Source organism: Macrobrachium rosenbergii, chromosome 20, assembly GCF_040412425.1.
Source record: "Macrobrachium rosenbergii isolate ZJJX-2024 chromosome 20, ASM4041242v1, whole genome shotgun sequence".
NCBI classification, from domain to species: domain Eukaryota; kingdom Metazoa; phylum Arthropoda; class Malacostraca; order Decapoda; family Palaemonidae; genus Macrobrachium; species Macrobrachium rosenbergii.
The window spans coordinates 29,977,501-30,030,000 of record NC_089760.1 but is presented as its reverse complement, the minus strand read 5'-3'; the positions used below and the strand labels follow the sequence as shown (position 1 = coordinate 30,030,000).

The window sequence follows — 52,500 nt, the reverse complement described above, 5'->3', positions numbered from 1 at the left end:
AATTATCATTCTGGGGATTTTGAAAGCTCTTTTTGACGATGATGTAATGAAGTTGTCTATGGTGTCCATTCAGGCGCCCACACCCTGCTAATAAGCCTAATTTGTATCCGTAAGAAGTTTTAATTTTCACTGCATGGCCACAAGTGTGTTTCTGTACAAGCACTTTAATGTAATCTATATCAACAACACCGAGGTAAGCATTTCCACAACAAAGTTAAAACAATTTCATTTGCATGCTAAACAAATTTAATTATCGACCCATGCTGTTGCCCTGATGGAGTTAAGCATATTAGCCGAAATCTAAACAGACAAAATATAAAAGTGAGCGAAAACATCCGCCTAGCATTATGTATCATTCGCGGTGAGTTGTTACCGTTACATTCCATCTTAATTACGGCCATTTCCTCGTCTGTAAAATCCCTCTTTTTTCTAAATGTTCGACAAACAGTTTCATTCTAGTGTTTACTGGGGGCGTTCAGTTTGCCACCATTTCCACATTTCGCGTGACAACCCTCCTGTAGTTTAGATTCATGCAAATGACTCGTCCAGGTCATTCGAGTTTGGTCCACTTCGCGCAAATAATGACGGGAAGTTCGAGTGGGGCCACCTAAGTGCGAGTACAGGAAATTCACACATTTATCCTCATCTTCCGACACACGAGCTTTACAATCACAGCGGCACAAAACTCCATTTATAGCTTTATCGCATCCACTTACCACAGTTGGACTCGGACGAGGACCTCACCATCTGCTAGCACTGGTTCGGGTCGTTTGACAATCTTCACTGACTTGAGGCCGCCGAAACCATTTAGAATGACAGCTCTCATCTCCTTCACCGGCTTTTCTTCCTCATGTTTCTCCTCCGTTTTGGTTTCCTCTTCGGTTTTGGTTTCTCCTTCCACCTTAGTGTCGGCGTCCGTCATCGTTGCTGGCGTTGGAGGGTAAATGATTCCTCTCTCTCTTCCCCTCTCTTTCTCTTTCTCTCTATAGCTCGCAAGCCCAACAGGTGGTGGAGGAATGGACGGGGTGGTGGAGAGGAGGAGAAGGAGGCGACTGAATTGGTGGAGGATTGGGGTGGAGGACACGGGAGCTCCCTCCCCTCTGTGTTTCTCCCGAAGAAACTGTATATTCCATCTCAGGACATCGTAATCCACCGGAACTTGCTATATTCCCACGTCAACTTTAACTCGCTCGTCGTTTTCCAGGCGATGTCAGACACCACAGAGTTACTTACAGTCGTATTTTGCCGTCCATATGTCGGCCAAAGGAAGTCAAGCGAACAGGGTTTGGAAGGCTGTTGTGAGTCACGGAGCGCTTGCGTGCATATCCGCCCTGCGCACACTCTTACTTCATTCATGGATGTTTTGATCTACCTTTCATTCACCCGTGTCATTCACCACTTTTTGGTGTATAAGAATCTATACATTGCACCAACAGCAAGCTGATTATATTAATATTATGAAATTATGGAATGGAGTTTAGTATTAGGTTTGCGAATTTGCGCGCGTGTCAAAATGAGAGTATGCGTTTGTGTGTTTGTGTGTATGAGAGAGAGAGACACAGACAGAGAATAATGCATACTCGCTGCTTGATGATTTTGCTAATTCACCTTATTCTTTATCATTTACAAAAGTAAAGAAAATGCAAAGATGACAACTGTACGAATGGCGCACGATACAATCTTGAGATACCAGACATGGTTCGATAATCAGTGACAACTTGGAAAACCCTAGACTAATCGATGACAAGAGATCGAAATGCAATTCCACTTCATGTGAAGGCTCCAGACATCATTATTTGCTCAGTTTCGGAGAGCAAAATCGTTCGAAAAAGACAAAACCAGCCTTCCATATGTTTTACTTCTCTTCACGAGTCACTAAGCAGGAGATCTGGTCGGAATTGTACAGCGGAACTGGTAGACCACTAGAGACGCAGATGTGGAAGAGAAATAAAAGACTAAATAATGATTAGCAATAAACCTCCAATTACCCTATAAAGTTGATGTCTGAGTCTGACTCTTCCGCAGAGTTAGTGAGCATTGTAAATAACTGCTGTTTCTTATAGTTACACACAATCATAATACACACACACACACACACACACACACACACACACATATATATATATATATATATATATATATATATATATATATATATATATATATATATATATATATATATATATATATGAACGCAATCTATCCCGTAAGCAATTTTATTGAACACTGATGCCCATATGCCTTTCGTGCACTGTTTTAGTGGAAGCCACCTGTACTTGATGTTACACACACACACACACACACACACACACACACACACACACACACACACACACACACACATATATATATATATATATATATATATATATATATATATATATATATATATATATATATATATATATATATATATATTTATATATATATAGATAGATAGATAGATAGATATACACACACGCACACATATACTGTATACGATGTATACATACAGTATACTGTAGATGTGTGTGTGTGTGTAACATTAAGAGGTCTCATCTAATAGTGGGTGGATCCTGAGAAGAGAAAAGACAGAAAAGACAATGGTCACTGCAACATTTAAACTGCTCAGTCATGGATGAACATCCTGTGCAGGATACCTTCACAACAACGGCCGCTCCTTACACCCACACAGACGGCTCCTACACACATTGTAGCCTATACCATTCTGGATGGTTCTATTTTTCCAGTGTCTCTTTCACGCCATTTCTCCATACTTCTCTAGGTTTCCATTTCTCCCTCCGAATATTTTCGATCTTTATACTCTTCACCAACATTGCTGTATAAACAGTTCGTCTCTACAGTTTCTGATTCCATTTTGCACTCAATACCCGCAATATCCGCACTTCGCTTCTGTACACGCCCCATGTCCTCCTCATCTTTTGACCACACCCCGCTACCTTCCTTGCTTCGTCTGCAACGTGACTCACCCGTTTTTCCACTTACCAACGTTCAAAATATCTACTCCCAAACACCTATAACACTGGTTCTTAACATGGGGCCGTCAGCAATATCCAGGGGAGGTGCGAGCACTAGGGAAGAATTAAAAATTCTCTCATTATATTCGTTATTCTCTTAACAAGCGTGAGGAATTAATATTCAGAAGTTTATGAAAAAATGCAAAAGTATTGCCTTATAACGTTAGTTTCCTATAGTCTACTGCTCTGGTTTGACTCGTTGGGCTTACCGTGTTTTGTAATGATTTACCTCCCTCCCTATCCCTCGAAACCCCTTCTCTTTCTCTCTCTTTTTTTTTATTTTCCTTTAAATATGGGTGGGGATTTTATTCATAGATCTAAGGGGGGCGTGGAGGGAAGGACCAACTCTTAGAGGGGGCGTGGTAACGAAAAGGTTAAGAACCATTGACCTATAAGAACCTACCGCTATAATTCTCTCAGAACCTATAATAATATTCGCTGCTTCATCTTCCTTAATCCCGTTTACCCTCAAGACCTCACTCATGTTCGTATGTTAGCTAAACTCACTCCTCATGCAAACGCTGTCAAACTTTTTTGTTAGTCTCTGAAGTTACTCTTTACTATACCCAGTCAGTAATGTATTAGTTGCGAATATAAACCATTCGCCACTCCCTTTACGATCGATTTCCTTATCACACAACTTTACACAGACATCCACTCTGACTTTCTGCATCACTTCATCCGTGAAAATGTTAAACAAGTACACAAGTAAAAAATGCGCCTAAGTTTCTTCGGCGCAACCGAGTTTTTCTGTACATCGTATAATCAAGGCCACCGAAAATAGATCTATCTTTCGGTGGTCTCGATATAATGATGTATGAGCCGCGGCCCATGAAATTTTACCACGGCCCGGTGGTGGCATATCCTATATCGTTGCCAGAAGTACAATTATGGCTAACTTTAACCTTAAAATATAACTACTGAGGCTAGAGGTTTGCAATTTGGTATGTTTGATGATTGGAGGGTGAATGATCAACATATCAATTTGCAGCCCTCTAGCCTCAGAAGTTTTTAAAATCTGAGGACGGACAGCAAAAAGTGCCGGTGGACAGACAAACCCGGCAGAAAAGTTTTCTTTTACAGAAAACTAAAAGCCATAGGGACATATCACACCTTTGTCTTAGACCTATTTCGACATCAAACCGCTCTTTCTTCCATCTACAAATCCTAATGCAAACTACCCTTTATACCAAACATCCATCACAACATGAGTGGGTCCATGTATGGCACGTACTGTTATTTCCTTTTGCTTCCAAACTTATTACACATAACTATTTCATAACAAACACTTGATCGCCACGCCCTGTCCTTTGCCTAATGCGCAGTGCCGTTCACTAATAGACTTTCTGTCATATGTCTTACCTTTTCAGTCAAAACCTTACCACGCTCCTCCCCACGTATACCATGCGAAGTTTTCTCCATACAATTCCCTCTAGTCTCTTCTATCACTGTTACTCTTCTACAAAGGAACAACTATTTCCCTCACTCATTCACAATCCTTCCCTCATTTAGAGACACTTTACGTACCCTGTCAGTAGCTGAATTTTTTTTTTTCCGATGGTATATTTACATCTACAGCTTTAATAGCCAAAGTATCGCCTCCTTGCCGAAACCATAGACCTTGAATACAAGTATCCGAATAATTTTAGGAATGAAAATATTCTTCAAAGAACTCCAGAAACAAACGTTTCTTTATTGAATTTTCTGTTAAAAATGAACTTGAAATCACACATCCACAGTTCAACTAATTAAAAAATCTGGTTAACTCATTTTTTTTAGACATCCCAATACCAATGCAATGGGAGGTGTCTAGATGAGCGAGTACTTGCGAAGTCCAATATTGCCATTCCACCCAAGAACGGACGACGAAGAGCTTTTCAGTGAATTCGTTAACCTCATTTGAAGAAACGAATAGATGTCACAAAGAGAAGAAAAACCATTCTTCAAAGAAGTATCCAGGGCCAAAAGTGTTTTCCACTGTTTACATACACAGTGAAGAAAATTTAATGTGAATATAACGTGAAATTTAAGCTCTTGCTTGGAAAAATAACCCGGGTAAGTTATAACTTCGTAGGTCAACAGGACCATCGAGCAGCCAAGAAGCAGGTGTCTCCGTTTTGCAAAGTACACACAGCTGCTTAACAGTTTGTGTTTCTGAACAGAAGGTAACGTATGTAAGAAACTGACAATAAGAGTCCATATTTCATATTAAAAACGAGACGAAACGTGAGAGCTAAGAACAAAATCTGTGCATCGTCCGAATTGTGTGCTTTCGGAGATAGGCTGGGTGAGCATAAAAATTACTTGGAACGAGAGAGAGAGAGAGAGAGAGAGAGAGAGAGAGAGAGAGAGAGAGAGAGAGAATTTCCTGGAACGTTGCTATGACTGCAAAATCTCCTCGGAACTGGAGCAGGGAGGGTGGGACCGTTGGATGTGACGGTCGTTCTCAAGTAGATGACTGGTATTTTGGTCGTCACCTTTAATGTTACCCTCGCGACTGTCTCGCTATAATGGCAACATAGGCTTGGCGTCGCTTCGTCTAACCACACTTGAAATTAGACGCATCATATGCGGCAACACGCCGATGTTGCATTTTCCGAGGAGTGAAACAATATTTTTTATCCCACATATAACTCAAATTATGGTGCCAGGGTCTAAGAATTAGGACAAACTCACAGTAGCATGAGTATTAAAGTACAGTTATGCAACTGTCTAAAGATTTACATATCTTTGGAAAGTGAATATACAGAGAATGGAATGAAAAATAAAATTTAGGCCAAGGGCCTAGCACTGGGATCGATGAGATCATTCAGCCACGGAAAGGTTCTAAAGGTGTAACTGGAGGAAAACCTCCCAGTTGCATTATGAAGCAATTGTTAGGAGAGAATGGAAAGGTAGATGGAAGAGAGAGAATATGAACGGAGCTACAGTAAAAGGAATGAAAGGGATTGCAGCTAGGGACTGAAGGCACACTGCAAAGAACCTTAAATGATGCCGACAGTGCACCGCGTGAGATGCAGTGACGGCATTGCCCCCTACGGAGTCTATACAGAGAGTTTTCGAGAATCTCTACAGATCCTCGATAACTTTCCTTTAGCTTTGCTTTCTGAAAATGAATATTTGTATGGTTACATAACAGTGGGTAGCTTTCTCCAGTATAGGAAATATTAATACCCCTCTGTAACTTTGGATCACTCGTTCTGCCAGTTGATGGGATATTGGTCTTTCATCTGCGCTAAAGGGTGTAGCTATTTCAGACACATTGTCCCCAAGCTGACATTTTCTCTTACTAATCATTCCAGTTACGATTTAGCCATTCGTCACGAAATGTTATGCATAGTCTTAAGCTTTATTTCATGGTAATTCTCATCCACAGATTGCATTATTCCACTTAATTTCCTCTCTTGGGTAATGTTGAGGTAAAAATTAAATTACATATGACTTCTCGCTGCTTGCGACCAGCTGCTGCTCATGTTGGACTTAGTCTGTTGCAAGTTTCTGCTCTCTATGTCACGGGAACTTTTGCGCCAGCTTTGACTGGCTTTCTTTAGTAGTCATCGGTGCAAGTACTGGCTAGACTCAGAATTGTTTGGCTTCACAATTGGAGGGAGCACCAGTTCCTAAATTTAAATCTAAAACATCTGTGATCGACCAATTCAACGCTTTTACCGATAATGTTCAGTGTGGAATTAATTCACACTTTGGCGTGACATTAATACCATTCGTTAATAAAGGGTTTTGGATGATAAATTGTTACTGCCAAGTTTCATTTCCTGAAAAAAATTATAAATTAAAAAACAATACTATTTACATACTAAAAAAATTGACATTAAAGGAAACAGATTCCTGTTTGATTCAAACTTATAAATGGAATGTCACTTAAAATAAGAAACACTTAACACTCACAGACAACAATCTCATGACCCGTCCCTTTGGCAACTTCATTGCCAGTTACGAATATGACGTATCCCGTGAGCAAGCAATTGCTGATTCAAGTTTGTGTCCTGTTGACAGATAACGGCGATATTGTGAAAGCTGAAAATATATGCATATTTTTTTTTTATTAGATCTGATGTCAACGTAGGCTCAGAATGAATTACAATAAAGATGGTTACATTTGTCAAAGGACAAAATCGCAGAAGAACATTTTGATTTAATCTTTGAAGGTAAAAAATCGGAAAGAGCAACGTCGTCATAGTTGACTGTGGAGAGAGAGAGAGAGAGAGAGAGAGAGAGAGAGAGAGAGAGAGAGAGAGAGAGAGAGAGAGAGAGAGAGAGAGAGTGTTGAATCAGACAGAAACAAAATATATCGATGAACACGAAGACAGAACACGTTGGAAGAGAGAGAGAGAGAGAGTTCAATCAGACAGAAACAAAATATATTAATGAGCACGAAGAAAGAACACGTTGGAATAGAGAGAGAGAGAGATAGTAACTGCCCATAAAAAAATGGCAGTAAACGGAGCAACTCGAGAACCAAGTTGGAAATAACTTGGTCCCCGGCGTGAGGAATCTTGGGTTGGATCACACCCAGTCTAGTCTAGACCGTGGTATCGCATGACTCACAGATACAAATTTAATCAATATCCTTCTGCGTTAAGCCTCCTATCAAGGAAAACGGCCAAAAAATATATATAAGTAAATAAAAAAAAGTTTTTCTATCTTTGTGTGCTTTCCTTCTGTCTCTACAGATAGTTAAGTTACTTTCTAAAGTGGCTTACGTGCACGCTCAAACGAAAAGCAGGGCAATATTCTCAGTCAAATCTATTCTTTAACAGTTGATATGAGGATGAACACCGGGTGTAGAAAACGTCCTACTTTTTGAGCTACTAGGGCTATGAGGATATTAAACAACAAAATCAACCCTCAGCATCATTGACTTCATACAATTATACCCAAGGTCTAAAGATTCTTTAGACCTTACCTATGACTAATCGCAGGCTAAAGTTTACATGTGTATGCGCGCACGCGCCTCTGTGTGTCTGCGTATGACCGATGAAACAACATAAAGACGAAACGAAACATTTCGGTCGCATTGGTGTTCCTTCTACTTTTGAAACCAAGGTTCAATTTGGACCTTGGTTGAAATTATGAATAGCCGACTGGCTCAATGAATGCATGAAATTTGGGCCACATGAGTCGGCGCGGGCGATCAGCTGATTGTGAAGAATGATAACTGGGCTGCTTCAGTGACCATAAAATTTCCAAACATTCCCTGTGCTTTTTTCTTATCATTAATCTAAGTTACATCATATGGAAATATGAGATACTTGGCATCGCACATATAATGCAAATGTCCTTGACCTTCCCTCATGCTTCCCATAAGATACCTCAATAATCAGTCAACATGCTTAAAAGTTACAGATGCACAGATATTCGTGTATAAATATATGTAAAATAATGAGCCCAAGTATATATAAAATAACCAGTTACGATTAAGTTCCCCCACCCACCTTGCATCATGACCTAAACCCCGATGACGAAAAGATAAGCACAGATGTTCATCTATTTTGGCAAAATTTCTTACTGAGGTGTGGAGAGGGGGCCTTGAAACAGTTCGAACCTGAAGTTACTTTAGTTGTTTTAGATACTGGAAAGCAGAAAGGTTTTTTGAGTGCGTCGCATTTCTCAGATGACCATTACTCAAGAAGAGATTTCTTAATTGGCTCACCTTTACAACTAAGACAACACTGAAGTAGTAGAATATTGTATGGCTATTACAAATATATTTCTTAAAATTGATTAGCTGTGAAATGGAATGGAATACAAAATTTAGGCCAAAGGCCAAACGCTGGGATCTATGGGGCCATTCAGAGCTGAAAGGGAAACAGAGTACAAGGTCTTCCAGGTACAGCAGGAGGAAAACCTTGCAATTGCACTGTGAAACAACTGTTAAGAGAGAGTGGAAAGTAAGATGGAAGAAAGGGAATAAGAACGGAAGTGAAGTAATACGAATGAGAGGGGTTGCCGCTAGGGGCCGAAGGGACGTTGCCAAGAACCTTAAGTAATGCCTACAATGCACAACGTGAGGTGCATTAACGGCACCTTATTGGGAAGTTGAATAACGGTGAGTGGCTGTGCAGACTAGAAGAAATAGACATATTTTGCAAGCATAGTAAAATACAGGCGATAAACAAATTATGAGTTAACTATATTGCTTCCCTTTTGCTAATTTTTATACTCTTCCATCGATGTCAGATCATCTGAAGCATGTTTCCTTTATTTATTTGCAGATTGACCTCATGTCATTTTATGTGACGTCACTTGCAATTTCGAGTTTAGTCACTACTGTAGCTCGGTAATAAGAAGACACGTTAGGCAAAGCGCTGGTTTATAACGGTTACTCTAGTACTGTCAAGTGTTTGACCTTGGAGTACCATTAATTTCCTCTCGTCCGCTTAGAACACAGCAGCGACACTCATTAACACTGTGTTCTTATACTTTGTCATGCGCTTCTTCCATTAGTTCGGTAACATACAACGGGAATTCTCGGCAGTACATGGCTAGTGAATTTCGTTTTCCAATGTCATCGCTCGACCTTGATTTGTGTCATTTTCTTCCGTCCGCTTGATGATAGGCTACTCTAATAATGCTTGCCACAAGTACAACAGTAAAAGTCGTCAAAGTGTTGTAATATCATTGTTAACAACGCGGAGTAGGCTGCTTCACCTTAATAAACGGTGAGCAATAATTTCTCGACACAAATAATGAAAAAAACTTTTTTTCCCGGGTAACATCATGAAGTACTTTTTTTTTCCCGTCAACCGGGAACGACCACATGAGCGAGTTCAGTAAGTTTATGTTCTTGTCCTGTAACGCCGTCTCTTCCTACCACAACGAAAACTGAATAATTAATTTGTCTTTTCTCTCTCATTTGTTTAGCTTGCAGTGATGCAAATGCGTCATCCCTCTATCAGACCAAGTCTACGCCTCCATTTAAATCTGACAATAGTGAGAGGTTAATTGGCATACTTTAAAACTGTAGACTCTCTTCCTAGTAAAGAGGGAAAATACGCGTGTGAATATTGCAGGCTATCTTTTAGTCTGGTCCAGAGAGTGATAAAGATAGCTTAAGTAGTCTAAGTATATCGTTAACGTCGGCGGCACAAGTGTTTCTCAAATATGATGAGAAATTTAAAAATAAAGCACCATTCATTTTCCATTATTTCAACATTTCTTTAAATTCATCATCAAACATTTCGAAGACTTTAATAGTATGATTTTACTTTGAAAACCCCCAACAGGACTTCGTTTTCTTCTACAGTATTTGATTTGCATGATTTTCTTGGCTTCCTCCAGGTCTTCATTTCTCTGGCCTTCCTACTGCTTACCAGGTGAAGTTCCTCATCCCTTCTCATCACATCTGATGCTTTTGAGATCCGTCTATTTTCTACCACTGTACATCACATTTCTTCATTATGTTCTGACTATGACTCTTGACATTCCGTATTCGCAACCAAAAAATCCCCTTAATTTTCCTTGTCAGCGTTTATGTTTTCGTCGCACAGGCTAATGTTTACATCATATGTCTTCACTCTTCACCTAGTTTAGTTACCTCTCTTCATTTCATCCATATGCTAAAGCTACTCCTCTTCTTACTGCTGTCTCAGTTCTTACTTACAGTCAAAAGTATAACCTTGGTAACAGAAATGTTCTACTGTACTTCTCCATACGTCTAACCATCCGTCACATGATTCCTCACTCCTCTCTTTTCCCCAATGGCTCTTCTGATATATCTTGGGCATTGAAAACCTCTACTCCACCTATGTTTTGTAATCCTTAGCAACTTTTGACACCATCTGTTACAATCAGTGCATAACACTGCACTAAATTCACCGCCACACTTTTCCCGCAACAGTACATAACCACTTTCGTGGCAGCATTTTTCATGTACTTCTTTTCCAACCATCCTAATTTGTTTTGCTTAAGTTGAGTTTCAGTCCTCTTTCCCCATAGTGCTTCCACCACCTCTTCCTCAGATTCTACTGTAGCAATTCCCAGGAGTCTCACCTTCTACACCCCTTTGTAGTTTCCTACAATACCACAATAAACAAGAAAGGGGACAAGGCTAATTCCTGATGGATATCAACATTTACCTCTAATTCTTCTAATACACATGCGACTATCTTCACTGCAGACTTCATAATGGATTAACATCACTTACTTAACTAGTTATTCTGGGACTTTGCTCTCATAATGCCCATTGAATTGTTTTGATACAGTACTATCAAATGCCTTCTCAAATATTAAGCATAATGTACTGTAACAGCTACAATGACCTTCACACGTTTTGAAATGGTTGTCTCTACAAACCTTTAACTTCAAATGAAGAACAAATGAAGAAACCTAATCTCCATTGGCGAGAATCAAACCCATGCATAAACAATTAGGGCAAGGTTAACCTGGGCCACTCTCAAATTAAGATACAATTTGCAAGAACTGGAGCAAAGCCATTCTCACCATCACGGCATAGTTTCTGTCACCATAACCTTTATATTATGCTGATCTTCATTCTGCTCCTCCATTTTGTTTTACAGTAATCCCACCATGGGAGTTAAGGATTCATAGCGACAAGCACATCTCACAAGAATCAATAGCAAAGTTGAGCAGTCATTGTTACAAATACAAACAAATCAAGACAAATCTGTAGTTTCCTCATTATAAACCATAAAAAAAAGTTCTTGTTGTAGGCCTCTTTGGCATGAAACAAAGTGACAATTAATAAATTTTCTCCAAATTTTAAATCAATCTGTAGTTGAGCCCCAGTATTTGAGGGGGATGTGTACCACCATACCCCACAAATAGCTAAAATCTCGCGAATACTTAAAACCCCTCTTAAAAACTGTTAGAAATGCCTATTGTGATAGTTCAAAACACCAAAAAAACCTCTAAAAATGCTTCTACCTTAATATTTTAATAGTTTTATCACAAAAAGTGCATTTAGTAACAAAAATATGAAAATACAGTAATTTGTGAATATTTCTCTATGAAAAAATACCGCAATTAGGTGAATTTTTCGCGAATAATGTACAGTAGTATACAGTATATATGTTCCATCGAGAAATCCGTGGTTATTAATAGCACAGGGTTTTGGTGGCAATGAGAGATAGCCAATGGGGCAAGAAGTGGGCAGAGTCCGACCTGGTTTCCCCCTAGCGGATATCATGATGCTTCAGTTTTCTTGCAGCCCAGGTAACTGTTACAGCATAGGAAGGAGTTGTACGCCTCTGATCTGATAAGCGAAGTGTTACTCAACAGCCAGACATCCAGACTAAGAGACAATGTCTACATTGTGTCTTGGAAGAAGGGAAAGAACCTGTAATTGTCGGAGACAACAAAATTCACGTTAGCTACCAATCTTGTTCTGTTGCCAGTTCCACTCTCCCTTTGTAAGAGGGAGGAAGGGTCTTGCTTCTACTAAGGAATTTGTATTGTGCAGGAACAATCAAATATGACAAATAGAATGGGTGCACATTCACCTGTACCTAACCAGTTCCAGCAAATGACTGTTCAAATCTCTCAGCTGCCCGCCAGAAGAGGAAAAGAAGAGAAAGGAAGAATTTGGAAAGATGCAAGCTGTCCTGACAGGGGCACTGGATGAGCTACACACCTTGTTGAGCAGCCACCACCAGACCCAAGGAAAAAAGTGTCCAAGGACCTATGGGCAATGTCCTGCAGATAGAAGGATGTGAAGGTCGTTTGGTGAGACCTTCAGACCCTCATGAACAAAGTTCTTTTTGAAAGCGAGGGAAGGGCCACAGCCCTAACATCATAGGCTCCGGCATGCACTGTTTTGGCATCTGTATGTGAAGAGGTACTGCATGCTTGTTTAATCACTTCACGTAGCCAAAAGATGGTGTTCTTGGGACACTTCTTTCTTGTTCCATCCTGTGCTAACAAGTCTTTGACATTCAGGTCTGAGATGTAGTCCTTTTCAGATAGCTACGCAGTGCTCTGACAGGACATGAAAGTAATTCATCTGGGTAGCTACAAACAAAATCTCCATGGGAGGGGATTGAGAATGACTCGAACCTGTCATCGTGAACTGAGGGTTTTGAGTCTTAGCTACGAATTCCAGGACAAATTCGAAGGTTACAGACCTCCAAACCCCAAAGTGTTTAACATTAAAAGAGAATCCATGAAGTTCACCTACTCTCTTCGATGAAGCCAAGGCCAATAAAAGGACTGCTTTGAGGGTTAAATTTCTCTGATGAGCCCCATAAGGCTTCATATGGAGCAAGAGTGAGGCTGCTAAGTACCAGGGTCAAATCCCAATTAGGAGGCTTAAGATCTCTCAGGGAACAGGACTGTTCAAACCTTTTAAGAAGCATAGAGATTTCCCATGAGGCAGAAAGGTCTACACCTTTCAAACGCATAACTAATCCTAGGGCAGCTCTATAGCCGTTGATGACTGACACAGAGAGTAGCTTCTCCCTATGGAGGAATACGAGGAAGTCCACTACTTGTTGAATAGAAGTTCCAAGTGACAACACCAATCACAGTAGACGGGCCATTTTCCCTGGTATGTAGGTGTAGATGATCTTCTGAGATAGCCAGACATCCCTGCTGCTGCTCTGTGAGAAAGCCTTTCGCTTGCTGATGTGAGGTTGGCAAAGAAGGTTGTGCCAGGAGGAATCTCCCTCGGAGCTTCGGTTAGCAGAGCTAGAAGATCTAGGTACCACTCTGCATGTGGCCACAAGGGAGCCACTAGGGTCATCCTGGGGTTCTGAGAAGTCATTACACTCTCTTGATTACTTAACAGATCAGGCAAAAATGGGGAAAGGCATAAACATCCAGTTTGTCCCAAGTGTGTTGCAGGGCGTCTTCTGCCATGGCCCAGGGATCTGGAATGACCAAACAAAATACCTTTGTTTTCTGTTGTATCTAGTCGCAGAGGTCTACTGTTGGCCTTCCCACAGATGGAATAGCCTTTCTGCTACTTCCAGATGAAGTGACCACCTTGTTCCCAGCACTTGACCCCGATGACAGCTTATCTGCCAAAGCATTCCTCTTGCCTGGAATGTATCTGGCTGAGAGATGCAATGAGTGTCACCACCCACTGGCTTAATTGTACCTTCAATTTATGAAGTTGATGGGATACTAGCATGCTCAAACAACCTTATCTCCCAATATATTCCTGATGGCAGAACATCCCCTTGTACTTTATATATCATCAATGTAAGGCTGTTTACCTGATTTTCTAGTACTATCTCGTCTTTTGTCAAGTTTTCATGCATTCCAGTATGCTTATGGATAACTGGCTCTTGTGCTCCAGACTGTTTTGAGCAAAATGAGAAGCAATGAGGGCACATTGAAATTACTTTAACTATTTGCAAAAATAATGAGCATTGGAAATTGCCTGTCACCTGATAATCACCGTAATCCAAACAGGAAAAGAGAAAACTGTATCAAATAACAGATATCAGCATCACAAAAACCCTGCAATATAACAGAGAGCTGTTGGTGATTGGAGTGATGGATTAATTCTCTAGTAGGGGACTTGCTCTAAATCAGTATTCACAGTTGTTGACTCTGCCAAGGTTTTTATCAATGATCTGCTTGAAGCATAAATAAATTACTCAGGTCTTTTTGGGCAAAGGATAACAGCTCAAGAGAAATGAGTTCAAAGGTGAACTTGACTGCTGAAACTTTGCATGAATCAATTCCACATCACAGAAAATAAGACTCTATGAGAGAAGTTTTTGTAAAATGGGATTTTTTAAATCCTCAGATATTCTTCCTTGCAAAGGTAAAAGAAAAAAATTATTTTAAATTATTGTTTAATTAATAATGAATATACAAAATTAGAATGGATAAACACTTCAAGGAAGAAGTGTTTCTTTAGTGGACGGACTATTGTTACTATCTGCAACAACCATGATACTGGACGGAACTTTTTCTAAATTTGAACTATATTCACAATCAAATTTATAACAAAAATGGGTCCCTTCAACCTTTTCCTGATGTAGAGGCAAACATTTTATAAACATATACTGTATCATTTTTCCTGGATCATAAGACACACAAGTTGGAAAATGTTACCTATAATTAGCTTGATATTTTTCACAAAATTAATTTGGATTATTAGGCTACTGACTGCTGGACTATTAAGTCCAAGATTCTAATGCTATGGTGTAATCTATCTCCCTTTTGCAGAAAATTATCACATTTGGACCTACTGTCAAAAGCTTGTGGTTATTATACTAGAGATGTATAAATTCAACTTAGTTGGGGGTGCCTATCCTACCAAAACTGAAAATCCAAGGATAACTCTTAACCCTCTAAACTTTAAATACTGTTGTGACCTTGGAGCCCAAAAATATTCTGGGATACCTAATTTTGTACAATTTTACACCTATTCACATCAGACATAACTTGTACTTGCCACCATGCGGTGTTGTAAAGACAGTGTTTACATCCATCTCCCAGTGCATCAGCTGCAGCTTAGCACTGCATTCAAGAATGCAAAATGGTGTTGCTTTTGCTTTGTCACTTCCTAACACTCTACTACTGTAAATATATAGTATTTGTAAAGACAGTGTTTACATCCATCTCCCAGTGCATGCTTTGCATTCAAGAATGCAAAATGGTGTTGCTTTTGCTTTGTCACTTCCTAACACTCTACTACTGTAAACATATAGTACTGACTTTCCACTTGCATTATTACAGTAATTAACATTACCTAGTACTGACTTTCCACTTACATTATTACAGTAATTAACATTACCTAACACTTTATAGTAATAAAGAATATGGATTTGCAGTACGTTTTAAATGTTAAAAGTAGTACAGTATTCTGTGCAATCACAACCCATCATCCAAAGAGAATGCACAATAATGATATGTATCATATTTAATACAAATGAATGGTGAATGTATTCTAGTGACTGGGATCCTAAGTTGGCAAACTCCTCTACGACTTCACCTTCACATGACAAGTCGACTGGTTATTTCTTAAGGCTTTCTCAGAAAAAAAGTTTTACAATCCAGGAAGAACATTAATAAATGCTGACCTTTTACGAATTAACTCAAGTAAAACAGTGTCTGCAGAAACTCTATGATCTTTGTGTAAAAATTATAATGTATATATTGTAAATAAAGCTACATTAGGATTTTTCAACTAGCTAGGAGTAAAATCCTTAGTTACTACAATATATAACTGTACAAAAACCTTTGATTCACTTCACTGGCAGTACCAAGTAAGGTTCTGAATTCTCTGTGGCAATAATACTGAAGTAATTTTAATTCCCAAACTGCTCAATATACTGTAGTGTGCCCTTTTAAACAAACATCTTCTCTATGCTATTAATTACCATTTGCTAAATCCTAAGTAAAAAAATTAAAGCAAACATAGCAATAGCAAAACTTAGTCACTTCCTGTCACTAAAACTTGAGAGACAAACTGAAATCAAAACAACAGGATTTCAAAATATGCCAGTCACATGACAGATATAAACAGCAACTTACCAAAGGTACCTTTATACATATAAAACAGTAATGTGCCACTGAATACACTGCTATCCTATTCTATGGACCTAGGAGTGAGTCTACAAGAATAATAGCTACCCTTTCAAAGCTACAATGAGACTACACAATCCACAGTTATTTGCTTTCTGAATATCACTTCACTTAATAACATGAAAACATGAAGCCAAAATTCATGCTGAAATGACAAAACCAATTGTAGATGTGTTTCTGTGCATAAGTAGCATTTTGGAAAAAGCACAAAATTACTGCAGGTGTAAACAACTTTCAAGAAAGTTTGAGCAACGGAGAAAACTATGCAATAGCAAAGCATTGCATAAAATTTACTTCTTGATATAAGATACTTTCAAAAGTGTATTACTAACCATCCATCAGTGCAGACTCAGAAATCAGTTGTTTCAGATAACTCATAATGTGGAAGGAAAACAAAAAACAAAAGTACTGTTCTAACTTTAAAATGGTTAAATGCATTAAAATAACTACTTGCACTTCTGCTAATAATTAAACTATGGTGGCATTCTACTTCCCATAATTAAACAGTAAAATATAACTCCCAAATATTTTCTTTGCAATTATCCTATCTAATGAAACATCTGATCTAGTGTATCCTGAGATGCATTTTTTCTCAAATCTAACTATGCATAATGATGTTACATCAAAATAGGAAGCTAATATAAAAATATTGACAACATATCTAATTCTGGTAAATTGATGAGGCACTGTGTCAATATATACCTCTATGAAATTTACCAAAGTTTATACTATTTGGAATTAAACTTGAACAATGAATAAAAGTTTTTGATTTTGTTTAATGGTGAAAATATCTATACTGCGCAACACTTCCTACTACTTATTTTGTGCACAGAATTATAATAATAACCTCCATATAAAAATTCCCAAAACAAAAAATCTTGCCATAAGCAAAGAACTATGGGTGTGCCTTATTAAGCTGAAACAAAGTAAGGCGGAATCTAAATTAACACTTAATAACAACTGAGATTCATGAAATATTATCAAAGAAGCACTTGCTGGTCTCATGACTAGCAAAGATGTTGGAATGTCACAGAGAAATGAAATGGCCATATGCAAATTCCTGAATCTATCTTACCCTGCAATTTGAAAGCCAAGAAGTAAGATGTCATTTGAAGAAACCTAATTCAAGTACTTTCATGTTGACACATCATATTATTGTGATACTCTGAGAAGTCTCTCATTAACAGGAAACTTTTATAATGTCAACTTATAACAACTTATACTCTCTAATATATGGTAGGGCAATTTTATTCCCTGTACATTCTTTCAGTTGCCTGAACCATTTGTGTACTCCAGTTACCACAGCTTGTTACTGTGTAATACTTTAAACTTTTTTTTTTACAAGACATAAAAAATACTGTTTTATATAATGTCCATACTTTAAGAGCAAAAATATTTTCTTTAGTGTTTTAGATATACAGTATTCTGTAATTCCAATAAAAAGCTTATTATAAAAATAATTCCTTTTTTGGTAAATATCGTGCCATGATGAAAAAAATCATGGAATCATCTTGGAAGACACCTCTGACCTTGCACCAGGTGTGGTGGGTCGTGAGGCTGTGAAAGAACTCATTGTTTCCATCTGAAAAATTAAAAGGAATAAAATGATCAATAAGTCATATATACAGGTCAGATGACCATGTTCTTAAAAACTTCTTTTTCCTTAATTTTATTTTTTTTTAAGAACTGTGCAGCAGACCAAAGAGCAGTTACTGAGGCTGGTACTTGTGTTATCTTAGTATCTTGAGAGAACATTTTTATAAATGTTCAAAACACTGAGTGTTTTCTGAGCAATAATGTAAGAGACATGGAACAATATAAGTTTATAAAGCATATTACAAAAATAAGAGTACATAACACACTATTTGCATATAAGTAAAACTTATATCTATTATAATTCTGCATTAGTCTAAAATTCTTTTTGAGAAGTAGATTCTAAAGATATTTAAAAACTGGACATACTCATCTATGGCTTAAACCTCAACTTGATGAAAACAAACCAGCCTTCTCCAAGAGCCCCCAGGATACTAAAGACCACACAGAAGATAAATGGATAGAATTCATTCATGGAGAAACACTAATTTCAAACTCTGTGAGGTTACAGAACAGGCTGGACTCCACTCCTGCATTAGCAGATGAGAATTTCAATTTTCATCATCCATGGACCAGCTTGCTACAAAGATCTCACAAAAGACCCTGATGCTTGGTCCAACAACAGTAACCCCATTAAATTTCCATTTAAAAATATTTGAGAAGGACTGCAAGAAAAAAACAATAAAATAACATAAGAATGCATTGCTTTGTTCAAAGCATCCAGCCCATACTTTTTCCTGATTGAGTTCAAAGCATTCTTTTGAAAGAGTAAGTTCAATACAGTTAAAAGGTTGGACACCTGGATGGGAAGATACTCCAGCTGAAATGGATGACAAAAGCAAAGTATGAGGTCATGGGATGCTAAAATGAACATTTAACACTGCCTATAGCATGGATAAAAATATAAGGATTTTAAGTTCTAAAGAGATATACTGTACAACAGGGGACAACGCTACATCAGCAATTGAGTATCAATAAATGATGACCACATAAACCTCTCTTTAGTAGGAGACTAAGAAGTATGAAAGACTTATCAGACATTTCCCACTGAATAAAGTAAATGGAAACTGTTCAATAATGGGTGAAGTTTACTTACTGTCTCACTCTGTAAAAACATTTGGGCATGAGAAAATGCTAACAAACTAAACATTCAGTGTTTTGAAACTGTATGTGCATGTGCACTGTAACATTTAGATAAAAGCTTCAAACTAGTCCTAAAAAATAAAAATAAAGAAATTGAAGTACATAAAATGACTTTAGATTGACAATATTAAGGTGTAATGATTCAATATCTTTTTTCAAAAATTAAAATTGTCTTATTCATCCCCCACAGATAGGAATAAAACAAAAAAGACAAGAAAATGTATTTGTATAAAGCAAAGGCTGGAAACATCATTAAATTTTACTGGTTCAAGAAATTTATAAAGAAAAAATAACTTAATTCAAGAAAAAAACAAGAAATATCCATGAAAGAAAAATCAGACTACTGTGATTCTTTTAAACTTCATCTCTTATTGTGTGGGCCTGGGAATTTCCATTACCAAGGATGCTTTGCTGTTACTACAGGAATCTTCTAGACATAAAATACTAAAAATTTGTTTTCAATACATACTGTATATGTTCACATAAATTCTGAGAACTAAAATATGTGATAAAGCTGTCATAAACAGACTGGACACTAGATTTATTAGTGCATTCATAACTAGTATTACGTCCTTCTCAAATATCAATAAGATTTAATCCTGCTAAAAAACTTACCATATTCATATCTGCAAAACCTCATACTCACTAAAAATAGGACAAAAAAAGTTCTTGTATTAACACAATTACCTAAAATGAGACATATTCAGTTAGAAAACTGAACTACACTTTATAATCTGACTGAGTAGAAAGAGTTGAGCGTGCACCAGGAGTTGTGGGTCGTGAGCTGTACCCCATGGTACTCATTGTGTCCATCTGTAAGAAGGTGCAAGAAGGTAAGACAAAGGTGCAATGCAGGACAAAACACCATTTGTTTGTGAGAACACTGACAAGCACTAACACCAAATTAAGAAACATACAGAAACAAATGGTGAAATGTATAGTTAAGAACTTCACAGACAACACACCCACTTAGACACCCTCAAGCACAGTGCAAAGTGAATAGCATTGTTAATGGACTTGTCATCTATCCATGAAAATTCTAAATAAAGTAATAAATTCAATACCAGCATGCTACTAAAAAACCAAGGGTGAATCAGGTGCAGAATAACCTGGCCCCCTAATGATGAACAACAAATTCTCAACCCTATTTATTCTTTTATTTTGTAATTCTGTTCCTCAGAATGGCAGAGAAATGTTCTCTCTTTTGATTTAAATAAGTTTATTTAAACATGCAATCTATGCATATTTTTTAATGAGAAATGTATCATTGAATCAGCTCATTACCATGAATACAATTTTCTATAAAAAATATGTGATCTCTATACAGCAGAAACCAAGAGCCAAGTTTGTATATAGGATGATCATATCAAGTTAAAAGCTACAAAGTCAATATAAAAGTCTTTATAACTGCAATGAAGGGTCAATATTTTGAGAAGCACACTAAAAGAAATACTAAAGTGCTTAGCATTTTAGAAAAATAAACAAACATGCTATCCTAATCTGCTTGAATTTATATGAAGGCAATCATTTAGCTTTATAAACACCCACCCTGAAAATAAATACCATGATAAGAGAAAGTTAAAATATAAGAAGATAAGAGAGACCATACGAGATTACTCAGATTATTCCCTAGACTTTGTAACAGGGCATATGTTGAATAATATACCCAAACTTAACAGGATTTATTGGGACTTGATTATATCTTCACCTGGGCATAATGAAACTCCAGACACTGGATCAATGTTGGCATCTAAGCTACTGTAATTACAATCTTAAAACCAGCTTGTAAATAATGCTCAGCACTATATGAAAACTACACAATTAAATTTACTATGCTCCATCATGGCTAACTACTCTTGTATCCACTAATACTATTAAAATAAAATGGATTAAACTATATTGCTAATAAGCTGTTTGTCGTCTTTCAGTTAAATAGTATGACTTGAAGGAAAAAAAACATAAAATTAGTTGGTGTTTTAAGCTTACCTCAAAATCAGGTCAGTTGACTGATGTTTTATATATTGCAGAATGTAATTTTGAAAATTCTTCTTGTATCATGAATACAAGACACTTCTAGTCACTACTTTTACCAATTTCAATTGAATTGCTAAATGGGAATTAAACTGAAAATCACATACAGATCACAGAAGCACATAACTTAACTAAAACTGATGGATTAGATAAATTCTGAGTAAAGTGTTTTCAAGTGCAACACAGTATCAAAGGAAACTACTGTATACACAGAGTAAAACCAACACATCACTGACACTTACCTTGACTCTGGCCACATCTTCCAAACGAGTGACCTCACACAGTTCATGGTAGAATGAGTGGACAACAAGCCAAGCGAATATGTTCCCAGCAATGAACGAAAGCCAAAACAGGCACATCAAAATATGATAAGCAAATACCATATCATTGACAACTGATGAATAGGTGATTACCAGTCCTCGCCAAACAGTGAATATGGCCATGCACCATATCCACGGTTCCAAACGCATTTCAATTTCCTGGAAATTTAAAAAGAGAATTCATAAATGAACCTTTGAAATATAAAACTATAAAATCTCTTTGAAATACTGAATGCAAAACCACAAAATCCTCTTATAATAGTGAAACTATCATCTTGTCTTAATTTGAAGGATGATTACTAATATAACATTTTAGAAAGTAGCCAGGTCTTTAGCTACTTGTAATATATTTTCAGTATTTCAACTGGATGTAATGAAAGTATGAAGGAATAACTTGATAACTGGCTGAGTTGGTAATCATCACTTAAAAGTGCCATAGTTTTACAATAAAACAAGTTTTCATACAAACCCATTTTTTATTACCAGCCTTAACAATGTAGAACATGTTCAGCCATACCAACTTGAAATGATGACTATGTCCATGTCCATTAAATCATGAAAAGTTCTAGAGGTCTGAAAACAGTTGTACTTTCAAAATGCTGTTACCCACATGAAGCTAATCCCTATACACAGTTGGATACATGGTACAATATAAATTATCAAGCATCATCACTATAATCAGATCATTTAAAAGTGTCAGCAGAGTTATAGTCTCCCTAGTGTATTTGGTCAAAAGGTGGGCCCCCAATCGCTTACAGTGTTGACATATCTCCATTTCTTGAAGGTAACTTGTGGATTGTGGATACTCTTCCTTCCTAAGACCTTGACCTGTTATAATCCTCTTTGGTATTCCTTGGTTTTGTTTCTCTTGTAAACAACAGAGTTTAGAGCTAACTCTTGCTTTAGAAACATTATTATCATAAATGAATATATATGATCATAAATTAAATGAAATTTAAATATGAACTATCACCAGGTAACTCTTTCCTCCTTTAAATGTAAGTTCACAATTTTGGACTGTGTTTTGTCACATCACTTCCAGCAATTATTGGGGTTGTTTGTCTTCTTTTAATCAAAAGTTTTTCTTTTGTTTCTATGGTTTCTTCTGACATTTTACATACTGTCGAGTTTGTTTAACGATTGCACAAATGTAATTTGAAGAATAATCTCTGTGCATTGGATATGCTCTCTCTCTCTCTCTCTTCCTCGCAGATTTCTTTTACTTTTAAATGTAAGTATAGTATTTATTAATTTTCATTATTTTATGCTTTAGTTTTCGTATGCTATATTATTTTATTATTTGAAGTGACATTGGTCTACCTTTAGGAATTAAAGGGCTCATTAATTTATAATTCATTGATCATTTTATACCAGGTATATCCTATTTTAATTTTTATTGTACAGGGTGTTACGTACTCTACCGTTCTTCATAGTCACATGATATTGTCTGCTGCATTATTTCATTCATAGAAATATATTTCCAGAAAATTTTGTTGTTTCAATTTTTAGAGCACAAAATAATAAGTCTGCCACCTTTACCGATCTCTGGATTTATCTATATCTACCCAGCATTTATTTAGAGTGTAATGCTGATCTACCCATGTTTCATCAAGGTAGGCAATTGAACATTCTTCTGTGTTTTCATTATGTTTTTCATCTCCCGTAAGAATGTAGTTCTTGCTCTTATCACATCACTTCTCTCTATCAAGAACTTCCATCCATTTACTGTCACAAATTTGAATCCTATTTTATGCATAACTTTTCTTAATGACTCCTTATATCCACTGAAATCTGTATTCTCTTTCATTTGTAATATCATTTTCTCCACTGTTTGAATTTCCTTCCTATCTTAGAAATTAAAACAGTTCAGCATAAAACTCTTTTGTTGAAAGTAGTAACAGGTTTTGGTCGACTTTTTCTTTCACATTCTTGGAAATCGGACCTCTATGTACCCCACTCCTTTCTTTTGATTCCTTGAAAATTCGGTAAATTGTTCTCTCACTAAATCCGGTTGCTTCTGCTGTATGTTTTTTAGTACTTGCATAATGAGCTAAAGTGCCATCTTGGGTTATTTCCTTGGAGAAATATTTTTAGACATTATATATAATTTAATTTGTTTGAGGATTGATGCTTCCTTCTGGGGAGATATCCATTGTTCCTTGTGTTGACCTAGAGGTCCTTTAATGGAATGGGTTAATCCAAAGCTACTGACCCAAAACTACAATTATTTCTTCCTTACTATTGCCTTAGGGTAAATAGATGTGGCAGCACGTGAGGAAAGCGTTATCACATTGCCTTAATTAATATTTTCATACTCTATTTCTAACAATATTATTATCATAAAACTGCCATCAATTATAATGAGATGTGTTTCTTAAAACAAGCCTTTTTTCAAAGAATCGGAAGGGAGTCTTCAATAGCCAGCCATATCTGCAAAATGAGTACATTTGGCATTCCTCTGTCACCCTCCTTTGACCAAGTATGCTAAGGAGACTATAGTCACCAATCAGATGTAAAGGAGAAGCTGGCCATGATTGTATATGACAACTTACAGAAGATAACGATTATCCTTAATCAATAAATTGTGAACAATCATGTTGAAAATATGCATGGCAAAATCTTTAAAAGTATGGGTGTTGAAGATGCAATCATAAAAATTACAGCAAACTGTTAAAGAACTTTGAAACTCAAGTATCTTTCCTATTAATGATTTCTGGAATTTCTGTATGAAGTGCATGCATCCACAATATCTTCATCTTTCACAGAGACTCTGAAGGTTAGATAGTCATTTTCTCTTTTATCTATAACCTCTTCTAAAACCCTCAAGTGTTTTTGCCTAATATAACCTTTCATATTTATATAGTAGTAACTATTTCCATAAAAGTATTGGTGTCAGATAAAGACAGACAGCTATCACTGATACATTCAACCTATAAGCAGAATATAAAATGCATACCTAGTATTACAAATCTCCCAAAGTTCTATGGTTCTACGCAAACCCTTATCCTTGGCAAACCAACCCACTCCCTTATTTACTCTGCACCCTTCACCTCAACCTTTTGTATTTTCCTGCAGTTCCTGGATATAAGGACCCTTTCACTTTTAACATTTCTGTCACTTCACAAATCCAACACTTGCTGGATCATCTCCTCACCTGCAGACATACGTCTACCCTATGTTACATTTCTATCAATCTATGTTACTCCATTCTCTGTTTGATAAAACTTCCCCTACACATTCACATTTGTCTTGTCATGTATGCAAACTTTTATCCATATTGACACTATTATTACTTAAAACATCACACATTCCTATGAAATAACCCAGAAAACTATTAACATGTCTTTGCAACATCCTTGCACTGTTCTCTGCCTTTTATTTTTAAACTATTCCCTTGGGTTTTTCATCCTTAACTGCCAATCATTTTTAACTTTACCTTGTTCTAATTTTCAATTCTCATTTAAGTACACTACAAGTCTTCTGTACAAGTCAAAGTCAAGAGCATTCCTTACTTACTGAGGGAATACTAATCATACAAGCAGCTACAAAAAGGCCAACTGAGAACAAGTCAATGAGTTTATGAATGTTTCCAATGGAAAAAATGCACAAAGGCCCAAGAAGACAGTGTCCATATTTGGATCTCTTGGAAGTTGAATTCCACAGTGCTGGGTTCAGCCACTGCTGCAACCAAGGAGATCTATGTTGCTTTTCTATGTGCAATGCCTAGCACATCCAGAGATTTATAATAAGAAACCTCATCCCGAGGACGAATTTCAAAATTATGAGTCTTCCACATTTGGGAGAACAAGAATCTTCTCCAGATCATCCCCAAACATTCCCTCTTTGGACTGGAAATGATATCCCCTGACTTTAAGTCAATGGAGAAACAAAGTTTCACCTCTTGTGAAGAAATGCTGAGAATACTGGTAGATCTGGAATGCATTCTTTATTCGACAAAACAGAACTGAAGAGGGATGTTCTATAACCAAGGTAAGGTGAGCTACAGCAGGCTCAGGAGGAGGCTAATATACCATCCTTCCCAGTGCTGTGTAATATTTCGAGCAGGAGAAATGACAGCAAAGGTCTTGATAGTTGTATCACCGATGAAGTACCTTGTGTTCAAGCTGTGCTGACCATTCCTAATGGCATAGAGCACCAAGTGCTCCCTGGTTGAAGCAGAAGTAGAGCTAGTTTGATGGCAAGGGGGGGAAGAAAGCATACTGAATGTGGCGAGCACTCCACTTACTGTGAATGCTATGTTTGTATTATCGTGTGTGTGTGTGTGTGTGTGTGTGTGTGTGTGTGTGTGTGTGTGTGTGTGTGTGTGTGTGTGGCTGGCCACTAAAGAGGATAATTCCCCCATCACAGGCAAGGGGCACCATACTGGGCTCATAACATGCATGTGCATGAAGTGCTGAGGCACCCACTATGACTCAGTTTGCCCATTGGATAGGTACTCATGTTCCAAAATATGGAACTCTCTCAAGGACTTGGGTCAAAGAACCTTACTCTCCTTTGACTGTAAATCAGAAAACCTGTTGGTTGCTAACCCTAGCAGCGTAGTGGTAGGAAGCTGAGAGCAGCAAGAAGATGGAAAACCACTAAAACTCACTATGCGATATAGTTCACTATCAAATAGATTACAATGGGGATCCCTTGATTCATGCTGAGAGACACAGGAATGCTGAAAGGCAGTCCTGTGAACTAGCCTTTTTTTGACACTTACAAGAGAGATGCACTAACAGATCAAGCAGAATGATAGCACTCATGAATTCCTGAAGTGCTATTATCCTTACAACAATATTTCACTAAGGAGAGTGCAAAGGGCAAATGCACCCTACATTGGCTGTTTTTGGCAACTGCTGAGCCAATAGCACTTGCACTACATGAAATACAGCAAGCATGCTAGCAGACAAAGCATGAGCTCAAGACACAATGAAGATACAAGGGCTACTGAGGAACTTTTAACTTTTGCTATTATTTTTTCGTTGCACTGGGACTTGAAACAATCCTACTTCACAAGCACACCCAGGCTATAAACCTGGCCACTACAGCTACTACAACATAAATGGGGGTAGATGTGAAATTATACTGTAGCACTATCTACAAAAGGTGTCAATGAATCTCTGCTGAACCATTATGTCCAAATAAACACTAAAAGGACTCAAATCCTTAACTAAAACTTAATATTGTATCACAACAATTCTGTCACCAAAATTCCATGATCTACATTAGATATGAAAAACTTGAAAGCAATAATCATAATTCCATTAAGTACTGTACTGATTTCAGTAACAAGCTAAACACACATACTGTACCTAACAATATACTACTCAAAGGAAAATTAAAATAAAAAAAACTACACAAAACAAGAGTGGTAAGCAAAACAGAGTCAGTGAACTTCTCTAAGCAAAATATCATTGGGGTGCTATGCTATCCATGATAATTTTAATTCAAATGCCAACCCAAAATTGGTGTAAAACAGGAATAATGCCTAACTTATAAAGAACAGGTGAACAGAATGGCTCTTCAGATAAAAAAGATTAACAGCAAGCATCAGCTTAATCAGTAAAAACATTTACAGGGAGGTTAAAACAGTGACACTTAAATAAAACTGTTGACAGTACAAAGGACCTAGATTAAAAATAATTCAGGTTAAACTATTAACAGGAAGAAGAAATGAAGGGTAATATAGGCTGAAACAGCGAGTAAATAATACAGCAATGATTATATTCAGGAGCAAAGCCTATAGGTCTGTGCACTTTGGCAGACACACTTGGAATAACCATTTTCTGCTGATAAAGGATCTGACATATCAAAAGGGCAATTAAAGTGATGGGTCTATTATACCAAAACAAATCAACAAACAAAAATAAAGAAGTGTACCCATAAACTAGGAAACACAAACCTGTGACTGCAAAGAGGATGTAAAAGCTTAAGGTTTTACAATATTGCTTACAATGTTGCAATGGAATAAGGTGTGGCACCTGAAATGACCCTGCAGTCACTAGTTACAATTGCTTATTAATCAAGTGCTTCTTAATGACTCCTTTCTAAGGTGTTATTAATCCATCTTTATCCATATATCCTATATTATGTCATTCTCACTTGTATTTAACTGTACTGTAATTTTCTTAGTTCTAATATTCTGTTTTTTTCCACAATGCATTGGCATTCTTTTCCATGGAAGCTTGTTTTATTTGTTACTAGGCCTTGTTGGCCTGTTTCATAATGTGTGCATATTATGAATTCTACATTAATATAAAATCTGCAAATGCTCCATTGCTATTCAGTTAAGCATGTAATGCTTTCATTTCCATGGTATCTCTATTTGCATTGCACCACATTAAAAGTGCCATGTAACTGTGATAATGATGACAGATAACAATAGCTGTCGCAATAATAATAAGTGAAAGAAAATCTAAAATCTTTACCTTTCGCAGCCCCTGAAGCAATACAATGCTGCATCCTATGAGACAAACCCCTCCTAAGGCTGTAATGCCACCAAAAAGCATGAGGGAGTTGCGAACTGTAAAAGAGAAAAACAGTGAGTACTCCCCTGAGGAACTAAAAAATATTTGAATGCTGTATATAAAATGATTTGCAAAAGTGGCTAAAAATGGTTATCAACAACACATTAAAAATTACTGAAAAATACTGATACAGTAACGTATAAGATAGTTTAAGTGACTAGCATTTTGCAATACTACTGAAACACAAGCATCCTGTATAAGATGCTGTAAGGATGAACATACATATAAAACAAGTATCAGCCATCCCTATTACAGTTAAGAGTTTTGACTGTATGGTTTGGTTAAAATACCTAATAATAAGAAGCTAACAGCATCAACACTGTCACATGGATACAATATTCATAACTTCTGTTAAACAATAATAATAAATTATGTCAATATAAAAACCTACAAATATATTTATTACATTTAGCAACACCAAAAAGCTATATCTTTACTGAAAGGTATAATTCAAAGCTGAAAAATAGCAAACACCAATCTAGAAACAACAGACAAAGAACTATTGTTGATAATAGTGAAATCTACTCTTATGAAGCATCAATTTACAAATTGATACCTCTTGGAAGTTATTTACCAATTCTCATTTTGTTAATCTTCAAGTCAGCTAAAATATTTCAAGTCTTATTCGTGAGAGAAAAATGTTTCTTTTACCACCAAGCCATCACTTATAATTAGCCAGAACTTGTGGTCTTTAAACCACTGACGCTTCATTCCTAATTAAAAGATAAAAGGTAGTTGAACAGTAACCTTGCATAGAGTCAATGATACCAGAGTCTCCTGCAGTTGACTGATTCACTCTTGCGTGCCAGTGATGCCATTCACTGATCACTGTAAATCGCAACTTTTCTAACTTTATTCAAAGATTACCAACCATGTGATAATTTACATCTGTTTTCAAAGCAGAGATCATCTCTGTCAGTTAAGAGGGTTTTCACCACCATTGTGGAGGGTAGGTAGGACATGAGGATTATTGTGAATATTGATTTTTGTTTATTTGCAGGTCACACTGATTCTGCTAAGCTAGCTAATGATCTTCCCTTTCCCTGGTTTTTTTGAGTATTTTTGGTACTTCAGGTTAAAAGGTGATGCATGCATTAAACTGAGATGGAACATCTGCACCATGGATGAATATCTCTAATTCCTGGTCCTAGCCACGTCAGCATTTTCAAGATAGGTCACCTTGGTTGACTGTGTAAGATCCAACATTCTCCAGTTGATATACTAATAACTGAAAGGGTTGAATGAGGCAGTACAAGTGTTGATGCAGCTCCTTTCCATCACCAGCCAATCACTCCAGTAACTCATCAGTCTGATGCCACTCCTAAGAGCCCAAGCTGCCACTGGTGTTAAGAATCCTGGTGACAGTATGGGAAGCTATGGAAGGCCCTGAATTGAAGTACCTTCCCAACCCATATAAAGCCAAGATATTTCTTGGATGAAACAGGATGTGTAAGTATGTATACTTGAGGTCCCATGAAAACAGGAAATCTCCTTTTGTGATGGGGAATGCATCAAGGCCTTGGCTGCCATACTGAAAGGAGTTGGCTGTGAAAACTTCTTGAAGGGGCTTAGATTGATGATGGGTCCCCATCCAGTTACTGTCATAAAAACCAAAAAAATAGAAGGGCAAAATCTGCATGAAATGCCCAGCAACTCTTCCATTGTCTGCTTCTCCGGAACTGACCTCACCACACTGTTCAAAGCCTGGAATCTTATTGGGTCCTCAAGAATGCATCAAATATTACCAGATGCAACACAAGCAGGGGCCTTGTTTACAAATAAGGCAGTTCCCAGTCATTCGTGATGACTTCCATCATCCATAACTGCATCTATCAACAGTCACATCAGAATTTCTGGAGAAAACCCCTAACAATCTTCCAATTAAAAATTAAGTTCTATACTTATTATGCTACTATACATAAATACTGAAACTATTCCACAGCCACAAAAGAAATTTTTAGTTACTACATACATACCATGTTCATTTCCAGTGTACACAAAATCATATGAGAACAGGTAAAAACCATAATGACTGGATCCAGGAGCAGCAAGGGAAAGCGCATATATGTCAAATATGCCAGTGACTATAGCGAAGACACCTTCAAACTGAAAAACAAATGGAAATTGTTAGTGTAAAAAATATGAGCTAATATCATGAACTACTGTACCGAGAATATTACATATTTACAGCATCATTTAAATAAAATTTCATGACTAGTCAATTAATTTTTAAAATTAAGATAGAAATTTAATCAAATTTTAAAAAACCATCATAACTATCTAGATCTGTCCACCACAATACTGACATGAGGGTAGAGAATGTAAATTGCATATCGCATAAAGCTGTATCTTAAAAACGTTATGGATAAATCTCATTATGTACAATGGAAACTGTATTAAAATGTAAAACCTAGTAACATTTTTCTACAGAGAAAAAATCATCAACCTGACTTTTTAGTCACAAATGTCTTTACGAACAGCTCTTTTTGTCCTTCAGGCTGGTTAACTTTCCAATCATTACCAAAACAAAGAATGAGTAGACAGTGAAAGAATACTAAGCTGCTCAAGCTTGATTCAAATACAAGGGCTTGGGCCACTTTCAAATGTCTATACCTTTCCATGGACAAAAAACAGTGTTGCTCAGGATTTCATTATGATCAACAGCAATATCCTCACATCAATCAGCATCTCTTGACTAAAGAGAACAAAATCAGAATATCTTACATAAGAAACTATCTATTTTAAAGATGACTTTGCTAGATCAGCCTGTTACAGAAAATGGGACTTTGTCTCATCCACAGACACATGTAAAATTCTCCTCCTACTAACATGATAAAATCAACCTACTGAAGTACATTACCTCCACTTGCTGTTTTCCACTCAGTAAGGGAACCTTGAATGTTATTCTTACCAGAAAAAGCAATCTTGATTTTTGACTGTCCAAGTAGAAACTCAGTGTTCTAATAATTTCCCTTATATCACCATATACAAAGTAGCTGAACGAAAGGTTTCTCAACTGTTCGGACACTGTCATGCCATAAAAAGAAAGTTAAGAGCATACTAAAGATACAGTAAAACAAATAAACAAAAATATTCACCAACTTTTTTATAAGACTTGAGATAGATGTAAAATAAATACCAGTAACCCTTGTGATAATCTAAATAAAACTGAGCTGTTAATGGTATAGTGCATCTGACCTTATCAACTGATAATTTTGCTAAAGGCAATGTTCATGAGCAATACAGTAACTCCTCGTACGCAGTTACTAACATCATTCATCCTGCCTCTTGATTTGCTGGTTATACATTGCAATATCAACTGCGAGCTCTGGGTAGATCTACTCATTCTATAATCCTCTGTCAACTATCAGCATCTTCAAAAATGTTTGTCTTCAGCAGCAAATGAGCTAATTCTACCCAAGACCATTCATCTCATAAAATGGCCTTCTCTTTCGTAGTTGTTCAATGTTAACAAAGGAGATAGCTGCAGATTTTTTGGCGTCACATTCTCTTAGCAGAAAGCAAATAAATCCCTATCCAGAGCCACTGTTTGATCTTTAAAGAATTTCAAACTTGAGCACCTTCCACAAGTCAAACACACTCACATTAATGTTTAACATTTTCACTGGAACATACAGCATATATAAAGCATTAATTAATTTATTATTGAGCCATACTAGTATCACAGATAAACCCTTCCCAGCAAAACACGTGACTATTGTTCCCCCTTGAGAAATCGTATCAACTAATGTTTTACAGCCTATACTTCTCTCATGAGGACAAAAGAACTAGACAGTAAGCTTTTACCTCAAATCACTTGAAGAATCTAAAGGGTTTTCCGCTTCTGTGATCACCAAAATATCATAAAAACTAATCTGTATGTACTTACAATGGAATAAGTAGCAGCAATGACTGACCCTCGCTGGACGTTTGTAATAACAGCATTTGAAAGAATTGGAATAGATATGCCTGTTTTGGTATGCAATGTGTTTGTGAGAGTTGCAACAGATCTTATTGTTGTTGCATGGGAGACCCTTGAGATTCGAGATGACGTGGACAAGGCAGATACACTGCCTGTTAGTGAGCGAGGCATCCTGCAATGAAAAACACTCAAGAAACATCTAAAATAAAAAATGGTAATTTTTCTAAAACTATACATTAATACTGTGATACAAGGAACTAAAACAAATTAATATATGTGCTTGTGTACATTCTATACTTTTCATAAGCGTTATATGACACCATAAGGAAAAATTCTAAATGGGGAAGGATAAAACCTGCACAAAGTTTCAATTTCCCTAATGAAGAACAAATCTTAGAAACAAAATTAGCTGTAATAAGTTGCATGATATGATTAAGAAAAGCCGAAATCAAGAAATACTGAATCTGTCTGATGGGAGACTGCTTTTCATTCTCTGACAAATTAGTGGAACTTGGAAGGAGGGTAAGGATTACAATAAGCAGAAACTGGTCTAGTTGCGATGAACCTCCTTAGACTGAATTTTACAAGATATTGTCATTACAAATTCTTAAAGTACATTTGAATAGCATAGGCAGAGAGATGAACTGCAGAAAAAAGATCATGGCTTTTGGAGATTATACACACACATCACTGCTGAAAGAGGAAAATAATGAAAAAACATTACAGTAGTCAGACAAATGTTAGAAATTAGAAAATGGGACAAAATTGTAAGTTACATAAAAAAATAAAGATACAAACAAGTTCACCGAAAAAGGATAAGTTGCTAATCCAGAACGACTTGCATTTTTCACTGAAATACATACTTGCAGCTTGGTAATAAGGTGGTTAATGGTGGCAGTTAAAAGAGTGTTGGGGCACTGTCCACTGATAAAAAACTTCAGGTCTGTATATAAATAAAAAATGCAAAACGTCCTGAATTTGCAGTTTGTTCCAATGAAGATGTAAAATTTTGTCTTTTACATGGAGACTCACTCTTTAAGTGGGAGGTTTTGTCTCATGAAACATGACTGGTACTATTCCAAAGGAATCAGAACATGAGGTTATGAACCTATCTCATGTCCCAGTCTGAACAAAAGGCTAGAGACTAGAGAGACAAACCCACCACCACCACTGATGCCAGCTTCTCTGACAATGATGAGCAGGGTATGACTCACTTTGTAAACTCTCATATAGCCTGACAACCTGTGCCAGAGTCTGGTTCACCATACAAAACCTTCTCGAGTATAGTCACTCAGGACAACAGATGAATCAACTGAAGAGTAAAGCTGATGCAGGGACTCAAAGGAAAGGCTCTTGGCTGAGGCCAGAAACCCTGAGGAAGAATTCCTTGTTTGCCCTATGAGTGATTACAGAAAATTCCATTGGCTAACAGAAATGATCAGGTACTGCAGGCCCATTTAAACCAGGATGGAGGAGAACAGGTACTTATGGCCATTATCACCATCCCACAAAATGGACAGGGAGCAGAGAGAATCCCTTATTCTATGAATATGTCCCAAGCACTGGTTAGAGCCAGGGAATGTCTAGGAGAGTTCTGAGCTGATGCCAAGTGAGGGAAGAAGATATGAAGGGGTAAATGAAGGATGTACAATTTTTCAGCCTTTCCATCAAGATATCCTTGTCCTCTAACATGCAGGGAACCAGGTGAACCTCCAAAGAAGTCTTGCTGAAGGTTGGTCTACCAAAACTTTGATACTGAGAAGGGATCAAAGACTGGCCTCCCTTCTAAAAGAGAAGGGAATGCTCACGGGAATCCTGGAGGATAACCAAAGGGGGGACTCCTCATGGCCACTCCCTTTTTCAGCAGTCAGATGACTAAAAAGAAAGTAAGCAGGATAAAATGACCTTAAGTGGTCCTCTGTAAAAGTTTCCATAAAAAACTTACCTTCAACTGAAGAGGAGAACGCTGAGATGGGGTGACTCCCTTTGCTGCAAATGAGCACCACAAATCTCGTTTTTTAAGGACTCTTGTTGTGAAGATGGTTGCCAGCTCTAGTGTCCTATCTCTTATGGCTCTATCAACACATGCCAGAACGCCCAGCCAGTCCAATGTGAAGTTCTCTTGAAGAGACGTACAGTCTTCTATTTTCTTAGCTAGAGCCACCACCGTCCAATCCAGAAAACTGAAGACCTCGAAGACTTTAAAGATGTCTTTAAGTAGATGGTCCAACTCCGAGGCGGTGAAGAGAATTCTGGCTGAAGAGAAAGCAGAACGAAGAGAAGCAGAACGAAGAGAAGCATCTATGCTACTGGAGAAGTCCCCTTGAGAGGAGGCAGAAACTCTCAAGGACAGAGCTTCTCCAGTTGTATAAGACAGATACTTCTACCTTATCAAGCGAGAGGGCAGTGAACAGAAAACCGCTTTTCCGACATCTCTCTTTTCTGATGACCATGCATCCATGTGGGCGAATACTTTCTTCGAAAACAAAGATAAAACCATACGTGGAAGTCTGGCCAGTACCTGGAGGTTGTTGCATCAAGAAACCCGACCCCAGAGACGAAGGGACAGCTGGAGGGAAGAACGAAGGGTAGCAGATCAGGAAAAATCTGAGCAGCACTGAGTAGTTTGAGGTACGTTGCTCCTCTTCTACTGGTTCCTCGACGGAGGAAACAAGTGATCCTGGGGGGTCCATGGTTTCTTGCACTACCTGAGCTGGCTTTTGAAGAAAGCTCAGAACTTTGTTAAGCTGGAGTTGAAGCGGCGACAACGAAGGATCTTGAGCAACTGAAAGAAATTCACCTGAAGAATCAAATACTGGAATATATTCTACGGATGACCAATCTCTGCCAAAAAGAGACAATGATCTTAGAGCCTTTATCTAACATGGACACTAGATGAGGCAAGATGTGAATGCCTACGGAGGCAGCAACCAATTTTTTCCTTTCAGGAATAACAAAGTCTGCTAGGGCAAGGAAGCCTATCTTGAGATATGAAGAGTCAGAGATACTGTTACAAAAAAAAAATAAAACTATGAAACAATACTGTACCTCTTCACCATAACAAAAATCAAAAGAAGTCAGCAAATAATAAAATGGGAAGTACATGAAGTTCTATCTACCTGGTGAAATAAGGGTAGGCCATTATTTATAAAAAGAGGTAGTTGTGTTAACTGTTCCATGAAAAAGGTAGTTCTTGTTACACCTGAAGAAAAACATCTCTGCTTAAGACTGCTCAACAGCCTCACAGCAAAAAAATGTCTAATGTACAAGGGGAGGGGTCTGCAAGGGTAATCTATGTACTAACTGAAAATAAAAATTGTCAATCAATCTCTCGTTAGACAAAGCAGTTACCAACCATACATACATAAATGTTCCAAACATGAAGAAAGACTTCAGTGTCTTGGACTTCTGGAACTGTGAGTAATAATGTATGCATTATGAAAAATGTGATAAAGTTTCTTTGGGGCAATTGAGTTTTCTGTACAGCCGCTAGAGCATATCATCAAGGCCACCGAAAATGGATTTAACTTTTGATGGTCTTGGTATAATGCTGTAATAGCTGCAGCCCATGAAACTTTAACTATGGCCTGGTGGTGGCCTGTCCTATATTGTTGCCAGAAGCATGATTATGGCCAACTTTAACCTTAAATAAAACAAAAACTACTGAGGCTACAGGGCTGCAATTTGGTATGTTTGATGATTGGAGGGTGGATGATCAACACATAACTTTGCAGCCCCCTAGCCTCATAAGTTTTTAAGATCTGAGGGAGGACAGAAGTGCAGACAGACAGACAAAGCCATTTCAATAGTTTTCTTTTACAGAAAACTAAAATGAATAACAAGCCAATGGAGGTACTGTATATGTGTAGTTTCATTCTCATTTTACCTGCTTCATACTATACGATGTATATGGAATAAGTAAAGCATAGGTTTACATATGTCTCCATCAAAACAAATACTACAATATTTAATAACAAATTTAGTCAACTTTCACATTTAATAATAATTTAGTCAACTTTTATAATCTTAAAGCATTCCTATTTACCCGAGAAAGAAAGAAAAATTTTCCAGCAAATCATTAACCCTTTTCTGTGGTACATATCCAGTAGTGCTTTCCTGCAATTCTCAATATAAAGTGAAATAAATATGACTTCCTTTGTTTCAAATGAAAAGGATTTCATCATGCTGTAACATGCACAAGCAATAGACAACTACAATGCAATGAAGAACCTACCACTGAATTGTTCATATTTCATCTCACAACTAAACATTGGTATGGCTTACCCCTATGTCTTTCACAGGGGAATCTTGTGTGAAACATCAACAATAAGTAAAAGCTAACTTAGAACAGCATCTACAATATACTGTAATAACATGCACACAAGAAAAGATGGAACAATGAATCAGAAACAAAGTAAATCTGAGTAATTACAGTTTGCAATGGGCTGCAGGTTCACCCAAGTACTGCATTTCACAGTGGCGTTCCGACATGCAAGTGAAGATGTGGAGACTGGTTCTGCTGCCTGGGGAGACGATCAGTGCTGTTCAAAAGCAGTGTGCTTGTCTTTAAAATAAAATGAGCCATGCTATGTAATATCTGAAGCCATGCTATGGTAAAGAACACAGAAGTAAAATATCTAGATCATGCTACAATCACTGCAAAAATCGTAGAATGCATGAAAATTAAGAGTAAATTAAGTCTTCTCAGAATATTTGCTGTTTCTGATGGGAATGATATAATTTTTTCTCTTCTAGCAACTCTGGGTATTTGTGAGAGACTGAATGCTCTCTAAGCCAAGAGAGTGTTCAGTAAGCATTGAATGATAGATGTTTCTAATTTTGCTTACACATGCCCTTTTGGGTAAAATTCCAGAGGCCAAGTTTTGCGCTCCTGTGCATCAACAACTATGATACCTAAAAATCACTATTCAACATAAAGAGACAATAGACTGTGATAATGCACGACGATGGCAATCTATGATGCAAATAACCAAGGGGCTGGGGATCTGCAAAAACACTCCTCTCTGGTACCATCATGTTGGGAAGGGGGACCTTAATACAGGGTTAAAATGAAAAAATAATCAGGACAAAGTATGGTTCTCTGCTTTTAAATGTTTGTTCTAGACTAATAGCTGGGCTTAACAATCCTTCCCAGTAGGTTATCAGTCTTTTCTGTTGTCTTCCATGATCATCCTGGGCTTTTCTTGCATTTCAATGCTGTTCCGAGGCCCAGCCTCCCAGCAGGATGTCATCAGACAAAGACCATGTTTTTGGAGGCCCACAATTCCTTTGCAATTTGTGTCGTCTACCTGCGATCTTGATGCATTATCCCAAACTGTTCTCTTCACAATGGATGGTGATTTCTGATTCTCTGAAGTGCAAAGAGTGGCATCTACAATTTTACATTAGGAGGCAGGAACAAGCAAAACTGCCAACCATCCTCCCCATATGTTTTCTGAACACTGCCAGATGAAAAAAAAAAATGTTCCTATCAATAAAAGCAAAAATTCTTTAAAATCCTTATTTTACTTCTACGGTTTTTTGGATTCTAATTTTTTTTTTGGTGAATGTATAAATCAATACAGCCTAATCTATGAAAACTATACTAAAACATGAAAAATTAGCCGATATGAACATAATAAAAATTCTTTTGATTGTACAAAACCTAAGCTTTACAAACTACTAAACTATAGTGAAAAAGGTCTAAAACTTGATTTTAGATTCTAAGATGCTTGCTTAATGGTTTGCATTTTTGAAGGTAGTCTTTACAAGAATTAAAAGGAATTTAGCAACTCTAACCTATTCAGAAGAACTGACAAGAAAGCAATTTTATGTTAAAAATTACTTGTATTTTATATACATCCTGCTAAGACCATCGAGAGGGTACAGTGGTTAATCTAAGACCAATGAACAATAACCTTACAATCATCAATCTCAATAGATAAAGTAGCAGAGAGATGCTCAAAAGGATACTTCACTGGAAGGAAAAGGCATAAATCCTCAGGCCTAGGAAGAGGGGGGCGACAAACAGTACAGGATTAAATTTATGTTCCGTTATGATAAGATTAACTATCTGCTTAACCCCTACCACTGCTAGTCATACCACAGAATGTAATGGCCACTCTAGGGGGTATTTGCTTGAGCGTTGGCAAATCATTATGCATACCACTTGGTATGAACATGGGAACTTTAGTGATTACTTGGTTTTTTCTCAAAAGAGGTGGTATGTCAGTTCATAAAGGGATCAGACTACGGTCTTTAATTTTTGTGAAGGTAAATTAGGTGGTATTGTCTGTTACAAGCTTACACTATTTTTTTCCAAGTTTTCAAGAACTAGCAGATTCCTCTCAAAGGGACTTACTAGCACTGCACCATTCTGTCATGGAAAACAGCAAAAGTTGCTGAGATCTTGGACATCTGTTGAATAAACATCTACCCGATCATCCTTACTACTTTACTGTCTTTTATAAGTCAACTGAATTTGGCTTTTGACCAGTCAATGGGGTGTGTAATCTGTATCATGTAGCCCAATGTACAATGAAGTAAAAACCACCAGAATCACAGTCTTCTAAGATATCTGGCCTATGAGACATTATATCCATAAGCAGTCATTTCTATCAAAAAATGACTTGACTGACCTCAAGCATTTCAATGCTATCAGGACTGAGTTACCTAAGAAGAGTAAACCAGGGTTAGTATTATAAGTGATGATCACTGCAATGAGTCCCCTGTAAGCCTATGGTATAACGCTGTGAACTCTGTCTAAACACTTATGATATCTTTGAATTAGTCCTCAAAAAGTTCAGAAGAGGAAATCCAAGCTGAGATATGAAAATCTGTACTTTGAAGAAAAACACTGCATGAATGATTTATAGAACATACATATAAACCGCCAGTTACTTTTAAACATGATGAATAACACCACAGCTCTCAATTTCTTGGCTGGTTGTAAGGCATTTCACAATATTTGAAATGTGCACCTGAAGCATATTTACTATGTGCAGCCCAGCAGAACTTGCTGTAATAAGTTTAAATAAAGCATCCAGTAAGGTAGCAGCTCTAAAAGTTTTACCCTATGCTGCCAACATACAACCACTGTTGATACAGAAACCTGACTTTCCTCTTGAAACCAAAAATAAACTAATGTTCCAGACCAAAAAACAAAGTAATGCTCCATATTTATTCATTTGTATTTCACTATTCATTTGTATTTCGTGGCAAAAAAAAATTCTGAGAGAGAACTGCGCAGATGTAAAATTCATGATGAGGCTCAAGTTCAGGAGTCAGTACTAATGCAAGTGACACCATTAAACAGTTATGAATAATGGTCCTTCCTTGATTATGCACACTTAACCTTTTCCCTTTGACAGTAATGTTCAGGATGAACAAGAAACAATCCTGACTGCTATAAAAAGCATAAAATTTATGAGAAAATTTATTATGAAAAAGACATTCAACTTTTACAAGTTGAGCTACAGGCTCGTTTTTGGAAAACACAAAGGTTTGAAGCACCTTAAATACAAAACAATAAGGCACATAGCATAAACTGTTTGCACTTGTCAAACAATGATACTGAAAACATGTTGTCAAAAAGCTTGCAGAATTACCAAAGTGAAAATGTAAAACTGCAGACTAACAACAAAATAATCATATCAGCAATCATTCAGTGATCAATGACAATAATGATGAAAGCTTAAATGCAGAAGACAATATGAAAATGCAGGCCCAAATTCCAGCCATTAAGACATCTACATGCTCAGTACATAAGACCTACAAAAGAATGACTTCCTAGCTAAATCCCTCTCAGCAACCATCACTGACATGCAACAAACTTTTACAGTGCATACTTTTCAAGCTTTCTCTTCTTTGGCTCATAAACAAACATTAAAATGAGGGTAATGAGGACAATCTTTGCCAGTAAATACTGTATTCTACCAATTTATGGCATTCAACAAGTTTTAATATGTAGTGAAATCAATTATCAAGTAGTAGAAAGGAAGAATATTACATTACTTTTACTGTATATTTCCACTAAAAACATGAATTAAGGAAAATCCTCCAAGGAAGAATACCTTATATAGAAAGATGTTTAAAGGAACAAAAATTAAAACAAACACAGTATGAAAATGTTGCTTTCTAAACCACCACTAATAACAGGAGCATCAAACAATTCAGAATCTAAAATCCAATGATTTGACCTTCAACACAAGTCATTAAGTAAATGTAAAAACTTGATTTTGAAACTTGGTTTTGTATCTGTATAACAAAATTATAACTTTAAAATCAGGTTCAATAATGAAAACTAATCAACATGCAACAGAGCTTTGAAACTAGTAAAAAGAGCTCATAATTTAATAATACTTAACAAAACAAACTAAAATAACACTAACTACCCCTCAGCTAGTCAAACAGTTACTTAGGCCTACAGTCATAAAAATGACAAATACTACAATATTAGCCACTACTACTACAACTGAAATATTTAATACCTTTACCACAATACTGCACAACAAACTAAAACAAAAAATCCTCTTCTGTACCTAAAAACATCTGAGAAATATAGGCTACTTCATGCTTTTGTGAGAAACTAATTTTTCATAGACTACCAACAACACTAAACTACACCTAAGACTAGAGACAAAGGTATGACATTAATTTCTTGCCAAATACAAGATATATGTTTTTCTCGACTGCTTCTCTGGTGCTTGATGCACTTCTACTGCTATTCTTGGAGCAAGCAACCTGTTTTCATCTTTCCCCTACTAATACATGGGGGCAAGTGAGGGAAACAAACACTCTGCAAGGAGAATTCTAGCGGGAAACTAAGGTGGTTAGGAGTAAAAAAAAAATTTTAATTGCATCCACAGCAATAGTGCAAAATGCTGAAAACACTAGAGTAGCAGCCAAGAAAAAAATATTTGGTATTTATGAAATTAATAAGTAAAAAAAAAAAAAAAAGTGGCTCTGATAATTATAGTAATTATGTCCTAATCTAAGGTGTTGTGTCTTTCCCAATATATTTTCATTTATTTTGAAACAATAAAGATAGGTTTCTCTTGACTTGTGGAGGTTATGTGTCTATTGTAAAGGGCATTTGAAAGATATTACCAATGCTAAAACTAAAAACCTTTTCTTTTCTATGGTTACTCATTACTACTATCTGGACATCTATATATATCATAGTTGTAAAAAATCTAGGGGTGTCCTCCAGTAGTGTTCTCAAGTAGTCAACGCTTATTTTTCACAGAATACTGTAATTGCCAAAGAAATGTAGGAACATGACATCCACAGTGTCCTTCAAGTATTTGCTCCTTATTTTGGAGAAGAAAATATCCAATAAAATTTTTGCAGCTACTGGAGGTTAAACTGAAAATAGCATAAAACCTAAACCTTTCACTTTCATATTAACTCCTCCATAACAAGTGGGAATAGTCTGAAAATATTAAATTTAAAAATATGAAAAATCAGTTTTGAGATGCATTATGAAGGCATCACATAAAACAAATTCATAGTTTCATAGTGTGGATGGGGAATACAACAGGAAAAACAAAAGTGCACGATGTACACTAGAACATTGCCTAAACTTTTAAGGACTTTGGTGCTTCCAGAGGATTTACAAAATTTACTGCATTATTACTAGTATACTCATTTGCAATCTTTCATCATTCTCAGAACACCACAAGTAAGGTCATTTTCCAATAAATTTCACTTTTAACTGAAACAGCGCTTCAGGCATCCCATTTGGTTCTAAGGGCAAGAACAAGTGCATTTACAACTTCCATGCAAGGCAGCACTGATTTAACTGATTGCTTGACAACAATACTTGGGGTTACCATCTTCTTTTCAGCATTACCAGTCTCCCATTTTTGAAAAACTTTTGAGCCAAATAAAAAGCTATTTTTAGCTAGGTATTAAACTTTTAACCTGCCTTATGATACATCTAGCACATATAACTATGTATATATATTATATGTATTTGTATGCTTATATGATGATGAAGTCTTGATTTATGAATGCAACCTAACCAATTCTTGAGGTCTGATCTGCAGCTTGAGAAATTTTTATTATCACTACTGAATACATACAATAATTCTGTACCTGTGCGCATGCGCATACTCATTCTCTCTTACTGGCCATAATCTAGTTGGTTTTAGAGCTCTAGCTTGCAGGTTATGAGGTTAATTTGCAACACTCAGAAGCAACAACTATGTTCAACAATTATAGGCGCTTTTTTTTTCTCTCCAAATGTCAATGCATATTGCTGCAATTTTTGCTTATATTTTCATTATGTGCTGAATTATTTCCATATTTCCTAAAATAGATCGTGAACAATTCAGCAACATATGTTATGAATCTTTCACTTCTTATCTATTTTTCCTTTACAGCTCAATATCAATTGCGTAGCAAGAGTTTCCTCATTTTAATCCAGAGGGGTATATTAGGAGAGTATTTTAATATTTAATAAATTAATAGAACAAAAAATACACAATTTTTATGACTCCTGTATTTTTACTCATATCTATCATACGAAAATAAATGCCCTAAAATGATGCATTTGGTTGAAATATGTGTAAATATGTAATGTTAATCTGTCCTTCAGTGTTCACAATCTGTAATAAAGATCATCAGTATCCAACCACTGGAATTATGCTATTTGTTCCAGTCTTGGCAAGATACTAATGTCATACCTTAACTCGATAAAGGGTGATTGATTGATTGATTAATTAACTGCAATGAAGTCAAGACTACAGCTTTGGGTAGTGTAATAAAGCACATTTAGTAGGGGTCCAGTATATTAGACTAATGAGTAAGTGTTGTCTACTCCCTAATAACTACAAGGTGAATTTAGCCTAATATTAGGGATACTACAGCATTAGTGAATGTAAAATTGAAGTTGTTTTTACATATTTTTACCTAGCTTACAAAAGCATGTGGGGAGGGGTCACATGGTGGTCTGGCATGGGCTACCCCTCACTTATAGAAGGCATTTCAGAGTGAATACAACCTAACCAGACCTACCTTTACCAAACTTTACCTCGGATGTCGTGCCCTTACCTGGCTAGGGGGTGTCATGACCCCCCCGTCTGCACACTACCCCAATTATATATATTACCTCATATATTACCTCTAAGCTAGGGTATAAGCCATCTAACAATTATGGGGACCCAAATCATTAACAGGGGTTTGGTATTATTCTACTGTACTTTAATACCACACATCGATATTGGCATTTTTATATTGTGCTCAAGCTAATATGAAAATCATACTAAAATCTATTAGCCTATAAATTTACTGTTACCAACATAATTACCATCTTTTGTTTATGCTTTAACATTTATTTCCACATGGTTGGTAATAGACATGGTGCTTATGGGAGTGGTCATTAATAAAGTAAAAAATTTATTTTAAGTCTATAGAAGAGATCCACATAGAGATACTGTTTATTAATATACGGTTTTGCCTGAAAAATATTGAAAAGTGTATATAATGCAGTACAGGTAAGATAATTTCAGAAATTTACTGAGATAATACGAAAATTACCATCTCATATCACTTTACAGTAAAGACTCCGTATTCTTGGTCTCACGATTCACGGACTTCAGTGTGGAACGTATATATGCATTATTCACGGAAAATTAGCCCATTTGCGGTATTTTTCACTGAAAAATATTCATTAATTACAGTATTGTATTTTCATGACTAAATGCACTTTCTGTGATAAAACTATTAAAATACTCAGGTACCCAGGTAGTGTTCGAGTTATGATAATTCACCTTACAATAATTCGATGGGGTAAGCAATTAATACCGGTATGACAATATTTAGAAAATATTTTTAAATTTCCCACGCGCGCAGGCAGCAGCGTACCATCAGGCAGTGAGAGAGACCAAATTACAATAGACCACCTTTTTTTCCTCCATCTCTTTATCCCATCTTCTAGTTAAAAGGTAAAAGAGAATGACAAATGTATTGCTAGTAACGTTATACTTTTGTGTAAATGTGTACAGCCATAAACAACCGAATGAGAAACTGTTGGTTTGCTTATAACCGAATTGAATAACAACAGCCATTTTGCTTGTATTTCAACCATCACACAGTAATAAACAATTACCGTAGTTATAGTACAAATGAAGTTAAGTAGAATAGGACTGATATATTTTTACATTATACCCTTATTCTGTATGGATAAAAGATCGGCAGGGAAATATATTGCTAAATTTAAGCTGCAAGTTGTAGCTGAAGCTGAGAAAACAATGTTCAAAATGCTAATGACTATAAATTACCGTGCATTGGCAACATGGATGAAACTACTGGGCATGAAAGAACACATATTAATGCTATTTTTACGCTGATAAACGATAAATATGTAAAGCTCGTATTCTGATGAAATCAAGTGAAAATAGCAAACGGAATCTTGATTCTTTTTTACACAAAACAAACATGCCCCCAAACAGCCAACGTCATCTATTAACGAAAAAAATAGCTAAATCAATTTCACAACGAGACATATTTAAGTTATACTTCGACTTAAAAATGGTTTGTATAACGAAAAATAACCTTGCCCCATATAAATAAAGTATCTAGAGATTCATTTACGCTAACTAGAAGCACGAAAAGTGCTCTGAACTGAGTTAAACATGGCAAAATAAACTTACTGCGTAATCAATTTCCAAACCAAAACATTGATTGCTATGACTGCAATTTATAATAAAAATGCAATATAATATATACATTATTGGATACAGTGAATTAAAGCATGACATTTTAAAAGATCCATGGAAAAGATGCATATTCGTTATGTATAATACGATATTATGTGAATGTAGAGTACAGTATAATGTGGGCTAGGCTACTGTGTATGTATACGACATACCATAGTGTAGGCTAAGCTGATTCTTGTTTGTTATTCATTTTGTCTTTATATTGAATTATCATAAGTCACTCTGCATGAACCTCCAGAATTAGCTGATATTAATAATTACTATACCGTATATGTATAGAGTATACTTTGTAGTGTAGGCTAGGTTACCATATTTGTATACATGGTTCTGAATACCCTAGTGTAGGCTAGGCTATATTCTAGATACGTTTTTTCCAACAAATGATAGGTTTTTTGGAACCTAACCCCATTGTAAGTAGGATAATACCTGTATGAGCATTTTTAGAGTTATTTTTTGTGTTTGAACTATCAAAATAGGCAGTTCTAAGTGTTTTTAGAAGGGCTCTAAATATTCACGGCGGGTTTACTGTACTTTCACCCCCATAGGGCTAGGCTATTACTAAACGCTGCGCCCTGCGGAACTTCTGCCATGTTTAGTACCATCCCCTCGGGGAATAACACAAAACATAATCAAAAGACAGTAAATTTCTTATTATCTCAGTAGAGTTCTCAGATTATCTCACCTGTACTGCATTAAATACATAGCCTAATTTTCTATATGCTACTGTTTAGCTAAAGTTTAGCTTGTAAAAATAAAATATATCTTCATGCACCCACCTACTTTGCATTTACCATTTAGGATGGAATGGAATGGGATATAGAATTTATGCCAAAGGCAAAGCACTGGGACCTATGAGGTCATTAAGTGGCTGAGCGGGAAATTGAGCACAGAACGGCTTGAAAGGTGTAACAGGAGGAAAACCTCGCAGCTGCACTACGAAGCAAGTGTTAGGAGAGGGTGGATAGCAAGATGGAAGAGGGAATATGAATGGAGGTACATAAAAGGAATGAATGGGGATGCAGCTAGGGGCCGAAGGGACGCTGCAAAGAACTCTTCTGCTTAAGTTTTTTATGTTCATTTTCCAAGGGCAAGTACTAAACATGGTGCCCCACAGAGTTTTTCTCTAGAATTACCAAATTTACCAGGGTAATTTTGCCTGAGGACCCATTCCAGTAAGAAACGGGGGTCTTGACTACTGTGGCTTGTCTGACCGATAATTCCTTGCCAGGTGAATTTGAATTCTATTGCGAAAGACCACCAAATCCTACAGTTATATACCTAACACCCATGTCTCAAATAACCTTGGCCCACCCTGCTGATTTTGACGTTTCTGTTCGGGATATAGGCTAGACTGTCCTAGCTCGAATAAATAGAAGTAAAATTACCTCAGGCGTGGCTTCCGCTTTGTCCAGGCTAAGACTAACCCTAAACTCGCCTCATCTACGCAACCCTAGGTTGGCCTTTACAAGAAAAGCTAGGTCTCCTAAACCTATCATAAAGCTACCGTAGCCTCTGCTACGTAATTAAAATATATGTTCTTGGGGATATGTGCACATGAATTCAATTTTGACAGAACAACGCCTTAATTTACGTTGTTTTCTTACCTGTCCACAGGTGATTTGTTTATGAATGAAGGCTGCTGCGAAGGGTGCCTATAAACTCTGTCGACTTACTGATCAGCATACAAGTATATAAAGCTTATTCTAATATTTAGATTATGTTTATTAGAGAATTATAGCAAAAATTATACCATCCTTTCATTATGAAATTCAGAAAGTCTAACACTTCTTCTTATACTAATCTAGACAAAGATCTCATACATGTTTCACAGCTCAATGTAAGACATTAGATGTTTGCTGGAATAACCGTGGGGCGTGGTTTACCTACCTGTTCAAGGTTCGGTTATTTCGCCACTCTCCTAAAGGCAATCTTCAAGCTGAATCTTATATCGTTTGGTCCAAGCTAATCTTTTTTAAATCAGGTTAATAAGATGTAAATGGAATTTTGTACATCAACACTCTAAAAACTGAAAGGTAACAACGTAAATATTGAAACTACATAGAAATCTTCCTACTATTGCACCTTGAGTGGACAATGTCTGCTTTGGTGAATGAAATTCCTAGTGTTATCTATAAAAATGTTTACATAAAGACACACACACACACACACACACACACACACACACACACACACACACACACACACACACACACACACACACATATATATATATATATATATATATATATATATATATATATATATATATATATATATATATATTCATGGAGGCTCAAGTATAAAACTCCCTCTGGTACAGAGATAGTCTTGAAACGGTAAAAAAAGAATCACATATAATTCGTTATTGAGAAACGTCTTGTTTCAAAAGGAGGGTAAGTTTCCTTAGAATTAGCCTTGGGCTAAGAAAAGAAAAATGGGGTAAATTTCGCAAAAAAATATGAAATTAGGGTCACGCAAAAAGACAAATAGATGGCCTAAGAGCACAATCAATTTAAAGCGGCCTTTCAGGCCCTCTTCAGCTTGCACGCATTGACATCCAGAATACAGCCAAGATGACTGTTTCACAGCCTCGGAACCGCATAGAAAAATGCTGGTAAGCTGTGAGACGAGCTAAACTCATTAATTGCCAAGGGACAGGACAGGAATGTGAATGAAAGTTTGAGTTCTCTGCTGATTTACAAAATATGAATATGAATAATTTGAATAAACGCACTTTTGACATTCACGTCGACGAACAATATTTTAGCAATGGCAAACAAAAAGTCTGTATCACAGTATTGATACCAGTACCTCTGTGGATATAAGGAAGCCATACGAAAAGGAATCGAGTCAACAAGGCTCACCAATTTTCCAAATTTTTATAACTTTGTGGAATGAAATGGCTTATGAGTTATAATAGCATATAATTACATTTCCTTAACGGACGATCGTAGGCTTGAATATCAGATATATGTAACCAATACAACCTCTTTCTGTTGCCTCCCAGATGTCATAAGATTTTAATTAGACAATATTATATTATTCTGTTATTAGCTATATACTGAATCAGTATGATGACACTTAGTCACCCTTGTTAAGAAATCCATAACCATTAGCCTCAACTATGGCAAGGACATCAGTTAGAACTGGATTTACTAATATGAAAAGGTTTCTCAACCAAGTGAAGGCGATCAGGAGACTAACAGAATTCTAAAGCACGCCTCTCATACTGATCAGCAGCATTACCAAACTCGTCGTTGTGCTTTGCATAAAACTCTCTAAAAATAGATTATGCTTCCGGATAAAAGACTACCTAACGCAACAGGGCTATGAAAGATGTTAAGTTCAAATAAAATATATTTGCTAGAAATACCCTTACATAGAAATTTAGAGCAGTTTACAGTTCTTTTTGTGATAAATAAGGTTCCCTGTTCTTGGGTAAGCAATCGCAAGGTGGATATGCAATGCTGCTGTAGTAATAAAAGTAGGTTTATCAAACTTACTCTTGTAAGCCGAATAAACTTTCGTGTGTTTTCATCACAACTACTTACTGGGTTACATTTCTATACCTTTCAACTGAAATTTAAATTCACATAAGACATGAAATATAATGGAGAACGATTCGAGACAAAATCAAATCGTAGTAACTATAAAATTGGTAACAACACTATTTACAGCAAGATAATTTGAGGATCATGTCGAAGGCATCAAAACCCGGAAGAAAAGAGGAGCGTGTGATGAGGCCGGTGAATACCATACAACTAAAATAAGACCCTAAGATTGACGCATGAAATGGGGAAGTTCGGGAGCTCAGTGGCAATTGAATGGGAGTTTAAGAATAGGAAACTGAGAACAAGGAAGAGACTATGTAACAAACATTACGTACTCAGCCATCGAGGGACTTTTGCTCTCTAATTTGCTTGACCAACAGATATTTCTAGAAAACAAAATCTGAAAATGGCAAAAGAAAAAGAGGAAGGTGCGCTTAGGATATCTTCCAGCTAGGAAGCGCATGCGCACGTCTGTGGAAGGCCACGATACAGAGGCCACGGCACAGTTTAGAATTTATGAATATTGATTGCATCCCTAACAGGTGTAATTTAACTAAATTCATCAGAGATACTAAGCATTAGTCTATAGTAATAGATAATTATAATAAGAATTGTATGAGTATAAAGAATGAAACGAAGGCTGTCTCGAGATACAAGGAAAACCCTTTTTAAAAAATAGACTATGTTGCTTGTCCTAATTCAAATAAAGTGGTATTTGCCGAGCCCCACTTGAACGTCTATTTAAAGCACATTTCTTCCTTACCCTCAGCTAGTCGGAGGCTGCTCAAGGCTTCCTTGTTACGACACAAATTTGAAAACTGGCAACTAAATGCGACGACATTCGAAATCAAATTGACGCCCTCTCCCCATTCCAATTTATCCCTGCAGATATTGCAATGATATACAGAGAGCGAGGGGAGAAGGGATATGATGTAATCCTACTTTTAGATGTTTCTCTTTCAATCTATTTTGAGTCAGCAAACAAGACGCAGCGATAAAATACCTTAGGTAATTCCGTCAGAAAACATCAAGCATTCATGAATGATTCGACTGAGAAAATATAATTTACAGAAAAAACTTTCCATCCGAAATTAAAAACGAGTCGTTAAAAATGAAATCGGACGAGTAATATCTATCTATAATGACATTACGTGGCACATATTTTGAACCATTTTTGTAGAATACATGACCCCCTTCGTTAAAGCCCGGCTTTTTCTTGCAATTTAGTTTTCTGAAAAGAGAACTATGGTGCCGGCTTTGTCTGTCCGTCCCCACTTTTTATGTCCGCGCTTATTCTGTCCGCCCTTTGATCTTATAAACTACTGAGGCTAGAGGGCTGGAAATTGGTATGTTGATCATCCACCCTCCAATCATCAAGCATACCAAATTGCAGTCCTCTAGCCTCAGTAGTTTTTATTTCATTTAAGGTTAAAGTTAGCCATAATCGTATGTCTGGTAGTGGTTAAAGTTTCATGGGCCGGGGATCATACAGCATTATACCGAAACCGCCGAAAGATAGATCTACTTTCGCTGGCCTTGATTATACGCAGTATAGAAAACTAGATTGAGCTGAAGAAACTTCGGCGCATTTTTTGCTTGTTTACTTTTGTTACCTTTATGAATTTTAGTAAAACATGTCTGTTTATGTCAGGCCTGAGAAAATCACACTTCTTAGCCTTTTGTTCATGAAAAGTCGGAAGGTGATACGACAGTATCAACATTGGGTATGATGCGAACATGTAACAAACTAGTTTATGATCAAATCCATGAAACCAGGCATGACAGATGCTTTCTTTGATAAGGGATTTAATGTTTTTAATGGGGATAAGTTCCTAATCTCTCAGATATAGAAATAAAGATTTTTATGAAAGAGCCCTAAGACAAACTAAAGCACACTCATTTGCAATCATTTTTCAAACGGCTTTACGAAATTGAATAGAGAATAGAAAATGACATTAAAAATTACAAAAAAAGGAAATAGACTGAAAGAAAAGATTGTACTGAATTACTGAATGTATTATATATATATATATATATATATATATATATATATATATATATATATATATATATATATATATATATATATATATATACTGTATATATATATATATATATATATATATATATATATATATATATATATATATATATATATATATATATATATATATAATCCTTTTCCTCATTCTGTCCAGACGGCTACGTTCTCGGTGTCTTTATTGATCAGGACAGTAAAGTTCAGAAATAACCCAGTCAGCGACACTGAAAAATAGCAGTAATAAACCGCGAGATTTTAGGTGAATTACACAGTTATTTCATGAGCGAAGGTAATATTTTAGGTATAAGGAAAATCAATGTTCAAACCTTTCTGCAGAGCTTTAGAAAACATTTTGCTTTTAAAAACTATCAAAAAGCCGCTTTAAAAACAGACCCTAAAATCGCTTTGAGAATTCTAGAGAAGTTCTTACCAAATTATTAGTAAATATCTTAGCATGTCTTGAAAGAGGACCTCTGTTTCCTATACCCTGGTTTATGATAATGTAATAAATTTATCGTTGCATAGTTTTAGCACTTTTGTGCGTCTAGTTTTTCTTCGAGTTACTGATGTGCAGGTTATAACATTATTCATTATTGTCTGTCTCTCTTTGTTTATTACTGATTATGAGCTTATTTACTATATTCTCTCTCTCTCTCTCTCTCTCTCTGATTGTCGGCTTATTTACGATATTCTTTCTCTCTCTCTCTAATTATGAGCTTTTTAAGACATTCTCTCTCTCTCTCTCTCTCTCTCTCTCTCTCTCTCTCTCTCTCTGGGCTTATTTACGACATTCTCTCTCTCTCTCTCTCTCTCTCTCTCTCTCTCTCTCTCTCTCTCTCTCTCTAGGCCATCGACGCATCATAAAAAATACCTGGTGAATTAATCTAATTGCAATATCTTCAAGCCAATTTTCACATTGAGAATTAGGCACTGGAAAAAGTTTTTAATGATGAATTGACGGGAATATGAAGGTAATTACTAAATTATACGAATCAGTTGGATGTTTTCGCTATTTCACAGAGCGCTAATTAATAAGGCGAGTATTTTTTGTTCCAGCTCATTGGAATGAATTATTTCGTAATTTGTTGCGTCAGTAATATCATAATCAATCTTTTTTTGTGGAGCAGTTCACTAGAAAAATTTTCCAAAAAGTCATACTTTATCTGTGTTGCGCAGGAGCCTTTGATATATCTTTATATCGATTTCATTTAAGTTTTATTGTTTGTCAAGCCACTATTTTTTTTTTATGAGTGGGTGTCACTGTCATGATGAGAATCATGATTACGGCAATATCCAAATAATTTGGCTGTTGAATCAAACGTGGAAGAGAAGGCAATACCCTTTTCGACTTGTATGAATTTGTGTTCTTCTGTAATAATAATAATAATAATAATAATAATAATAATAATAATAATAATAATAATAATATAAAATGCATGGTTTATCCATCTAACATGAATAGTTAATGATTACTCTACATTTTGTCTCGGTAACTTTGTGATGGCTAAACGTTGAGGTCATTAGCCGTTAACTATCCATGTTACATGGATAAACCATGCATTTTATATTATTATTATTATTATTATTATTATTATTATTATTATTATTATTATTATTACAGGAGAGCACAAATTCATAAGGAACAAGTCGAAAAGGCCATTACCTCCTAAAGCACGGTTCTCTTGGTAAGAATGTCCCTGTAATCTAACGAAAAGAAGAAAAACTAAACCGTTGCCTATTGTTTTTTAACCAAGGTCATCCACCAGGCATCCAAGGATGAAGGTGAATAAACAAAACACTCAACGCCTTAACCTTGTCCATCACCCCACTGCCGATGATTTCTGGTGCTCCTCCTGGACAAGGCCACAATTTTCTGTTGGGGATCTAGCCTGTACTTAAAGAGTGTCAAATTACAGTTTTCGGTAGTAGGTCTAGACTTTACTTATAGAGCGTCAAACTATAGTTTTTTGGTTGTAGCTCTAGCCTTTACTTAAAAAGTGCCAAACTATAGTCTTTTTGGTTGTAGGTCTAGACTGTATTTAAAGAGTGTCAAAGTACATTATTTTGACTGTAGATCTAGCCTTTACTTAAAGAGTGATGAACTACAGT

The 52,500-nt window shown here is 36.5% G+C and overlaps 2 protein-coding genes across 4 annotated transcripts in view; both read right to left on the bottom strand.

The window, feature by feature from the left end:
- Nucleotides 1-2,934, bottom strand: part of LOC136849193 (synaptic vesicle membrane protein VAT-1 homolog-like) — a 32,494-nt gene extending 29,560 nt beyond the window's left edge. Inside the window, exons 1-2 of the mRNA XM_067122325.1 lie at nt 2,871-2,934; nt 717-1,440 (exon numbers count right to left, since the gene is read on the bottom strand). Of these exons, the coding sequence (XP_066978426.1) occupies nt 717-922 (206 nt within the window). The 5' untranslated portion in view covers nt 923-1,440; nt 2,871-2,934. The remainder of the gene's footprint in view (nt 1-716; nt 1,441-2,870) is intronic.
- Nucleotides 2,935-17,942: 15,008 nt separating this feature from the next.
- On the bottom strand, nt 17,943-46,500 carry pasi2 (Protein). Of its 3 annotated transcripts, none has more exons than XM_067122321.1 (8): nt 46,404-46,437; nt 36,510-36,641; nt 32,045-32,249; nt 30,132-30,261; nt 28,057-28,151; nt 21,545-21,781; nt 19,959-20,084; nt 17,943-18,117 (listed from the first exon to the last, which is right to left on the bottom strand). In XM_067122321.1, exons 2-7 carry the CDS (start codon nt 36,566-36,568, stop codon nt 19,992-19,994), a joined length of 819 nt encoding a protein of 272 aa, XP_066978422.1. In that variant the 5' UTR covers nt 36,569-36,641; nt 46,404-46,437; the 3' UTR covers nt 17,943-18,117; nt 19,959-19,991. The 3 variants fall into 3 exon arrangements, with proteins under 3 accessions (XP_066978422.1, XP_066978423.1, XP_066978425.1); XM_067122322.1 differs by having other exon boundaries at nt 36,510-36,600; nt 46,404-46,432; XM_067122324.1 differs by lacking the exon at nt 36,510-36,641 and having other exon boundaries at nt 46,404-46,500.
- Between the last annotated feature and the right edge of the window lie 6,000 nt (nt 46,501-52,500).

Excerpts from the sequence above, each read along its gene's own strand:
- pasi2 (XM_067122321.1), bottom strand. The coding sequence starts at position 36,568 with ATGTCGGAACGCCACTGTGAAATGCAGTACTTGGGTGAACCTGCAGCC. Across the intron at positions 28,152-30,131 it reads GTACACTGGAAATGAACATG|TTCGCAACTCCCTCATGCTT; the intron begins GTATGTATGTAG and ends TCTCTTTTACAG. Across the intron at positions 21,782-28,056 it reads TGCTTCAGGGGCTGCGAAAG|GAAATTGAAATGCGTTTGGA; the intron begins GTAAAGATTTTA and ends TTAAATTTCCAG.